The sequence below is a fragment of the Balaenoptera acutorostrata genome, chromosome 1, assembly GCF_949987535.1.
Source record: "Balaenoptera acutorostrata chromosome 1, mBalAcu1.1, whole genome shotgun sequence".
NCBI lineage: Eukaryota > Metazoa > Chordata > Mammalia > Artiodactyla > Balaenopteridae > Balaenoptera > Balaenoptera acutorostrata.
This window is the reverse complement of record NC_080064.1, coordinates 116,783,080-116,853,088: the sequence shown is the minus strand read 5'-3', so window position 1 is coordinate 116,853,088 and position 70,009 is coordinate 116,783,080. Positions and strand designations below refer to the sequence as shown.

Below are 70,009 nucleotides of genomic sequence, written 5' to 3'. Positions count from 1 at the left end.
TCCAGCCTCCAGTTCTGTTATTGTGATATTGTGATTCTGGTGCCCAGGAAAATGTCCCTGAGTAGTCTTTTTTTGTCCAGGCTGGCACATAATTTAAAGAACTAAGCAGAGTGTCTTGTGTTTTGTTTTGCATTCAGCTACGCTGAGAGTAAAAGAATAGAACTAGGAAAAGAACTTCTTAAGGAAGAGCCAGATAGCAAGACTCAGTAAGGATGCCTGCATGTAGTGGAGCTGTACAAACAACCCCAAATTGGTACATCTTTAAGCAAGACATATGCTCTATATTTACTTCCTGTTGATCCCCGTGGTTTTTATCCTGTTGGTCACTGAGCTGTACTTCTTCATGTTGCCACGAGGGGGCAGTGTTTTATAATCTTTAAGAGCTTTGGCTCCGGCTTCACAAGGCTGAAGTTCAAACCCTATTACTGCTACTCATTAGTTGTATGATTTGGGGCCAGTCACAAAACACATCTAAGCCTCTATTTTCTCATCTATAAAGTGGGGGTAATAATCATGCTTACTTTGCACAGTTAGGATTATTAATTGAAACAATACTTGTATGTACCCAGGTCAGTGAGTGGCTCAGAGATAGCCCGTCACCCAGGCCAGGAGTTTCTATGAAAACCTTGTCCTTCTCATATGTATGACAATCCTTAGCCAGGATACTGTGTTATGTTTCAAGAAAAGACAAAGGAAGGAAGATGTAGTGAGTTGGATGATGGACTAATATCAAGTGTGAGAAAGGAGATAAGCTTAAAAATAACTACTTTTAACCAACAATACGTAGGGAAAAAAGCTGCAGCTGATATTTGGACACTATAGTTTCATTGAGGTTGGGGCTTGGTGGAAGGACATCATTGCCTTTTTGGAAGTATATGTTTGGAGATATAATTGGGAAAACCAGTGTGAAGCTTTAGGTCATTTCCTTGACATTATGAAACAATAAACATCAGGCCCAACTGACTTATGAGGCTCCTAGTACCTGGTGCATCTTCATCCCACGATTCTAAGGCATGTACAATGGCCACATGGCCAGGAAGATGTAGGATCCAGGTGTCAGAGACACAACTTTTATGTCCCACATATACACACATCATTCCATTTGCCAGAGCCAATTCAATCACCCCAGAACCTCAGCTATGTCTGATAATGTCAAAATAACCCTATGCTTTTTCTGTCCCTCCTCCCCCTCTTCCTGCCTACTTGATGTCCCAATTAGGGTCACTCTCCTGGCTTATCACCAGTTGCATTAACTTTTTCTATCATTTTGTAATTTTCCATCATCCACTGTGGTAAATGAGAAGTAGGAAAGGAACAAGAGTAAATTGGAACATTTCCGATTATGCAGAAAACCTCAGGGATCAAAGGACCACTTAGCACTGAAGAAATGTACCCAACTGTGCTATATGTCACTAGTAAATTCAAAAAGAGACTCTTGAGAATGAAGAGAAAGCCTGCAGTTGCTTTTCATAACACACAAATGGTTTGACAGGTTATTACCATTAAAAATTCATTAATAAATGATGAATATAAATGTTGGAATATAAATACCAAAATCACCATCCTGATCCCCCCGTTTTTGTCTTCAGGTGCCCTTCTGCAGTTCAGCACGAAGACGGTTCCTTCAGACAGGCTTCCATGGATATTGAAAGGTTAACTTACTATCAGGTATGGTAATCATTTTCATTTTTTTTATCACAACCTCACCTGACTACCATTATCCTTACCATCACCCCCGAATCAGCCTTGTCCCTAATATTGTCAGAATTAATGAAATTGTCTAGATGTAGGGGTCAAGGAAGAGGGAAGAATTGGAGGTGACTATGAGGTTTGGAGCCTAGGTCACTGGGAGGATCGTGGTTCCGTTAACAGTAAAAGCAGAATCAGAAAGAGATGGTACCTAGATACCGTCTAGGTACCAAGATAATCACTGATTTAAGATATGTTGAGTTTGAGTTTTTCATTATACATTTGGATAGAAATGACTTTTAGGGTGGCAGGTTTGTGGGGGATCTGGGTCCTTTGGGTTTGGAATTATTTTTTACACAAGTCCATGAGAATCCCATATTTAATGAATGTGCATTGAAGTCTTACTATATTCCAGTCCCAGTGTTGATTTTTTTCTTTTGTTTTTAAACAAGACAGATTCAGTTTCTACCCCTACAGAGTTTATATCTCAGGGAAGAAGGCAGATATTAGGCCTTAAACAATATGATGAGAGTGATAATACTGATGATATTAATAATAATGCACAGTGTTTGCCAAGTGCTTTCTGTCTTTCAGTTACTTTGCTTAGTGCCTTAAGTACGTGAACTTTTTAAATTTTCACAGCACCTGCATGGATTAGGCGCTGTCGGTCTCCAGTGGGGTAAGAGACTTTCCCAAGCTCACACAGGTGGTGGAGCGGGAATTCTAACTTTGTGCAGAGCCAGAGCCCAGGCACTTCTTCGCACAATGTCGATATATGGGGAGTCCTGGGTTTTATGGGGATGGACAGTTGGAGTACTTAACCCAAATTTAGGCTGGGAGGACTTGAAAATAATTTTGGAGAAAGTGAAATATAAAGAGAGATCTGGAGGTGAATAGGAATTAACCAAATGAAGGACGAGGGTGAAATGGAGGGCGGGTATGGTCAGGGTAGCCTGAGCTTAGTCTATCGGGGCAGAGGGATGTGGGGAAAGGCCTGGCCACCGAGCATTATGGATAAGATGACCAGGAAGAGAACAGAAAGATGACCACACACCACGAACAAAGGGCCCGTGTTCACAAGGTAGGAAGAGGAGGAGGCACTGAGAATGTAGGGGAGAATATGATTTAGAAGCTGGAAGAGCCTTAGGATCGACTCTCAGGCTTTTATTATTGCCTCGCTTGTGCTACATTTTTACCTACTCTGTTTCAGGTCATTGTGACTCAATGTAAACAGGGGAAACCAGACTAAAATTATGGAATGAGGGGTAAATGGAGGAAATGAAAAATTACCTAATGACTGTTTCTAGAAGGGTTTGCTGGGTCTGAACCCCACCCTTCTTGAAACACTCTCTTGCCTTCCAGAACCGTGCCAGCTGTTGCTTCTTTTCCATCCTGCTCTGGCCTTTCTTTGTAAGTCTCCCTTGCCGACTCTTCCTCTTCTGCCCAACCACTTCCTGTCTGAGCTCTCTGTGGCTCCAAGGCCCACACTGTCTTCACAGCATATCCTGACGATCTCATCCTGTTCTACAGCATCAATTGCCATCTGTATTCTGATACTGTCCATCTTATTATCTGGAGTTCTGACTTTTCCTCTAAGCTCCAGGGTCATATATTCAATTAAACATCTCCATTTACATCTCACAGGAACCTCAAACTCAACACTTCTAGCACTCAGGCCACGTCCCTTCACCTGTCCTGATGTACTCCTCCTCCAGTGCTCTTATTCTCTGTAATGACCCCATCATTCACCTACGTTCTTGAGCCAGAAATCCGTGAGTGATGAATGACTCCTATGTCTTTTGAATGGGTTTACAGCAGACATGTCATATTCGTGGTTGCCCAACATCTTTTAAATAATTCACATGTAACAATTCCCACCTCCCAACTCAGAAGTCAGACTCTCAAGTTCTCTTGCAGCCCAGTTGGATACATGTGGCATAGGTTTGCCCTGTCACCTGCTTCCAAGTGAGGCTTGATTTGGAAGTCCTCAGCAGGAGAACCAGGATGTACATGGGGCTTCCCTCTTGATGATACAGCTGTTTTCAAAGATGTGTGGGTTTTAGGCGAATGCAGCAATCTCAAGGTCAACTTCCTGATATAGAAGTGGCATTAGTACTGCAGATTTCGTGAATAAGGTGAAGTCAGGTCTTGACATCTTGTGTGCAGTGGCAGAAGCACTGAGCTTGCTCATTCAGAACAGTTTTGCTGCCTGGCTTGGAGTGTGTGAATGTGGGCGGGGTAAGGAGGTGTGCGAAGCATGCGGCATTTTTTGTTTGTGTGAGTTTAGACTTGATTTTGCTCCTTCAGCCTTCCCAATGATCTGAGAGGTTAATATCCTTTAATAAAGCCCCTTCAATTCATTAAATCATCACATTGTACAACAAATTGAAAAAAAAAGAACAACTAGCCATAGTCGATTGTGTTATTTGCAGTAAGAATCTTGAACAGTCTGAGGTTGTTGCTTCCTCTCTGGTAGAACATTTATCTGTGTATTGAGCTGTGTGAGAGCTGAGGGGAAGGATGTGGTGAGAAAGACCTAGAAAGGGTGGTTGTGGGTGAGTGCAGAGCCTGCCCCTCTAGGGTTTCTTTATTTGATCTGTCTGTACTCCTAAAAAAAGGCTTTCTTTATATTGGTGTGTCAAGTATATAAATTATGTGCAGATATTCCAGAAGGCAGGACAGAGTGATAGAAAGGAAATGGGCATTTAACAGAAAATAACTGAGTTTAAATTCTGTCTCCACCACTGACTAGCTGGGTACCCTTGAACAAGAGCCTTAACGCCTTTCAGTTTCAGTTCCCTCATCGATGAGGTGTGGTTAATGTATTTGCACATAGTGTGTTGTGAGGTTACATGAGATAACCTATGGAAGGCCCTACCACTTAAAGGTTAGTGATAAACCTTAGCTCTCTGCACCAGAGGCAATCAGGGACCCCAGGGAATAGATGACTTGTTGACTCTACATGGACAGTCCTTGAAATGGACTATTCCATTCTGCTGACCTGGGATTCTATTTTTTGTATTCCCACTTATTGAAATCTGATTCTTTCTGATAGGACCAGCCCAAATGCCCTTTTTCCCTAATGGAAACTTCCCAAATTCTCTTAGCTGGAAGTAGTTAATTCTACTTATAAAATACTATTATACCTTAATGTAGGTTGTGTTTGAAATTTTGTGTAAAATTAATAGATCCTTAGGATAAGCAAGTGGGAAGATGCTGATACTTTAATCAGCATCTAGTAGAGCCCCTTATGTATTAATTTAATCTTTTAACAATTTTTTATTATTTATTAATTGATTTACAATGTTGTGTTAGTTTCAGGTGTACAGCACAGTGATTCAGAATATATATATATGTATATGTATATATACACACACACATATATATATATATATATATATATATATATATACACACATATATATATATATTCTTTTTCAGATCCTTTTCCCTTATAGGTTATCACAAATTATTGAGCAGAGTTCCCTGTTCTGTACAGTAGATCCTTTCTGGTTATCTATTTTGTACATAGCAGTGTGTGTATGTTAATCCCAAACTCCTAAATTATCCCTCCCCACCATGCCCCCTTGGTGACCACAAGTTTGTTTTATATGAAACCCTTCTTCTTGTACGTTGTGAGAGCCCCACATCTCACACATACATGTGATTCCTTCCTTCCACTTCCCCAATACAGTCATTTCAAAATTTTTGGCCAAATCAATGTTTGGTATTTTATATTACTATGACTATGTAAATAAAACTCACAGGTAAGCTATATACTGTATTGTGTTCCTTCCTTACGCATCTTTAATTTTTGTCTGAAGTCAATGACATTTCTTTAATAGTTTGTTCAACTTTTTATGCCCTGATCCCTAGGTCTTTCTAAACTGCCAAAATTGTAAAATTCCCCTCAAAGCAAACTCACTTACTTTATAAGAGCCACTCACCACCTGCAGCACAGGCAGACCCCTCCTTCCCGCCCCCCCGCCACTCTTTCTTTGGTCAGGAGTCCTCATTGAGTTCCGTGTCCTCCCCTTCCATCCGGACAAGCTGCTCTGCTGTCCGGCTCTGCACGGGTCAAGGTTCAGGGACTTCTGTTCATCGTCATCCTGGGGATTCCCTGAACAATTTTGTTCCTTCCTTACACTTATGTGTAATTAATTATCAGCTGGGTATAGAATACCAGGCTAAAAATTGTTTGCCTACAAGTGGTAAAGCGATTGCGCCCCCCTCCCACCCCCCCCCCATGTCTTCTAGCTTCCGGTGCTGCTGTCAAGAAGGCCATGCCATTATATACAATGGAACATTACTCAGCCATAAAAAGAAACGAAGTTGAGTTATTTGTAGTGAGGTGGATGGACCTGGAGTCTGTCATACAGAGTGAAGTAAGTCAGAAAGAGAAAAACAAATACTGTATGATAACACATATATATGGAATCTAAGGAAAAAAAAAAAAAGGTCATGAAGAGCCTAGGGGCAGGACGGGAATAAAGACGCAGACCTACTAGAGAATGGACTTGAGGACATGGGGAGGGGGAAGTGTAAGCTGGGACAAAGTGAGAGAGTGGCATGGACTTATATACACTACCAAATGTAAAATAGATAGCTAGTGGGAAGCAGCCGCATAGCACAGGGAGATCAGCTTGGTGCTTTGTGACCACCTAGAGGGGTGGGATAGGGAGGGTGGGAGGGAGATGCAAAAGGGAGGAGATGATATATGCATATGTATAGCTGATTCACTTTGTTATAAAGCAGAAACTAACACACCATTGTAAAGCAATTATACTCCAAAAAAGATGTTAAAAAAAAAAAAAAAAAGGCCATGCCATTCTTATTCCTAATCCGTGGATGTGATCTGTTTTTTTTTTTTTTTTTTTTTTTTTTTTCTGGATGCTTTAAGACTTGCTCTCTCCTTGGTGTTTTGTGATTTTAAAATAATGTGCTTTTATATATGTTGTCCCCCCCATTCAGCAAGCTAGATATTAGTTCTTTTCTTTATTTTCTTGGTTTATTCTTGCTTGGGCATCTATTATATATAACCACGTTGAGCTGGTTAATATTCACCCGAGCATAAACCTCTACATTTCTTCTTTTCTCTCCCTTTTCTCCATCTCATTGTCTTCTAGGTATACACTGAAAAGGAACTCCTCAAATTTATCCTCTACCACTCTATTAAATTTAAATTTTTTCTGCTATCACATTTAAAAGACATCTCTAAAAACTCTCCTGTTAATTTCTTTGTTTTTTCACATTTGTTAGCATGATCTTTTTGTTTCATTGATACAATGCCTTCTATCTCTGATGACTCTCTCTCTCTCTCTCTCTCTCTCTCTCTATATATATATATATATATATATAAATATGTAGTTTTCTTCTTCCTCATCCTTTGTTTCTTTTAAGTTCCTTTCTCTGCATGTTTTGTTCTTTTTCACATTAGGGGTTTTTCTGAACGTGATTCATGTCTGTTTACTCATATTTAAGAGTAAAAAGAGCACACATACACAAATTTAAAAAGTTACCTTTTTTTGTAAAAATGCTTAAGATTTACTCTCTTAGCAAATTTCAAGTATACAATACAGTATTATTAGCTATAGTCACCATGCTGTACATTAGATCCTTAAATCTTACTTATTGTTAAATATTTGTTGAATTAAAAAAAGTAGATAGACGAACTTTCTTCCAAGCATGCAAAAACAAGAGAATGATTGGCTGTCTGTGAGTGTGTGTGTACATGCATGTATGAGAGTGCATACATGTATGTGTATGTATATGTATGTATGTGTGTGTGTGTGTGTGTGTTTGGGTAATAAAAGCTAAACCTAAAGGTTGAAAAGAATATTATTCAGCTGAATTGCCAAAACCAGAGATTGATGTTAATCTGCACACTCGAGTCTCTTGGTTATTGTAATTTCCTCTAATGCTGAATCCCACTGAATTTCCAAGCCATTCGTGGCCGTGGCATGAAGTAACTAGCTCACTCCTCAGAGGAGTCTAGAATTTGTCTTGCTGCCATAGAACCAGTAACACACATACTAACTGTGCTGACATTTCCTTCTCCCTTGCTATCTCTCCTCTCTAGCTGAACTGTCTTGGTTTGCACAACTGAGTGTCTGCCTCTGTTTCCATGCCATACATTTCATCCTCCTGAGAGTGAAATTTTGTAAACCTTAACTAGGTTGGCAAAGTTAAGATTTTTTAACATTCCTTTGCTTCCTCTATTAAAATACCAACTGCACAATGTGAATTATGGAGCATTGCTCTGAACTGTGTTTATTGATAACAGTAATCTGTGTGTTGTATACTGGAGTCTCAACCGAGAACCTTACTCCACATGAATTGATTATAAGAAAAGGGGCAGGAAAATGTTCTGAATTATGGCCATTCCTCCCATGTGTCCACTGCCCTCTGATCTCTGGAGGGGGCTCTCCTGACCTCCCTAAAGTTCCTCTTTACGCATTACCTTAACACCAGCTCCATGCATCCACATAACAGCAACCTAAAACCTGTGACAGGGAACAGTGAACACCCACAGGTGTTTCTGGACCTCACTCCAGATCCTCTTTGCTTTTTCCTGACTTACTCCTACTTCAGTGAAGTTGTTCAAATGGTTTCATATCCAGACTTCAACCGTCCCTTCCATGACTCTAGTTTGTATGAAAGTATTTGGCTTTCTTCTCTTTAGAAGACCTCGGATTATCTACGAACCCTAGCTGTTTTAGGACCCATTTGCAGTACTGATCTCAGTCTACTTGCAGATCAGCTGGTGAGGAACCACTATAAGGTCTGCTGGTTGGCGCCATTTATTTGACATCTCAGGGCGTACGGTACTCCGGAAGGCATCCACTGTCCTCCACAGAAGTAACACCGTAGACCAAAAGGTTTATCAGGCCCCTCTTATTCCAGAGGTTCAGTGTTCTTCCAGAATTTGCAAGGTTTCGAAGCTGTCATGATATAAGCCCACTAGCCACTTGTGTTTACCCATGACTCATGCAGAAAGCATTATGAGTAATGCAGAAAGTAATGCATTCTGACTAATGCAGAGAGCATGGTGAGTAAACATGAAGTTAATCAGTGAGGTTAAGTAGCTAGTCATAGTCAAGGGGGCCACTAATGTCACATTTCTTTCTATATATCTGAGGAAGGATTCACATATTTGTAATGACCTTCTACTTCTGTCAAGCTCCAGGTGTGTCAGTCATTAACTGGGTGAATGTTTTAGGTACTATTTAAACCAATAACTATTTTATAGAAAAACTCACCCCCTTCCAGGAGTTTCAGTCAAAAAACAATAGAGATAGATGGTTCTTCCAAGATCTCCTCTTGCCACTGCAACTCTGAGAACAGGAAGTAAGGGATAAGTGGCCAGATGGCTTACCTTACTTCTTGTATATTTGAGAGTCATTCAAGGGAATATAGTTTTCTAATGACCCTCATGTGAGTCTGCTGGATAACAAAGTTCTAATGTTGGAACTCTTTTCATCTACTGACATTTATAATAAAACATTTTTTGAGTGTAACTTTGCCATAATTATTCATTTTGATTAAGATATTTACAGGAAATAAACCGTTTATTTTCTCTAACTAATGAAACTGAAAGCTAAGAACATTGGTGGGAGGAGTCTTAATACTGTTTCCTAACTTCCCTCTCTCCGGGAAAGCACAGTGTGAGGTAGTCAGCACTAAATCAAGTTTTTGTCTAGCCAGTGCCCTTTTTCCTTGTTGTCTTTCAAAATACTTCTTTTTCCTCTGCCCTTCAGGAGATTATAAAATTCTGCAGTTCAGTCTCTGTGAGCTTTACTGATTTATCGTCCTACTTAAGTAAAATAAGCAGTGATTCTTGCATTTCTAAAGAAAACCTCAAGGTCTGGACTACTGTGGAGGACATTTTCACTGAGGTAAGGCTGGTAGGGATTTCTCTAGAGAGCTGTGGGTACCTGATTGGTAGCCTCAAGATGAGAAGGGGAGCTTTAGTCATGAAAAATTTGGGGGGAAAGGTTTTATATCAACTATATTCAGAAAAGTGAAAACAGCAGTAGCTTGATTCTAATCCTTTACTGCCTAGGCAAATAATAGACATTTTATTCCACTACAACTGAAGCCTGAACAAAGGGAGATGCATTTTGACTATAGAAGATATTAAAATGTATTCCCAGGCAACTATCGGCATGAGCTATATTTAGAGAAAAGGTTTGGTTTCCTTCCCTGGAAGATGCACAGGAAACTTGGTGGCTGTGGTGGGGGCCTGGGTGAAAGTCAAGATAGGGGCATGATAAAAGTATCATAAAATAATATTGAGTAAAAAAATACATCTGGATATAAAAGTGTATTGTATGGCATTGTCCTAATTTTAGAAACACACACACAGAGGAGAGCAGAGAAGTTTCAATTCCACAAGTACAGTTATACAAAACATGGCTTCTTTACCTCTCTTAAGACAGTTTACTTTTTCTTTTAGACTCCATTTTACACCAGCTGCCAGTGTTGTTATTTCAGTTTCTTTTAGGATTACTTTCTGCCTTCCTGAAAATTAATACTTTTTTTTTTCTGGTGGCAAGGCATAGGAGAGAGGCAGAGAGAGGTAATTACAAATAGATTTCTATTGTCTACTTTTAGAATTGTTTAAAGACTTTCTGTATGGCCTGATACAGTAATATTTTATATGTGCTTGACTAGAATATAAGATTTTTAATATTCATTTCAGAATCTTATGTATGTTAGATAAATGCTGTTAATTACACTTATTATATTTACTTTCAGTAGGCAAATACACAATGAAAACTGTTGTATTTCCCTAGGAGTTGGACGTTTTATCATTGTGTTGTGCTCTGATGATACTTATCTTCAGACCTATTTAAAACCACAGTAATATAGATAAACTGGTTTTCTTTTACTTACTCTTTGCATGATAAATATTTTTCTTTTATTTTTCCACTTTTAAGCGATCTTTTATTAATAATACATTGGCAGATTTCTTAAATCCAAGTCAACCAATTTGTCACTTAAGCTTAACCGGTTAGACCCTTTATGTTGATAATTAACATATATTGTCTTGTATCTGCTTTCTTCATTTCAATTTATGATACTTCTATATTCTCCTTTTTTGATTTGTTTTTGTTTTTTACTTATACCCCTATCTGACTTACCATTTAAGACAAGTACATTAATGAACTGTCATATTCTTTGTCCTCCCTCTCTCCCTCCACCATGTTGATATACTTCCTGCTTCTCTTCTCTTCAGTCAGGGCTTTATTTTTTTTTAAGGCATAGACACACCTAATCACGTTAAGTTTTCACTCTTACTTACCTTTCAGCTTACAGTTTTTCTTGACTTTATATATTAATTTTTACTGACTATTACTTCCAATAGATGTTTCCATATGGGTCTTTGTCTGCCAAAACTACCAATGCCTTGAATACAATAGTGTTTGAGGCCCTCATATTTAAGTATCATTTGGACTAGATTAAAAATTCTACTCTAAAAATTATTTTTCCCTCAAGATAGATGGGGAGTACCTCTTCTCTTACCCCTGGGACTAGATATGTTGTGAAATTCACAATCTGGAAACTTCAGAAAGGCTATTTAATGAATCTAATTTATTATCTGGGGAGAGGGAGCTAAGGTCTGCATTTTATATTTTTTTCTTCCAGTTTTATTGAGACATAATTGACATATGGCACTGTATGAATTTAAGGTGTGCAGCATAGTGATTTGATTTATATCCATCATGAAGCTATAAGCATAATAAGTTTTAGTGAACATCCATCATCTTATATAGATACAAAATTACAGAAGTACAAAAAAAAATTATTTTTCTTATGAAGAGAACTCTTAGGATATACTCTCATAATAACTTTCATATATAACATACAGCAGTGGTAATTATATTTATCATGTTGTGCATTACATCCCTAGTACCTATTTATCTTATAACTGAAAGTTTTCACCTTTTTCCTGACTTCATCCAATTCCCTTTCTCCTCTTGGGTTACTACAAATCTAATTTCTTTTCTATGAGTTTGTTTGTTTGTTTTTGCAGTATAACTGACCTACAATATTGTGGTAGTTCCTGTTATGCAACATAGTGTTCCATTCTTTCTTTCTTCTTTTTTTTAACATCTTTATTGGAGTATAATTGCTTTACAACGGTGTGTTAGTTTCTGCTTTATAACAGAGTGAATCAGTTATACATATACATATATCCCAATATCTCCTCCTTCTTGCATCTCCCTCCCACCCTCCCTATTCCACCCCTCTAAGCGGTCACAAAGCACCGAGCTGATCTCCCTGTGCTATGCGGCTGCTTCCCACTAGCTATCTATTTTACATTTGGTAGTGTATATATGTCCTTGCCACTCTCTCAGTTCGTCCCAGCTTACCCTTACCCCTCCCCGTGTCCTCAAGTCCATTCTCTATGTCTGCGTCTTTATTCCTGTCCTGCCCCTAGGTTCATCAGAACCTTTTTTTTTTTTTTTAGATTCCATATATATGTGTTAGCATACAGTATTTATTTTTCTCTTTCTGACTTACTTCACTCTGTATGACGGTCTCTAGCTCCATCCACATCACAACAAATAACTCAACTTCGTTTCTTTTTATGACTGAGTAATATTCCATTGTATATATGTGCCACATCTTCTTTATCCATTCATCTGATGATGGACACTTAGGTTGCTTCCATGTCCTGGCTATTGTAAACAGAACTTCAATGAACATTGTGGTACATGACTCTTTTTGAATTATGTTTTTTTCAGGGTATATGCCCGGTACTGGGATTGCTGAGTCATATGGTAGTTCTATTTTTAGTTTTTTAAGGAACTTCCACACTGGGCTCCATAGTGGTTGTATCAACTTACATTCCCACCAACAGTGCAAGAGGTTCCCTCTTCTCCACACCCTCTCCAGCATTTATTATTTGTAGATTTTTGATGATGGCCATTCTGACTGGTGTGAGGTGATACCTCATTGTAGTTTTGATTTGCATTTCTCTAATGATTAATGATGTTGAGCATTCTTTCATGTGTTTGTTGGCAATCTGTATATCTTCTTTGGAGAAATGTCTATTTAGGTCTTCTGCCCATTTTTGGATTGGGTTGTTTGTTTTTTTGATATTGAGCTGCATGAGCTGCTTGTAAATCTTGGAGATTAATCCTTTGTCAGTTGCTTCATCTGCAAATATTTTCTCCCATTCTGAGGGTTGTCTTTTGGTCTTGTTTATGGTTTCCTTTGCTGTGCAAAAGCTTTTAAGTTTCATTAGGTCCCATTTGTTTATTTTTGTTTTTATATCCATTTCTCTAGGAGGTGGGTCAAAAAGGATCTTCCTGTGATCTGTGTCATAGAGTGTTCTGCCTATGTTTTCCTCTAAGAATTTGATACTCTCTGGCCTTACATTTAGGTCTTTAATCCATTTTGAGTTTATTTTTGTGTATGGTGTTAGGTAGTGTTCTAATTTCATTCTTTTACATGTAGCTGTCCAGTTTTCCCACCACTACTTATTGAGGAAGCTGTCTTTTCTCCATTGTATATTCTTGCACCTTTATCAAAAATAAGTTGACCATATGTGTGTGGGTTTATCTCTGGACTTTCTATCCAGTTTCATTTACCTATATTTCTGTTTTTGTGCCACTACCATGCTATCTTGATTACTGAAGCTTTGTAGTATAGTCTGAAGTCCTGGAGCCTGATTCCTCCAGCTCTGTTTTTCTTTCTCAAGATTGCTTTGGCTATTCGAGGTCTTTTGTGTTTCCATAGAAATTGTGAAAATTTTTGTTCTAGTTCTGTGAAAAATGCCATTGGTAGTTTGATACGGATTGCATTGAATTTGTAGATTACTTTGGGTAGTAGAGTCATTTTCACAGTGTTGATTCTTCCATTCCAAGAGCATGGTATATCTCTCCATCTTTTTGTATCATCTTTAATTTCTTTCATCAGTGCCTTATAGTTTTCTGCATACAGGTCTTTTGTCTCCTTAGGAAGGTTTATTCCTAGGTATTTTATTCTTTTTGTTGCAGTGGTAAATGGGAGTGTTTCCTTAATTTCTCTTTCAGATTTTTCATCATTAGTGTATAGGAATGCAAGAGATTTCTGTGCATTAATTTTGTATCCTGCTACTTTACCAAATTCATTGATTAGCTCTAGGAGTTTTCTGGTAGCATCTTTAGGATTCTCTATGTATAGTATCATGTCATCTGCAATCAGTAACAGCTTTACTTCTTCTTTTCCGATTTGGATTCCTTTTATTTCTTTTTCTTCTCTGATTGCTGTGGCTAACACTTCAAAAACTATGTTGAATAATAGTGGTGAGAGTGGGAAACCTTGTCTTGTTCCTGATCTTAGTGGAAATGTTTTCAGTTTTTCACCATTGAGAATGATGTTGGCTGTGAGTTTGTCATATATGGCCTTTATTATGTTGAGGTAAGTTCCCTCTGTGCCTACTTTCTGGAGGGTTTTTATCATAAATGGGTGTTGAATTTTCTCGAAAGCTTTTTCTGCATCTATTGAGATGATCATATGGTTTTTATTCTTCAGTTTGTTAATATGGTGTTAATATGGTGTATCACATTGATTGATTTGCATAAATTGAAGAATCCTTGCATTCCTGGAATAAACTCCACTTGATCATGGTGTAGGATCCTTTTAATGTGCTGTTGGATTTTATTTGCTAGTATTTTGTTGAGGATTTTTGCATCTATGTTCATCAGTGTTATTCGCCTGTAGTTTTCTTTCTTTGTGACATCTTTGTCTGGTTTTGGTATCTGGGTGATGGTGGTCTTGTAGAATGAGTTTGGGAGTGTTTCTCCCTCTGCTATATTTTGGAACAGTTTGTGATGGATAGGTGTTAGCTTTTCTGTAAATGTTTGATAGAATTTGCCTGTGAAGCCATCTGGTCCTGGGCATTTGTTTGTTGGAAGATTTTTAATCACAGTCTCAATTTCATTGCTTGTGATTGGTCTGTTTATATTTTCTATTTCTTCCTGGTTCAGTCTCAGAAGGTTGTGGTTTTCTAAGAATTTGTCCATGTCCCAGGTTGTCCATTTTATTGGCATATAGTTGCTTGGAGTAATCTGTCATGATCCTTTGTATTTCTGCAGTGTCAGTTGTTACCTCTCTTTTTTCATTTGTAATTCTATTGATTTGAGTCTTCTCCCTCTTTTTCTTTATGAGTCTCGCTAATTGTTTATCAATTTTGTTTATCTTCTCAAAGAACAAGCTTTTAATTTTATTGAGTTTTGCTATTGTTCCTTCATTTCTATTTCATTTATTTCTTCTCTGATCTTTATGATTTCTTTCCTTCTGCTAACTTTGGGGTTTTTTTGTTCTTCTTTCTCTAATTGCTTTAGGTTTAAGGTTAGATTGTTTATTTGAGACGTTTTTTGTTTCTTGAGGTAAGATTGTATTGCTATAAACTTCCCTCTTAGAACTGCTTTTGCTGCATCCCATAGGTTTTGCGTCATTGTGTTTTCATTGTCATTTGTTTCTAGGTATTTTTGATTTCCTCTTTGATTTCTGCAGTGATCTCTTGGTTATTAAGTAATGTATTGTTTAGCCTCCATGTGTTTGTATTTCTTACAGATTTTTTTCCTGTAATTGATATCTAGTCTCATAGCATTGTGGTCGGAGACGGTACTTGATATGACTTCAATTTTCTTAAATTTATCAAGGCTTGATTTGGGACCCAAGATATCATCTATCTTGGAGAATGTTCCATGAGCACTTGAGAAGAAAGTGTATTCTGTTGTTTTTGGATGGAATGTCCTATAAATATCAATTAAGTCCATCTTTTTTAATGTATCATTTAAAGCTTGTGATTTCTTATTTATTTTCATTTTGCATGATCTGTCCATTGGTGCAAGTGGTGTTAAAGTCCCCTACTATGATTGTGTTACTGTCGATTTCCCCTTTTATGGCTGTTAGCATTTGTCTTATGTATTGAGGTGCTCCTATGTTGGGTGCATAAATATTTACAATTGTTATATCTTCTTCTTGGATTGATCCCTTGATCATTATGTAGTGTCCTTCTTTGTCTCTTGTAATAGTCTTTATGTTAAAGTCTATTTTGTCTGATATGAGAATTGCTATTCCAGCTTTCTTTTGATTTCCATTTGCATGCAATATCTTTTTCCATCCCCTCAGTTTCAGTCTTTATGTGTCCCTAGGTCTGAAGTTGGTCTCTCGTAGACAACAGATATACGTTCTTGCTGTTATATCCATTCAGCCAGTCTATGCCTTTTGGTTGGAGCATTTAATCCATTTACATTTAAGGTAATTATTGATATGTATGTTCCTATTACCATTTTCTTAATTGTTTTGGGTTTGTTATTGTAGGTCTTTTCCTTCTCTTGTGTTTACTGCCAAGAGAAGTTCCTTTAGCATTTGTTGTAAAGCTGGCTTTTTTTGTGCTGAATTCTCTTAGGTTTTGCTTGTCTGTAAAAGTTTTAATTTCTCCATCGAATCTGAATGAGATCCTTGCTGGGTAAAGTAATCTTGGTTCTAGGTTTTTCCCTTTCATCACTTTAATTATGTCCTGCCACTCCCTTCTGGCTTGCAGAGTTTCTGCTGAAAGATCAGCTGTTCACCTTATGGGGATTCCCTTGTATGTTATTTGTTGTTTTTCCCTTGATGCTTTTAACATTTTTCTTTGTATTTAATTTTTGATAGTTTGATTAATATGTGTCTTGATGTGTTTCTCCTCGGATCTATCCTGTATGGGAGTCTCTGCACTTTCTGGACTTGAATGACTATTTCCTTTTCCATATTAGGGAAGTTTTCAACTATAATCTCTTCAAATATTTTCTCAGTCCCTTTCTTTTTCTCTCCTTCTTCTGGGACCCCTATAATTCGAATGTTGGTATGTTTAATGTTGTCTCAGAGGTCTCTGAGACTGTCCTCAATTATTTTCATTCTTTTTTCTTTATTCTGCTCTGTTGTTGTTATTTCCACTATTTTATCTTCCAGGTCACTTATCCATTCTTCTGCCTCAGTTACGGTGCCATTGATTCCTTCTAGAGAATTTTCAATTTCATTTATTGTGTTGTTCATCATTGTTTGTTTGCTGTTTAGTTCTTCTGGGTCCTTGTTAAATGTTTCTTGTATTTTTTCTATTCTATTTCCAAGATTTTGGATCATCTTTACTATCATTACTCTGAATTCTTTTTTAAGTAGACTGCCTATTTCCTCTTCATTTTTTTGGCCTGTGGGGTTTTATCTTACTCCTTTGCTGTGTGTTTCTCTGTCTTCTCATTTTGCTTAACCTTACTGTGTTTGGGGTCTCCTTTTCACAGGCTGCAGGTTCGTAGTTCCTGTTGTTTTTGGTGTCTGCCCCCAGTGGCTAAGGTTGGTTCAGTGGGTTGTGTAGGCTTCCTTGTGGAGGGGAGTAGTGCCTGTGTTCTGGTGGATGAGGCTGGATCTTGTCTTTCTGGTGGGCAGGTCTGTGTCCAGTGGTGTGTTTGGGGGTGTCTGTGACCCTATTATGATTTTTGGCAGCCTCTCTGTTAATGGGTGGGTTTGTGTTCCTGTCTTGCTTGTTGTTTGGCATAGGGTGTCCAGCACTGTAGCCTGCTGGTCATTGAGTGGAGCTGGGCCTTAACGTTGAGATGCAGATGTCTGGGAGAACTTTCGCCATTTGATATTACATGGAGCTGGGAAGTTTCTGGTGGACCAATGTCTTGAACTCAGCTCTCCCAACTCAGAGGCACAGCCCTGACACCTGGCTGGAGCACCGAGACCTTGTCAGCCACACAGGTCAGGAGAAAAGGGAGAAAAAAAGAGAGAAAATAAATCAAGTTATTAAAATAAAAAAATAATTATTAAAAATAAAAAAAATTAAAAAGTAAGAAAAAAGGAAACAAAGAAGAAAAATAAGAAAGAAAGAAAGAGGAGAGCAACCAAACCAAAAAACAAATCCACCAATGATAACAAGCGCTAGAAACTATACTAAAAAACAAAACAAAACAAAACAAAAAACGGATGGACAGAAACCTAGGACACATGGTAAAAGCAAAGCTATACAAACAAAATCACACACAGAAGCATACACATACACACTCACAAAAAGAGAAAAAGGATAAAAATATATATATTGCTGCTGCCAAAGTCCACCACCTCAATTTTGGGATCATTCATTTTCTTTTCAGGTATTCCAGAGATGCAGGGTACATCAGGTTGTTTGTGGAGATTTAATCCGCTGCTCCTGAGGCTGCTGGGAGAAATTTCTTTTTCCCTTCTTTATTTTCACAGCTCCTGGGGTTCAGCTTTGGATTTGGCCCCGCCTCTGAGTGTAGGTCTCCCGAGGACGTCTGTTCTCACCCAGACAGGATGGGGTTAAAGTAGCAGCTGATTAGGGGGATCTGGCTCACTGAGGCTGGGGAGAGGGAGGGGTATGGAATGCAGGGTGAGCCTTCAGCAGCAGAGGCCAGCATGATGTTGTAACAACAGTCTGAGGTGCACCGTGTGTTCTCCCGGGGAAGTTGTGCCTAGATCACGGGACCCTGGCAGTTGTGGGCTGCATAGGCTCCTGGGAGGGGAGGTGTGGATAGTGACTTCTGCTTGCACACAGCCTTCTTGGTGGCTGCAGCAGCAGCTTTAGCATATCATGCCCGTCTCTTGGCATCTGTGCTGTAGCTGCAGCTTGCACCCCATCTCTGGAGCTCATTTAGGTGGTGCTCTGAATCCCCTCTCCTCATGCACCCCAAAACAATGGTCTCTTCCCTCTTAGGCAGCTCCAGACTTTTTCCCAGGCTCCTTCCCAGCTAGCTGTGGCTCACTAGCTCCCTTCAGGCTGTGTTCATGCAGCCAAACCCAGTCCTCTCCCTGGGATCTGACCTCCAAAGCCCGAGCCTCAGCTCCCAGTCCCCACCCGTCCCGGCGGATGAGCAGAGAAGCCTCTCGGTCTGGTGAGTGCTGGTCGGCACCGATTCTCTGTTCAGGAATCTCTCTGCTTTGCCCTCTGCACCCCTGTTGCTGTGCTCTCCTCCATGGCTCCGAAGCTTCCCCCCACCACACCCTGTCTCAGCCAGTGAAGGGGCTTCCTAGTGTGTGGAAACTTTTCCTTCTTCACAGCTCCCTCCCACTGGTGCAGGTCCTGTCCATATTCTTTTGCCTCTGTTTTTTCTTTTTTCTTTTGCCCTACCCAGGTATGTGGGGAGTTTCTTGCCTTTTGGGAGGTTTGAGGTCTTCTGCCAGCATTCAGTAGGTGTTCTGTAGGAGTTGTTCCACATGTAGATGTAGTTGTGGTGTATTTGTGGGGAGGAAGGTGATCTCCACATCTTACTATTCCGCTCTCTTGAAGGTCTCATGATTCGCTATTTCTATACATTTCAAATCAATCACCACAATAAGTCTAGTTATGATTGTCACTATACAAAGATATTACATACTTATTGACTATATTCCTCACTGTACATTTCATACACATGACTCATTTATTTTGCAACTGGAAGTTTGTACCTCTTAATCTCCCTAACATTTCTTTGCCCCCCACCCCCTCCCTCTGGAGAACACCCATTTGTTCTCTGTACTTGTAACTCTGTTTATGTTTTGATATGTTTGTTCATTTGTTTTGTGTTTTTAGATTCCACATATAAATGAAATCATACAATGTTTGTCTTTCTCTGTCTGACTTATTTCACTTAGCATAATACCCTCTAGGTCCATCCATGTTGTTGCAAATGGCAAGATTTTATTATTTTTTATGCCTGAGTAATAACCCGTCATATATATTTACCACGTCTTCTTTATCCATTCATCTACTGAGGAGCATTTAAGTTGTTTTCATATCTTGGTTATTGCAAATAGTGCTGACGTGAACGTTGCAGTGCATATATCTTTTCTAATGTGTTTTTGTTTTCTTTGGATAGACACTCAAGAGTGTATCTTGAGTATCTGGATCATATGGTAGTTTTATTCCTAATTTTTTGCAAATCTCCATGTTGTTTTCCATAGTGGCTGCACCAGTTTACATTCCCACCAACAGAGCATGAGAGTTCTCTTTTCTCCATATCCTCACAAACACTTGTTATTTGTCATCTTTTTGATATAATAACCATTCTGACAGGTTAGTGATGTTAAACATCTTTTCATGAGCCTGTTGGCCATCTGTATGTCTTCCTTGGAAAAATGTCCCTTCAGATCCTCTGCTGATTTTTAAATTGGGTTGTTTGTTTGTTTGATGTTGACTTGTATGAATTCTTTGTATATTTTGGATATCAATCCATTGTCAGATATATTGTTTACAAATATAGTCTCCCATTCAGTAGGTGGCCTTTTGGTTTTGTTGATAGTTCCCTTTGCTGTGCAAAAGATTTTTAGTTTGATGTAGTCCCATCTATTTATTTTTGCTTTTGTTTCCCTTACCTGAGAAGATATATCCAAAAAAATATAATGAAGACTGATGTCAAGGTGTGTACTGCCTATGTTTTCTTCTAGAAGTTTTATGGTTTCAGGTCTTACATTTAAGTCTTTAATTTGTTTTGAATTTATTTTTGTATGGTGTGAGAGAGTAGACCAGTTTGATTCTTTTGCATGTAGCTGTCCAGTTTTCCCAACACCATTTGTTGAAGAGGCTGTCTTTTATGCATTGTATATTCTTCCCACCTTTGTCAGATTAACTGCCCATAAAGTGTGGCTTCATTTCTGGGATCTATTCTGTTCTGTTGATCTATATATCTGTTTTTGTTCCATTACTATACTGTTTTGATTACTGTAGCTTTGTAGTATAGTTTGAAATCAGGGAGCATGGTACCTCCAGCTTTGTTCTTCTTTCTCAAAATTGTTTTGGCTGTTTGAGGTCTTTTGTGTTTCTATACAAATTTTAGATTTTTTTGTTCTAGTTCTGTGAAAAATGCCATTGGTAATTTGATAGGGATTGCATTGTATCTGTAGAGTGCTTTGGGTAGTTTAGTCATTTTAAAAATATTAATTCGTTCAATCCATGAACATTATATCTTTCCATTTTTTTGTGTTGTCTTCAATTTCTTTCATCAGTGTCTTATAGTTTTCCAAATACAGGTCTTCTACCTCCTTAGTCAGATTTATTCCTAAGCATTTTGTTCTTTTTGATGTGATTATAAATGGTATTGTTTTCTTAATTTCAGTTTTTGATAGTTCATTGTTAGTGTATAGAAATGCAACAGATTCCTATATATTAACTTCATATCCTGCAACTTAAGTGAATTCATTGATGAGTTTTAGTAGGTTTTTTTGTGGTGTCTTTAGGATTTTCTATGTATAGTATCACTTCATCTGCAAACAGTAAAAGTTTTAATTTTTCCTTTAAAATTTGGATTCCTTTTATTTTTCTTTGTTTCTAGTTTGGCTGCTGTGACTAGGACTTCTAATACTATGTTAAATAAAAGTGGTGAGAGTGGGCATCCTTGTCTTGTTCATATATATATGATTATTTTAAGTTGCTGACCTCTTAAGTTTAAACACATTTTAACAACACTGCATTTCCTACCCCCTTTCCATGTTTATAATTTTGACATCATATTCACATCTTTTTGTTTTGTGTATCCCTTAGCAACTTATTGCAGATATAGATGATTTTACAACTTTTGTCTTTTAACGTTCCTACTAGCTTTATACATGGCTAATATATTACCTTTACTGTATATTTGCCTTTACCAATGAGATTTTTTCCTTTTATGTTTCATGTTTCTTTTCTTTTTACTTGGAAAAGTCCCTTTAACATTTCTTTTAAAGCCAGTTTGCTGGTGCTGAACTCTTTTAGCTTTTGCTTGCCTGTAAAACTTTTAATCTCTCCATAAAATCTGAATGAAAGACTTCCTGGCAAGAGTATTCTTGATTGTAGATTATTCTTTTTCATCACTTTAAACATATCATGCCACTCCCTTCTGGTCTGCAGAGTTTCTGCTGAAAAGTCAGCTGATAGCCTTATGGGAGTTCCCTTGTATGAAACTTGTTGCTTTTCCCTTGGTGATTTTAATATTTTCTCCTTATCTTTAATTTTTGCCATCTTAATTACAGTGTGTCTTGGTGTGGTCCTCTTTGGGTTGATACTGTTAGGGACTCACTGTGCTTCCTGTCTGTTTCCTTACCCAGGCTAAGGAAGTTTTCAGCTATTATATCTTCAAATATGTTCTCTGCCCCTTTTTCTCTCTCTTCTCCTTCTGGGACCCTCCGATGATATGATGAATGATAACATGTTTGATGTTGTCCCAGAGTTCTCTTAAACTGTCCTCATTTCTTTCTTTCTTTTTTTTTTTTTTTTGTTCAGCTTCAGTGATTTTCGTTATTCTGTCTTCCAGCTCGCTGATCTGTTCTACTGTATCATTAGCTCTACTGTTGATTCCTTCTGGTTTATTTTTCATTTCAGTTATTTTATTCTTCCTCTCTGTTTGTTTCTTCTTTATATTTTCTAATTTTTTGTTAAAAACTTCTAACTTTTCACTCTGTTCATCCAATCTTCTCCCGAGTTCTTTGAGCATCTTTATGGTCACCTCTGTGAACTATTTATTGGGTAGGTTGCCTACCTCCACTTCACTTAGTTGTTCTTCTGAGGTTTTATCTTGTTCCTTCATTTGGAACATATTCCTCTTTAGCTTCATTTTGCCTAATTTCTTGTTTTATTTCTGTGTATTTGGTACATTGGTTATGTTTCCTGACCTTGGAGAAGTAGTCTTCTGTAGATGTCCTATTTGTCCCAGCAGTGCACTAACTACCTTCTGGTCACCAGAGCAATATGCTCTAGGGCTGCAGTCCCCAACTTTTTGGCACCAGAGACCAGTTTCATGGAAGACAATTTTTCCACAGACCAGGGTGAGGGGAATGGTTTCGGGATGATTCAAGCACATTACATTTATTATGCTCTTTATTTCTATTATTATTACAATGTGATATATAATGAAATAATTATACAACTCACCATAATGCAGAATCAGTGGGAGCCCTGAGCAGTTTTCCTGCAACTAGATGGTCCCATCTGGGGATGATGGGAGACAGTGACAGCTGAAGTGTGTTGCTCATGTCCAGTCTACTCTGTAATCTCGTTTTGGTTGCTGACACTGCAGAAAACCCTGCTTCACAAAGATAGGATGTTGGAAATGGAAGCAGGCTTTTCAGTGCTTTTGTGGCAATTTAAGGATATTCCACCTTGACTTTAATCCAGAATGTGTGGAGATTTGAAATTGTCTCAAACATACTTTTAAGGCCACTGTCATTTGCAGTCTCAAGCAGTTGATCCTCTTCTAGCATGGACAAAGTAGATTCACCTGGCTTATTCACAAATGAGTTGTAGATCCATTCCTTCCCAGTTCGGGGGTCTTTTGTGGTTGGGAAGTAATGCTCAAACTCTCTTGAAAGCTGAGATAGGTGATCATGCACCAGGTGGGAGAAAGAAGGCCCTGGCTCACTCTCTCAAAATCTCTGCTAATGTTTGAAACATATCAAAAATCCCAATGTTCACTCGTCACCCCCCTAATTCCAGTTTGGCTTTGAATGAAGTCACTTTATCTACTGACTTGAACACAGTTGTAGTTCTCCCCTTAAGTGACAGATCGAGTTTGTTGAGCAGGTTGAATACGTCACACAAGTAAGCAAGTTTTTTTTTTTTTTAAATTAATTAATTTATTTATTTTTAGCTGTGTTGGGTCTTCGTTTCTGTGTGAGGGCTTTCTCTAGTTGCGGCGAGCATGGGCCACTCTTCATTGCGGTGCGCGGGCCTCTCACTGTCGCAGCCTCTCTTGTTGCCGAGCACAGGCTCCAGACGCGCAGGCTCAGTAGTTGTGGCTCACAGGCCCAGTTGCTCCGCGGCATGTGGGATCTTCCCAGACCACGGCTCGAACCCGTGTCCCCTGCATTGGCAGGCAGATTCTCAACCACTGCGCCACCAGGGAAGCCCAGTAAGCAAGTTTTGAGACCCATTTTGTGTCACTGAAATGTGCTGCCAATGGTGCCTGTTTTTCTAAAAGAAATCTCTAAGGCAGCTCTCATAACTCAAAAACTCTGGCCAATGATCTACCTTTAGAAAGCCATCTCACTTCTGTGTATAAGAGAAGATGTGTGTGCTCTGTGTCCATCTCCTCACAAAGCTACATGAACAAATGTGAGTTAAGGGCATGTACTTTAATGTGACTGATAATTTTAATCACATCCTGCAAAACGTTGTTAAGTTCATGTGACATTTTTCGGCTTATCAGCATTTCTCTATGGATGACACAGTGTTTAGACTCACATTCAGAAGTGACCTATTTGGCCTGAGTAGTGAAACCAGAAAGCCGTCCAGTCACGGCAGCCGCTCTGTCTGTGCATATACTGACACAAAATGACCAGTTCAGTTTTCCTGATATGTAATCATTCAAAGACTTGAATAGTTCTGCAGCTGTGGTGTTGGTTGGCAACAAAAGTGCACATAACATATCCTCATGTGCATCCTCCTGAAAAATATATTACACAAAAACAAGCATTGTTGTTTTGTTGTCAACATTGGTACACTCATCAACCTGGATTGCATACCACGGTGACTCATTAATCCTCTCTAACAATTATGCCTCAATATCCTCTGGTATTTCATCAGTTCGTCTAGTTATGGTGCTAGCCAAAAGAGGAACATGTGCCACCTTTGAATTGCAGCCTCTCCTAAAATTTCACAACACATGTCCTTAGCAGCAGGCAGGATCAACTGTTCACCAATAGTAAAGTGCTTCTTAGCTTTAGCAATGCAATTAGCCACTAAGAATGATGCTCTCAGTGCAGACACATGTGATGAAATGGTGGCCTTCGATAATTGCTTCTGTTCTTCGTGTTCACATGTTTTTGTTTTGAAAAAATCCAGAGGCTTGTCTTTTCATGCAGGGTGCTTGGTCTCCATGTGGTGAAACAGTTTTGAAGCTTTCATGGCTTCGTTGGATAGCTGGTCACCACATACTATGCAAAGTGGGCTTGGAGAACGTTAATCACCTGTTGCAATGAACCCGTAATTTAAGTAGGACTCTTGGTATTTTCTTTTAAATGCAGCTTTCTTTTTGTTGGCAGTCTTAAGAGTCTTCTGCTGTCTCATCATTGGGTCTTTCCCCATTTTCAAAGAAGCTCTCCAGTGACCTTTGTTTTTTACTCATTTTGGCTAAGGTTAGCTTGCCAAAACTGTGACTGAGACAAGTTCATGGTGCGGGAAAGAGGCATGGACAGTAGTAAATAAAATAATGGGCCAGCCATGTGCAGACTAAAATAAGTGTCGGATTCTGACTTAAGCTCTGCCACCAGATGCAGCTGTACAATTGAAGTGCATCAACTCACTTGCCACTATAAAGCCTGCCACCAGATGCAGCTTAATTGTCACTTGCCACTCACTGATAGGGTTTTGATATGAGTCTGCAAGCAATTGATTTATTATGGTCTCTGTGCAGTCAAACCTCTCTGCTAATGATAATCTGTATTTGCAGCCTCTCCCCGGTGCTAGCATCACCGCCTCAGCTCCACCTCAGATCATCAGGCATTAGATTCTCATAAGGAGTGCACAACCTAGATCCTTCGCATGTGCAGTCACAGTAGGGTTTGCGCCCCTATGAGGCTCTAATGCCGCCGCTGATCTGACAGGAGGTGCAGCTCAGGCAGTAATGTGAGCAATGGGGAGCAGCTGTAGATACAGATGAAGCTTTGCTTGCTTGCCTGCTGCTTATCTCCTGCTGTGCAGCCCTGTTCCTAATAGGCCATGGACTGGTACCAGTCTGTAGCCCAGGGTTTGGGGGCCTCTGCTCTAGGGGTTCCCCCTATGAGAGCTATGCAAGTCCTTCTTTTGTGGTCGGCTGACTATCGTGGATAGTCTGGTAGGTGTGGCTGGCCCCAGTTGGTTGCCAGGCCCTGCCTTGTGCCAAGGACAATGGTTGGTGAGGCTGGGTCACAAGGTGACTGGCTGTGCAACCTTGGGTGTCCCAGGGACAGTGCTGGCCCACTGGTAGGCAGGCCAGCAGGCTACAGGTTCTGGCGTGTCCCAAAACTGGTGCTGGCCACTGGTGAGTGGGGTTTGGTCATGGGGCAGCTGGCTGAGGGGTCCAGTGTGTGTCGGAACTGGTGTTGGCCTGTTGGTGGTTGGGTCTGGGGCCCAGTGGCCCCAGGGCTGGAGTCAGCCTGCTAAAGGATGGGACCAGGGACCAGGGCTTACTGGGACTAGGGCCGGCTCACTGGTGGGTGAAGCCAGGTCTCAGGGCCTCTGGTTACAGGACTCTGGCGGTCCTGAAGGTGGTATAAGCCTGTTGATCATTGGGGCCAAAGCCTAGTGCCACTGGCTAAGGGGTCCAAGTTGTCCCAGAATTGGTTTTGGCCTACTGGCAGGCAGGGCAATGGCCCAGGAGATTCAGGGGCTGTTTCAGGCCTGCTGGTGGATTGGCTGGTTTTTGATAAGGCAGGCTGCAGCACTGTGGTGGTCCTGGGCCGGTGTGGGCTCATCACTCTATGGGCCTGATCTAACTGAGGTTGCTCATGATCTCTCAAGAAGGAATAATTCACAACCCTGGGGATTTGAGCATTCCAATTATAAAAAAAGGTACACAAACACATGTTTCCTAACTAAAAGAATTCTTGACTTGAAACAGAAAACTGGAATACATACCATACATTGAGTGCCATCAAGGAGGTGCACAGGGCTCTAAAGAGGCCCAGAAGAGTGACACTCACTCCCAAATCAGGCCCCTGGTAGCTTTCAGAAGACAAAGCCTCAGTTGAGTCTTGAATGCTCTAAGGAGGTATTCAGAGGAAGAGAGATGGGAATGGCTTTCTAGGCCTTGGGAAGGGAATTAACAAAGTCATGAAATATGAAAAAGTAAGGTGTGGTGTGTATTTCTAGAGCAAGAGACATAAAAATTACAGAGGTAAAGAAAGAGGCAGATTATTCAAGGCATTTTAAGCCAGCCTATGGATCAAGAACTTTTTCAAAGAGAAAATGGGGAACTATTGAAGGATGTCAAGTGGGACAGAACCGTGGCTTTATAGAGAGATATCTGGCTCTATGAAAAGAACTGATTAGAGAAATTAAGCCTGGAAGGAGAAAAATCAAGCAGCCATTGAAATAATTCCAGCCAATAAATGCTGTGATCCTGTCCTAGAGAGAAGGGAGAAGTCCAACAAATGGACACTGATATGGGCACATAGGACACAGAGAACATGGTCCACACCCCAGGGAGAGATGATGCTAATGAGAACTGACTAGGGAAGTGCCAAGTGGGTGGACTAGGGCTGGTACCCAGCATGGAACTGTAGTGCTATGGCAGAAGGATATTTGTATAAGGTGAGAGGTTGCAGCCCATTTTGTTCATAGACCACTTCAGACATGGTGGAAAGAGTCATGAACCAACAAGGCAGACATTCAAGAAGTAGGCTGCAGCTCCAATAAAGGATAGGAGGAGGAATCAGGGACTTGGACACTGCGTAGTCCATACTTGACACACTGCAACCATTGCTTATTTCTGGACCTCCTTCCACCATACCCACCCTTAAACCAACTCAAGATCATCATTAAAATGGGAGAATTTCTTAGAAGTTTCTCATACAGCAGTTTTCAACCCACTTTCCGCAGTAACACATCTGGTAATTAAATCTCTTTTTGTCACACACACCCATGGATAATACTTTGACATATGCCATTAACTCACATAGACATAACCAGTCTTTTAAATTGTCTGTAAAAAGGTGCAACACTGTATGTTTTTTTTTCTCTTGCAGGCACGTCCCTAACTTGAGAGATGGGGAATGAATTCAAGAGAATTGTTCTGCTGAAAGGATTTCAGCACATCAGTGATTATCAGTTTAGCGTGATTAAGTGTTTACTGGCCAAGGATTTAAGACTGACTAGTAAAATGCAAGATGAATATGACAGAGTTAAGATTGCTAACTTGATGGAAGCAAAGTTCCGTGGGCCTGCCTGTGTTGACAAATTAATAGAATTGGTCAAAGATATAGAAGAAATTAAAGACCTTGCTAAAACTCTTAAAAATGAGAAGTTAAAAGGTACTTGGAAGAACCTCTTTCACACTCTCTCCGTACTGACCTCAACCTTAAATAGAACCCTGATTTGGTCAAAGTTTAGACCTCTCTTTTCCAACTTAGGACTCAGTAGCCATGACAATGGTAATACTTTAGATGCCAACAAATTGACAACTTAGAGGATGCCTTTCCTACAAAGAGATCTGATATGTTTTAGAGGGTGTATTTTGGGGGTGTGGGCAAAGAAAATATTAGAAGGAGCTGATGAGAAAGGCTGAGGCTTCCATACATTAGAAAGGTTAGACAATGATGAAACAAAATTAGAACATATAGGTTCTTGAAATATTTAAATCAGTAAATATGCATGCTCTATTATCATATTTACTCCATCATTTTTATACTTTCTAGAAACAACTCTGAGGCAGTACTTAAATAAAAACCTGCCTCTGAGAGATGTGAAGAACTTGCCTCTTATAAAACCACTGGATTAGGAAAACATATTTTAAAAAGTCAAAGTCCAGTATCACCACTTTGTCCCATCACAAATTAGATTATATTCATTTTCTCTGGTTTCAGTAATTCAAATAAGTCTTCTGTAGAAATTGACCCACCACTAGCATCATGAAAACTTTAGATTCTTAAAAGGAAAATATAGAATAAGTGGATTGTAAAAGGGTTCGACTGAGCTAGATAGGAGTCCAGAAGACAGGAAGAATATGCTCGTGGTACAGGGGACAAGAAAGGAAACCACTGAGGAAGTCTGAGCCAGTACCTATACCTATGCTGCTACTGCTGGCCACCTATGGACAAGCTAGGCTAATGCAGTAGAGGCAGATACAAGCTTACCCAGATCCACAAGCAGGAAGTGACAGGAAATAGTACTGAAGGTGCTTCAGGTATCTTAGACCAACTCCTCTGGATTTATCATGTTCTCTTTTACCACATCAGTTATTAGGAGAAGCAGAGCAAAAGAAGCAACTCCAGTGAAAAAAAGCAAGCTGAATAAACCCAGTCCTGACCAATCTACATCCACCACTAATAAAGCTTTGGGACCTGAATCAATCAAGGATACACCTGTGAAGGTAGGATGGCTAAGGTGCCACAAAAGGAGATTTTACTGTGGCTTTTCTACTTGTTACCTTCTTATGAACACTTAGTTCTTTATTCATTTCTCAACATGCAAATAAACGAATCAGAGAAAAGGGGATCCAGGGCCAGAGTGAAAATTAATTTTAGAGCCAGTGAATTAATAGGTACTGATCACCCATTATGTTTCCGAACCACTGTGCACTTTAAATTGTGTAATATAATTCCCTATGGTGGAAATATGAAATCATTACCCCTCTTTTAGATGTATATTAAAATAGCAATCAGATTAGGAAAACAGCTTGCCAAAGCCTACTCAAAGAGACTAAATTCGAAATTAGATTTTCTAAATCCAAGTCCACTGCTCCTCTCATCAACACAGAAGTGAGTACAGGAATGACATGTATAAAATTTTCCTTACTATTGATATGAAGCCAACATACATGTGCACTGCTTACCTTCTGGCCATCTCTTCAGATGATGGACTATATGTAGTTCCCTGGAGTTCCCAAGGACATAAATTTTAGTATAATTAGAATCTAGTAATAAAAGTTTGATTTTCTCAGTAGTAAAGATGTGTTTCTTTTATTATTGAAACGTATTAACCAGGGGGAAAAACCCTACTTTCAGGAAAAGAAAACCACAAAAACTAATGAATCTAAGAGGATGAATCTAAAGGAGCAGAGTCAGCTTCCAGGATTGTTAGTAACCAGCACACAGTCAACTGAGAGCCTTCCCCAGACTCCTCAAATGCTTCCACCAAAGCCATCCAGCAGTTCCTCAACCAAGGTACCATTTCCCTGTTCCTAATACGTTCAGCACCCTACATCATATTATAAGGATCCTCATGACCTTGAAATAGTTTCTCAGTAATCCCTTACTATATAAAATTTCCTTATATAATAAAATCACCCATTAATTTATCAAATGCAGATATTGAGACCTCAATGTATTCTAAGTCCTGTGGCTTTTGGCAAGGTATGCATTTATGAAATAATTCCTGACCTCAAGAATGTGACTGTCTTATGTTTGGTCCTGAAATAGGGAATGGGAGTGGCCAGACAATTAGACATGACTATAAGGGTATGTTTCTCCCCTACATTTCAGTCTCCTTTCACCCCTTTCCCCTTAACCACAGGTCTAGACTAGTTCTCAGCATTTAATGCTCTTTCCCATGTCAGGTGTTTGCACATAGGCTCTTTCCTTGATTGGGAATTCATTATCCCTGTCTCTTCTCTGGCTCAAATGCATTCAACCTTCAGGTACCAACCTGAATTCCTTCCCCAGGCAAGTTCTCACTGAAACAACCCCTTTCAAGAAAGGATCAGATACTCTCATTGTTTGCCTTCACAGGATGCTTTACTATTCCTTTACAGTACTTATCACAACTGTGATAAGTCTACATTTTTCTTTTCTTCTAGACAAGGAGCTCAGATTATAGGTAACCTGTCCCAGAGGAAGACAAGACAGGGGTGGGAAAGTGATTTCACACCTGTAGACATTGACTCTTATTCCAACCTGCTTTTTGTTTTGCCCTGTGGTTATACGCAACCCAGGACTACGGAGCCTTTATTTGAGATGAATGGGCACTAAAAGATGGCCCCAAGACAACATGAAGGGTAGGCAAGAGCAGGATTTAAAACACTATTCTCTAACATAGTTTCTCACCTAAGACCCAAGCTGCCCTCTGACTCAGGCTGCATTCCCCCACCCCCACCCCCAACACATGCCCCTTGAAGACAGACCTCCCATATAAAGGGACTCTCTATTTGGGGTGTTGTTTCCTTGTTGTCATTTTTCTTATTAGTTCCAAGAGTCCATATTTCGTCCAGTAATCTTTCCCAAAATATCAGTAGGTTTCTAGGAACCTGAAGAGCAGATATCAGAAACCCACTTGTGTATTTTCTTGATCAGAAAGTCATAGTTAATAAACATCCTTAAATGCAGCCAATTTTGGACTGAGATTTGCTTCCCTTATAACCAGGGAAGTTTACCTTCCTGCTTTGGCCAGTTTGCATCAGATGTAGGATTCCATCCCACACCAATGAAATTTCATCTGAGCTTTTAATATTTGGAGAGTGAAATTTTTAATCCTAGTTGAGATAGGAGAAGGATAGGTAATACAGGTATCTGTATATGTGCTATTATTTCAGAAAAAAATTGAAAACTTAAGACTCTACATTAAAAAAGAGAAAAGAAATGATGTTGTGTTCTATGTGATTTTGAAAATCATTATCAAGAACTAAAGAAAAAAATCTTTTTTTCTCGAGAAAAAAAATGACATAGCCACCAAAATTAATGACTTAAAAAGGAAGACCGTATCTCAGAAACAGAGTCAGCTTCCAGGAACTTCAGCAACCAGCACATGCCCAACTGGGAGCAGTTGTCCAGTGAAATCTATACCTCCACCAACACCATCCAGCAGTTTCTCAGTCAAGGTACCTGCTCCCTGTTCCCATTCCTTGTACCTCCTACAACATAAGTACAAGAATTATCATAATCTCATTTCCCACAATTTACCATTTATTTAATATAATCACTCGTTCATTTTTCCGTGTATGTTTTGTGATCCCACTCTATTCTAACTCCTTGGCTATTTACAACGCATGTATTTATGAAATAATCTCTAATTTTGAGAGGGTTACATTCTTGTGTTGAATAGAAAGAGGAGGGGAAGGTGACCAGACAAGTCAAGATGAATGTGTGTTCACCCGTACATTCCACTTTCCTTGGCCCTACTCCCCTTTTTTCACTGACCACATGATAGGGTTTATTTTCAAAGTTCTGTGCTCCTTCTCATGTCAGATGTTTTGACACGGACTTCTTTCTTTGTTTGGAATCACTTGTCCTGATTCACCACTGGTTCAGGTGTCTTCACCTTTCAGGTGCAAACCTGAATCTCTTCCTCATACAAGTCCTCACTGATATCCCCCTCCCAGAATACATTAGGTATTCCTCTTTTTTTTTTTTTTTAATAAATTTATTTATTTATCTACATTTTATTTTTGGCTGCGTTGGGTCATTGTTGCGGTGAGTGGGGGCTACTCTTCATTGTGGTGTGTGGGCTTCTCATTGCAGTGGCTTCTCTTGTTGCAGAGCATGGGCTCTGGGCGTGCAGACTTCAGTAGTTGTGGCTCATGGGCTCAGTAGTTGTGGCTCGTAGGCTCTAGAGCGCAGGCTCAGTAGTTGTGGTGCATGGACTTAGTTGCTCCGTGGCATGTGAGATCTTCCTGGACCAGGGCTCGAACCCATGTCCCCTGCATTGGCAGGTGGATTCTTAATGGCTGTGCCACCAGGGAAGTCCTAGGTATTCCTCTTCTTTGTTTTCAAAGATCCGTTTCCTTTTCCTTTTTAGCACTTATCGCAACTGTAATAAATGTACATTTTTCTTTGTTACCATACTATAACATCAGTTATAAGGTTCCTGTCAACTGAAGAAAAATGCACAACCTAAAAGTTGAGAGTTATGTTTTATTCGGCAGACAATATGAGGACTTAAGTGGGGGACACAGAATCTCAGATAGCTCTGAGAGACTGCTCTGAAGAAGCAAGGGGGGGAGCCAGTATGTATATGGGGTTTTGCAACAAAGACCAGGTAGTTGGAACATCAAAAGATTACTGTTAATAAAGACAGCCAGATATCTCAAGTTAAGGAATTTGGTACTTTTCTATGTATAGGAAGATGCAAGAGTCTGAACTCACTGAAATCATTCCTTTTCTATGAACCTCAGATATCTGGGGCCAGTCTCCCGTGCTTTCTCATGCTGAGTTTCCTCAAGGTGCACCATCAGGGTGGGCTGCAGCAGTTGACTGCTAGATGGTGGGCATCCTGTTTCTATCCCGAGTTCCCTCAGGGCTTACCGTGGGGGCAGCTGTAATGTGATGGCTTGATGGCTGCAGCATCCTTAGTTTACTGATGTGGCAGGCCATAGTTTTCATTCACAGTGCCCTTTCCCAGCAAAGACCAGATGAGAATGGAAAAGTGAGTACACACACGTGTATATCAGCTCCTATCCCAGCCTGCCTTGTTTCTGCCCTGATATGACCCCTGTGCTTATCATCACACTGGGATACAATGCCTATTTCTGCAGCAAATAAGCAAGTGACTGAGGAATAGGCAAAAGCAGTATTTAAATCATTATTCTCTAAAATAGTTTGTAACCCAAGTTCCAAGCTGCTGAGGCTGAAGCCCCCTACGCAAATCCATGCATACCAGTTGAAGACAGATTTCTTCTGACAAGATTTTTCAAGTTTTGTTATTGTTTTTATTACTGTTACCTCCAATAATTAATAATTCCTCACATAGTCTCTCTTTGTTTTATTTATGGGATGGAGCTAGTAATCTGTGCCTGTTTGCCTCTAGGTCCAGCTGGCCTTGGTCTAGTCATTGAAACCTCAGGCTCACTGTCTCTCTGCTATGACAATGACTTATGTGGACATCTCTAGACAACCTTATTTTTCTTTTTTTTTTTAACATCTTTATTGAAGTATAATTGCTTTACAATGTGTGTTAGTTTCTGCTGTGTAACAAAGTGAGTCAGCTATACGTATACATATATCCCCATATCCCCTCTCTTTTGCAAGACAACCCTATTTTTCTATGCATACAGGCTTAGAATTGACACTTTCTAAGGTCCCATCTGCCTAAACTTGTGACATAGTCATTTCTACTTTCATAAGACTCATTCTGCTACCCCTAAAACTCCTTGGAGCACAGGAATCCCAGGGAGGCTCATCTGTCCTTTTGGCCTCATACACCTAAACACACCATTCAGTCATTTCTTCTTTGGGGTCCAGCCACCTCTGTAGGAGGCCTGGCACAAAGAGGATCTGACCCATTCTGTCTTTGATTCATCAGGGGAAAGAGCAGGAGAGCCTTGTTCTTCTTCATCATGGGGTCTCCCAACTATTTTCTTTGTAATATAGGCTCTGTTTGGGATTCAAAGACAGAAGCAGACCAATAGTTTCTTTGATTTCTGCTGCTATGTCTCCCCAGTAGCAAACAGCACACATTGGCATGATTCAAGAACAGGGTAGAGTGGTGAAGGAAATAAGCCAAGGGAAAAAAATCAATTACTATTTTTAAATATAATCCAGCCATATAGTATGATTTAGGGACCTAAAGCCTACTGTTATGATGGAAGTTTTTGGTTTAACCGATTGTAAAAAATGATCAAGATGCTCTTGTCAATGAGATTAAATTACTAAATGTAGCAGAAGTGAATAGAGAAGCTTCTTTAATAAAGTGCTTCCCATACCACCTCTATATTGGGTTTCCATCAAGAAGGCCAACATTAAGCATGAAACATCTGTGGATCAGAGCAAAAATAGAAAGCCCTGTGTCTACTGTAAAATAATAATGTAGTGATATTTCTAGGTAATGAGTATTTAATGGTGCTAGACTCTAAGACCTGTGTTCTTTGTGTACATTATCTCATTTGTTCTTTATAACGTCACACGAGGATGCTATTGTTAATCCCATTTTACATATGAGAAAACTGAAGTTCTTAGAGGTTAGAAATCTTCTCCAAGGTCATGCAGAAAGTGAATGTTAGAGCCAGGATTCAAATGTAGCCTAATTTAATTCTAAAACTTGAGCATTTAATTGCATATATTGTAGTATAGATGCTACAATATCTGAAATTTATTTGTAAAAATTTATGTCAGATTGTGTTATATCTCAGATTTGTTTCCATTGCCCAGGCTCTAAAGCCTTCTAATGGGGAATGAAATGACAAGGAAGGTCAGAGGGTATTCTAATCAAGTAGCTGCATGCCAGAGACAGGCATTTTAAGCAGCTCCCTCATCTACAAGTTTATCAACAACTGATACTTTATAGATTGGTTAAATGAGTGCTAGAAGTGGTAAGAACTGTGGCAATTCTATACTGCAGAATGTTAGAAATGGTCTTTCATCAGTGAAACCAAAGATAGTCAAAATAAATGATTTTACAGACACTTCCTGCCCTGGCTTAAACAATTATAAAAATCCATGTACTGAGAATGCCCTGGGTGAAATAGCGAATGGGTCTGTTTATTGCTGAGAACTACAAAAGATTTGGTTGCTTGATAGAGACTAGGTAGATAGCAGAATCCTGCCTCTGGAATTATGAATTTGAGACAATGTCTCTGGTATGCTGATAAACAAAGCATTCAAATGGATGCAGACCTGGGTTTCCTGGATTTGAGGAGTAGATGATAGAAACCGATTTGCTTATTTGGTAAATATATAAGGTAATGAAGACTTAGTTAATAAAATGTCCATAAGTACAGCCAACATTGTTCAGAGATGTGCTTCCATTATAACCTGGTAGAGTTTCTACTAATAAATTACTCCAAGTGTTGTCTTGGTGAAGTTGATACAGGCCAGTTTGCAGCAGAGGTAGAGCCAGAATTCCAAAACAGACCGATGAAATTTTGATCACCTGAGTTTTTAACATTTGCAGAGAGAAGTGTGCAATCCTGGTTGGACTCCAAGCTGGGGAGGTGTTGAGGGTATCTGAAGATGTACTATTATTCCAGAGCAAATTGGCAGAGTGAAGATCCTGTGGTGTGTGTGTGTGAGAGAGAGACAGACAGATAGAGACAGAGAGAGATAGAGGGTAAGAGAGAAATGTTATGATTCATCTGATATTGAAAACCATTAACCAGGAAGAAGAAAATACATATTTTTGGATTCAAAAAATAGAAGACACAACCAATAAAACACTTACATCCAAGAAAAGGGAACTATGCCTGGAACAGAGTCAGCTTCTACAATGTGCAAACCCCAGCATAATCCCAAATGAGGCCTGCCTTCAGACTCCTCAGATGCTGCCACCAACCTCATCCAGCAGTTCCTCAACCAAGGTACCAGATTCCTGTTTTCAGTATTTTCCCTCCCTACAACATAATGACAGCGTTCTCTAGAACCATAAAGGAACTTCTCACCAATCCCCTACGACATACAATTCTTTATTAATTAGATCACACGTGTTGTTATTGAGTGTGTATTTTGAGATCCTACCTACATTCAAATTCGGACTCTTATTATGCTGCCCTTTGCATTAGGATATTCTATGACCTAGTGTGCACATAAATCATTCCTCTTTAGTCATGGGTATAACTAGTAATTTGTTTGTTTAATTTTATTTCTGTGTTTCTCTCAATACACCATGAGTGAGAGAGCTTAGGGTGCAATAAGATGGAGAAATACAGAAACAAACAAAGCACTATCACCAATTCTTTCTCTTTTTTTAAATTATGGAAGTAATATCATCTAAGAAATTTAGGGAATGCAGATACATAGACAAAAATAATTAATTTTAACTATCTGAAATCTCCTTTCTATCAAATGCCATATTTTGGCAGTCTTTCTGATTTTACCTTTTGTTATGTATATACAAAGAATATCAATTTGTCCCAGGTTGATCACATTACACATATTTTTCTATAATTCAGGTTTTTTCTTTCACCTGCTATATCTTGAAGTGCTACTTAATTCAAGAAGTATAGATTTAAATTATTATTTTAATATAAGAGAATAACTGCATTTTAAAATTTTTATAAATAATCCTTTACTATTTGACTTTAGGCTATTTCCAGTATTCCCTATACACACAATGAACATAATAAGAACATGTGTCCATCAGGTCTTCTTTCATGACCTTGAGTATAGATACATAATTTCTTCCTTAAGTCCTGTGCACTTCTTGTCAAGGTGCTGCTGTTGTTACCAGTATGAGATTTGTTGTTACTGATTAACTTGGCCTGGGAATGAGCATTCGGATGTAGGGAGAATTGGCCACAGTGATGAGAAATCAGAGTTAAGCCCCATGACCCCCAGGCTGTGGCCTGTATAACGGTACAAGTCAGACCACATGGAGCACTGCTGGTCTGTGGAGGCAGCTGGCCTGTCTCCATGAACTGCTCCCTAGAACTCCCATGCCCCCCCACCTTGCCTTCACACTTCTTCTTACAGATCAGTAGCCTCCCCTCCAATTCAAACTGCTCTCCTGAAACTCAGAAATGGTTCAGGCACTGGGTAGACAGGGGGCCATAGAAAAGTCCCCTGACACCTGACTTCTCCTTTGGCATTCTTCTCCTAAGGGTCCTGCCATTATTCTAACAGGGGTGTGTAGAGGAGGAAAAGTAATTTCCCCTCTACCCTTCTGAGTTCTTGGCTGAGACCCCTGTATTAAAGCAAAGATTGTCAAGAAAAAACTAGCAGAAGTTTATTAACAGGTATACCTCATCTATACATAGAAGAGACCCAGGAAGAATGAGTAACTCCCTGAGGTGGCCTAAGCCACCAGCTTAAATACCATCTTTAGTGAAGACAGAAGAAAGAAAAGTGTGGGGAGGCCAGTTATGTGGAGGTTACCAGGAAAAGCAGGAAAAACAAGGGTGATGTTTGTTATGCAAATATAAGTCAGTTTCTCCTCTGGTGATAGTATTCTCTTGAGATTTAGAGTCCTTCTCTTCCTAGTACACAGGGGCAGACACCCTTAGAAATGGAGATTTAATTTATAAATACACATTTCCCTTACAAAAGGGCAACTTTCTTTCTGGTTCTATGTGTGTTGTTTTTCAAAATAATCAGCTTAAGATAATCCTGTGCCAAAGAAACATATTTTGGGGTGGCTGATTCTGCTACTCTTCAAAACATCCTTTATCCAGGACATTTCCAAATTCAGGAAGTTCATGGGATTTTTCCAGTGACTGTCTACTAACCCTTTTTCAACATAACACTGCTTTCCTGAAAAGGGACTTTCTAATTTGGGTCTTTAAATTGCCACATCTACTGGGATGAGATCAATGGATTCTGACTGGAGCCATTCCCTACTCTCAGTGCTATCAAGGGCAATTTATTTTCATCCAAATTTGTATCTTATCTTGCGCACTGAAATGAGTTGATGGGATAATTTAAGATGATTTTTTCATCCTCATCTCTACTAGAAATCACTACACAACAGCACTGCTATTGCCCACTGCCTCTGTACTCTACATAGCTCTTCCTGGGAGAAATAGTTCTTCCCTTGAGTTAATACCTTTTAAAGAAAAGTATTCTTCCTACCACACTCATAAAACAATGAAAAAGAAGAAAAATCACTGTTTAAATCATCTCCATACATTCCATTAGATTATATATACCATGTCAGTGATCTTTGTCTAGGTTTTTTTTTTTTTCCCAACTCCACCTAATTATGTTCTTTGTTGAGGGTAACATTTAGCCATAGATGATTCTCATTAGAGAGTGAATCCTTTTCTTAATTGTGCCTGTTTTTGGTGTATACTTCTATGTAGAAACCAAGATTGAAGGCTGTACCTAAAGAAGCTTCCAGAGAGGAGGGCTTCCAGAGGGGGCCCAAAGAAGTGATGGTGCTGAAAGCAACGGAACCATTTACATATGATGTCAGAGAAGGCGAGAGGAAGATGTTTCATGCCACAGTGGCTACTGAGAGCCAGTTCTTCCAAGTGAAGGTTTATCATGCTGACCTGAAGGAGAAGTTCATCCCAAAGAAAATCATTGCCATATCAGATTATTTTGGCCGCAATGGGTTCCTGGAGGTGTTCAATGCCTCATCTGTGTCTGATGTTAACCCTGACCGAAAGATGGAGATCTCTAAAAGGCTGATTCAAAAGGCAAATGCAACTCCTAAAATCAGTCATCTTTACTCGCAAGCTCTAGGAACATTTGTGAATGGGGTGTTTCTGGTGCATAAGGTAAGCCCACACCATTGTTTTGCAATATTTCTTCTGCAACCCCGGAACGTAAAAGTCTTAGCTGCCGAATGAATTTGGTTAACTTCATAAACACAGGAACTCAAAGCCCCCCTAACCAGGGATAGCTGGGTGCCGTCTTCCCACTTCAGAATGTAAGATAGACAATCTCTTAACATTCTTCTTCCCAAGGTAACAGCATGCAAGTCCTTCAGAAATCATGGCATTTTAACAGCTGTGCTAATCCATTCATAGCCACCCTGAACCAGTAAAGGGCAGAGTTTATATCTCTCTATATATAGATACATACAAATCTATATCCATCTATATATGTTTATATATATAGATATAGAGAGAGAGGTTGGGGGGAAAGAGAGAGAGCTCTCCTTCTGGTTTTGTTTCTTTGAGTTCTGCCTCACCTGTTTCAGTGGCAGCTTAACTTAATTGTGAATAAAGAATTGCCCTTCCAAATTTGGATTTCAACTGTGACAACCAGAATCAGAAATCAATAGACTACTTTGCCCTAGAGTCAGCTCTTATCCACAGTTAGCTAAGATTCTGATCATCTGACCTCTAAAGTGCTCTCACTTCTTCACATTCATTCATCAAAAAATTGTTGAGCAAAAAACCTTGGCATTAACTAATAAGAGAAATATGGATGTTGAAAACACTAGAAAAATCAAGTCATTTCTTTCCACAATATATTAATATGGGCAATAAAATGCAGAAGTTTGCTGAATTCTTAGAATTAGGGTAGGTATTTCAGTCCCAACACATCATAGAAATACTAAGGTTAGCTGACCTAACCGTTATGTGAAGTATTGTTTCATATTCCATTATATATGTCTTCTAGGGTGGCTCTTTACCTATCCCCCTGTTGTTTTCCATACACTCTGTTTAAGTGACTGTGCACACATGTGCATTTGTAGAATTAATGAGTAAAGTAAGTGATATAGAAATTAGAACAATGGAAGTAGATGATCTAGATTTAAGATTGGGCAGATTAGGGAAGAATGAATAAATAGAGAAGACAGAGGAAAGAATTACATATTGAAATAATAATCTGCTTAAGGAGAACTTGCAACCATCTTTTTGAGACTCATAATAAGACATGAATGGCCTTTGTTCTCAGGGAGATCCAAAGAAACCTGTGCAGCTTATCAGACCACACTATATCCAAGTTTCTTAAGAAATCTCAGCTATTCTGAGATGGGAGCAGGAAAAATTAGGAAAGTAATCCAGTTTTCTAGAAGAACCCAGCACACAAAGACTTAAAGGAAGGAAAGATAGAAAGAGAATTTAAATGGGAGGATAAACTGAACAAGATATCTTACACTATTTGGTACCTGTAATTCTGGACCTCCAGCTCATATTAACTGGTCTGAGACAACAGTTTCCACTAACGCCCTATATTTTTCAAAGTTGTGGAAATTCCTGATCCAGTTCTCAGAAGATGGATGCTAATTTTCTTTTGCAGAAATTGGTATCTAATGAATGCATATATTATGAAATACAAGATGATACAGGAGTGATGGAAGTGCTGGTTTATGGACAACGACTGACCAAAATCAACTGTGAGAAAGGCGATAGACTTAAACTCATCTGCTTTGAATTGGCATTAAGTGGGGATAAGAGGCAGCTGAGATCCATAATTCACAGTTTCATCAAGGTGAGATCTTCTGGGGGGTGATCATTGTTCCAAAGTAGAAGTCTTTAAGAAAACTTGACTGCTGTTACTACGGAGAGTCCAGCAGGTGGAACGAGAACTAATTTTTGCCATTTAGTGGGTGTAAAGTTCCTTTTCATTATTCTTTTTTTTAAGGATATTTTTAAATTTAATTTTCTGTATTGAAGTATAGTTAATTTACAATGTTTTCTTAGTTTCAAGTGTACAAGAAAGGGAATCAGTTGCACACACACACACACACACACACACACACACATATATATATATATATATTCATTTTCAGATTCTTTTCCATTATAGGTTATTACAAGATATTGAGTATAGTTCTCTGTGCTATACAGTAGGTCCTCGTTTACCTACTTTATAGATAATAATGTGCATATGTTAATCCCAAACTCCTAATTTACTTCCGCTTCTCCCACTGCTATCCTCTTTGGTAACCATAAGTTTGTTTTCTATGTCTATCAATCTATTTCTGTTTTGTAAATAAGTTCATTTGTATCATCTTTTTAGATTCCACATATAAATAATAACATATGATAGTTGTCTTTCTCTGACTACTTCACTTAGTATGATAATCTCAAGGTCTGTCCATGTTGCTGCAAATGGCATTATTTCATTCTTTTTATGGCTGAGTAGTATTCCAGTGTATATATGTACCACATCTTCTTTATCCATTCATTTGTCGATGGACATTTAGGTTAGTTCCGTGTACTGGCTATTGTAAATAGTACTGCAATGAACATTGTGGTACATGTCTCTCTTTTTTTTTTTTTTTTTTTTTGTTTACCAGTTCGTTTTTATTTATTTATTTTTTTATTTTTTATTTTTTTAAACATCTTTATTTGGAGTATAATTGCTTTACAATGGTGTGTTAGTTTCTCCTTTATAACAAAGTGAATCAGTTATACATATACATATGTTCCCATATCTCTTCCCTCTTGCATCTCCCTCCCTCCCACACTCCCTATCCCACCCCCCCTATCCCACGCCTCTAGGTGGTCACAAAGCACCGAGCTGATCTCCCTGTGCTATGAGGCTGCTTTCCACTAGCTATCTATTTTACATTTGGTAGTGTATATATGTACATGCCACTCTCTCACCCTGTCACATCTTACCCCTCCCCCTCCCCATATCCTCAAGTGCATTCTCTAGTAGGTCTGTGTCTTTATTCCCATCTTGCCACTAGGTTCTTCATGACCTTTTTTTTTTTTTTTTCTTTCCCTTAGATTCCATATATATGTGTTAGCATACTGTATTTGTTTTTCTCTTTCTGACTTACTTCACTCTGTATGACAGACTCTAACTCCATCCACCTCATTACAAATACCTCCATTTCATTTCTTTTTATGGCTGAGTAATATTCCATTGTATATATGTGCCACATCTTCTTTATCCATTCATCTGATGATGGACACTTAGGTTGCTTCCATGTCCTGGCTATTGTAAATAGAGCTGCAATGAACATTTTGGTACATGACTCTTTTTGAACTATGGTTTTCTCAGGGTATATGCCCAGTAGTGGGATTGCTGGGTCATATGGTAGTTCTATTTTTAGTTTTTTAAGGAACCTCCATACTGTTCTCCATAGTGTACCAATTTACATTCCCACCAACATGCACATGCTCTTTGATCTTGCCATTATTCAGACTCTCAATGAGATATCCCAATCCTTCCTTCACAACATGGTGCCAGGAATAACTTTTGCCCCTTCCTTCCACCTTTTCTCTCAGTAAGAACTTTCCCTTCAACTCTTGGCATTGAGTACACCTGCTCCTTCCTCTCTCTTGTTCTCCAACAACTCCTGCCTGTCCACATGCACTCACGCTGGGTGTGAGTGCATATCTCATTTCAGGGTCCCAACAAAGAATTGGGGGTGGTGACTCAAAAGACAAGAATTCACTAAAGAATATAGGTGAGAGTGGGAGAAGAGCCCCTCAGACGGGAAGAGAAAAAGGGATGCAGCCCATAGCAATGTGACACAGTGTGAGTGAAGGGAGAAATGTATAATCAGGGTCATCTCATTGTTTATCTTATCTCTTTCTTCTTCAAGGTCACCAAGGCCAGGAAAAGCAAGGAACAACCATTCAATCCTGAATCATATTTGGAAACCTGATTAGAGCTGTTCTTCTAAAAACCTGGGTATCATTAATATTGATGTTTATGGAGCTAAGATCTAAGTACAGAAAAAAAAAGTATATATGTATACATATGGTTGAAATACCACAATATATATAGTAGCCATTAATTCTTAGGAATGGGGTGTTTTTCATTTTTTTAATACTTTTCTGTACCATCTCAATGCCTAATTTTGCATCTATAACTTTTATAATTTGGAAAACATAATAAACATGATTTTTCCTAAAGACATGCCTCCGTAGGAGTCTAGTTCATTGCTTAAAAGCAAATAGTCTGTGGGCTGCAAATCAGATAGGGACACTTAAGACCCAAGCAATATTTGGGTTTATACTTTGGTTGTGATCTTTACAGACTATAACTCTGGTCAAGAATGAACAGGTTGAACAAGCTGTGCCCTGCTCAAAGAAACCCAAGAAGAAGGCAGAGCAGCTGAAATCCAGTCTGTGCTTCAATTGCCAACCCTTATCCTAGGGTGGAGTTGCTTTAGTCCAAAACAATGATATCTTTTCAGAATTGATCTCCTGGAGGGGCCATAATTGGGTAATTTGTGTACCAAATAAGGCAGCTTCTGATGATTTGCATTAAGTCACTAGTGCATGTTGGAAGTAATTCTAGCCCTGTCTGATGTGAAATAACTGGTTCCACTTACTTATTCAGGTACTAACAAGTAAGTAGCTCTCCAGCTATACTGCCTGGTTCTCACATGTGTGGATCCTATGAGGAAGTTGCTCCAGGCAAAGACTTGCATTAGGCAAACACTGATGAATAATTAATTTAGTTTGGAGTACAATGGCGGAAAGTAGATAGCTAACACTGAAATTTACAATGTATTTTTTTACATGTATTTTATTGAAGTAGAGTTGATTTATAATGTGTGTTAATTTCTGCTGTACAGCAAACTGATTCAGCTATACATATGAATGTATTCTTTTTTGTATTCTTTTCCATTATAGTTTATTACAGGATATTGAATATAGTTTCCTTACAGTGTATTTCTTGATCACGTATTTGGTATCTGGTGTTTTGCAATTATTTTGTCATTTAATCTTATATTAGCTCTAGAAGGTTGATAGTGTTCTTCTTTTTACTCTCCTAGTAAGAAAAATAAGGAACAGAAGGTAAGATCGTGTTCCTAATGATTAGAACAGTTCCATCATAACAAGAATTTCCTTCATGCCACTTTATTGTCAACGCTTCCTCCAATCCAAGCTCCTGGCAACCACTGATATAGTTTCTTAACTTAAACTTTTCCCTTTTCCAGAGTTTCCTAAAATGGAAGTTAAAATGTACGTAGCATTTTGAGTCGGACTTCTTTCACTTAGTATAGTATGTTTAGGATTCATCCACCTAGTTGTGTGTATCAGTTTATTCCTGTTTATTGCTGTGTAGAATTCAATGTGTGGACCCACCAAAGTTTGTTTATCCATTTCCCAAGTGAGGAACAATTGGATTGTTGACACTTTGACATATTTACAAATAAAACTGCTGCAAATATTCCCATGCAGATTTTTGTGTGAACCTGTGTTATCATTTCAATGAATAAAAATCTCGGGGTGAGACTGTTGGTTCATATAGTAAATGTTTTTCAAATATATAAGAAATTGCCAAACTGTTTTCTAAGGTGGCTGTAGCATTTTTCATTCCCCTGAGCAGTGTGTGAGAATATCAGTTGCTCTGCATCCACCTCAGAGTTTAGCATTGTAGGTGCATGTTAGTTTTAAAAAACAAAGAAACTATCCAACTTTTTTGCCAAGTAGTGTACCACTTAACATTCCTGCCACCATTGTATGATGGTTCTAATTCCTCCTCATCTTCATCAGCCCCTGGTATGGTCAATCTTTTTAAATTTTAGTCATTCTAATTGGTGCATAGTGGTATCTCACTGTAGTTTTAATTTGCATTTCTCTAAAGATAAATTAGGTTGAGCATCTCTTTATGTCCTTATTTGCCACCTATGTATTTTTTTTTTTTTTTTTTGCCCATCTTAAAAATTCAGCTGTTTGTTTGCATAATACTGAGTTTTGAGAATCCTTTATAAATTCTGGGTACAGGGTCTTTAGTGGCTATGTGACTAGCAAATATTATGTCTCAATCTATGGCTTGTCTTTTCATGATTTAAAGGTAACTTTTGAAAAGACATGTTCATTTTGGTGAAGTTTAAATTATCACAAAATTTTCTTATGTAGATTTTTTTAATGCTTGGGGAAAAAATCAAAAGAAGAATGTGACACATGAAAATTATATCAAATTCAAATTTCAATGTCTACCGTACAGTTTTATTGGAACACAAACCTTCTCATTCATCTATGGATTGTCTATGGCTCCTTTTGTAGCCAGTGCAAGGTTAAGCATTCGTAACAGAGACTCTAGGGCCCGCATAGTTTAAAATATATACTATTTGGTGCTTTACAGAAAAATTTTGCCAACCCCTCTTTTGGAACCTCAGTGGTCTTCTAGTATACTTAAACATAAGAAAAAAGTAAATTTTATATTAACTTCATTTTTCAGATTATCAGTGAGGTTGACAATCTTTTCATGCTATAAATCTTTGATATTTGATTTCCTGTGAATTTGGTTATTTTTACTCATCTATATTAACTTGTATAACTATGTATAGTGCATATTTTCCATTAATCATTTTATTCATTCAACAGATATTGAACAACATAATATCCCTGAATATTTACATAGAGCAGAGCCCTGTCCTGGCTGTGGGCTGCAATGAATGAGAAATACGTTTCTATTGTGATAAGATGTTGAGATTTTGGAATTGTTTATCCAGGAATTATCCCATTCTGACTAACCTGGGTTTGGGAAGGAACCTGTGTACTGCTGCTCTCCGGTAACTCACAATCTGATTGAAGAGGCTGTCTGTATTAGGTATTCTTCAATTAAATGCTGTTTAGACCAGTTGATCTGAATTGATCCATTTCATTTCAATTTTTGACCTTAATAACCTGGATGGAGAAAAAATATATATAGTCTGAGATGAAGTTGATCAATTACCCCTTCAATGCTTCCACTGTCCTCCTAAAGTGCATCTTTCTTTTCTTCTCATAAGATTATCTTCTTCCCTTCCTCCCAGTACATTGTTCACTCTTGAATCACTCTCCTGAAGTTAAATCTGGCTTGAGATATACATTCCTACTTAACAAGGGCACGTATGCCAGTGTCTCAAGTCTCCACCCCACTCTTAAAAAGGGAGACAGCAGCCAGTGCAAACAATGCTAAGAAATGGGGAAGAGGACCAAGTAGTGGCAGCAAGATGTACTGGTATGAGGGAGAGATGAAAAGTCAGCAGTAGGGGTTTATCCTGACTCAATTTCCCTGGACTATGTTAGGTGCAAGGAATTGACTTTGAGAAATGTGTCCTCAAGTTATACCTGGTCTGTGTCTACTTTCATATACATCTCTCAGAATAATTTGTCCAACTTTGGGCAAACCGCCTGCATTAGACTTAGTGTTGAACACTAAGTGTTCAACAGTTTGTAGTGTTGTGTGGGTACCACAGCATGTGTCTCTGCCTTATGAAGTCCATGTCCTCTTAACTGTGTGTCTGGGATGTGGATTTCCTAAAAGGAAGCTCCGAAGTTCTGTGAGCTGTAAGTGTACTAAATATCAGGGTCTTCCACACCATATCCTCTTCAATAGCACCTGTCCAGTTTGCCGAAAGCAAACATAAAACATTATCCTTTTGGAGAGTTGACTTTCCTCCGTGAAGTTCTCACCTTAATGAAACTATGAACTCCAGGTTTCAGCTGTAGTTTTTCTCCAGCTTTTGACAGCTTGAAGAATGTAAGTTGAAGTTTATCCCCTTCTTTACACTGGATTTTGTTCTCTTTTCCAAACACCAATACTTCCATCCTTCATGTGTTGTCATTTAGGTCATATAATATATGATACTTCTGTTCTGCTTTCTGCAAAAATAAAATCAACACCCAACTTTTGGTAATCTGATTAAGGAATGCCACATCAATCAGACATCAGAAGTGCCAGCAACAGCCTCCAGAAAGAGATATAAGGGAAAACTTACAGGTTGAATCTGGCACGTATACAGCTAGTAGATGTTAGCAACTTCAAGTAGAGAAGATAGTTATGTTTTTCTTAGATCCTATTGCCTCTTACATCCATCTTTCCAGTCCCAAGCTCCCTTCCCTTAGGAGGCTAGGGTGGCCGTGTGTGCCAATAATTGGTAGGGCCAGTAGTCAGAATAGGCAGGGGAAAGAAATCCCAGAGTTGGAGGGCAATCGCTTAAAGCAACAAATCCAAGAGACACATGAGAAAATGATGCAAGACCTACTGAAGAGTCTAAATAAGAGTTAGGAATGAGGAGGAGCACAATGTCACCCCCAAATATGGCACTTTGACATGTGGATTTTGAGCTAAAGGCAATTAAGAACCAACAGACTCAGGAAAACCTTTTTACATCTCCCTAAACCTACCTAAAAGAATTTAGATAGGGGGCCTCTACCAGAAAGAGAGCTATTACCAAAGGTAGCTTTTTACATCAGAAAGACTTATCTGCATGGTAGGGCAAACATCTATTTACCAAACATCTGTTCTTCTTATCTTCCTGTGAATTTTCTTCCTCCCTTTTGAAGCCCCAGACCCCTACCCCCTTCTGCTTAGCTCAGGATGGTATATAAGCCTCAGTTGCCTGGACTTCTTTGAGTCTCATATTATTTTATGGGGCTCCCATAAGGTTTAAGTCAGGGGTCCCCAACCCCTGGGCTAGGGACCCGTCGCGGTCCCTGGCCTGTTAGGAACCCAGCTGCACAGCAGGAAGTGAGCAGCAGGTGAGCAAGTGAAGCTTCATCTGTATTTACAGCCACTCCCCATCGCTCTCATGACTGCCTGAGTTCCGCCTCCCGTCAGATCAGCCGCGGAATAATAAATGTAATGTGCTTGAATCATCCTGAAACTATCTCCCACCCGTGCCCGTGGAAAAATTGTCTTCCATGAAACTGGTCCCTGGTGCCAAAAAGGTTGGGGACCGCTGGTTTAAATTACAGACCCTTCCTGCCACATTGGATTGTTCCAGTTACTGATATATCCTGAGCCAATCTCTGTTTCGCCTTGTCTCTTTGGATGTAGTTCCATGGAATGCTGATGCCTCCAGCAGAATAAGTCCTCCTACTGAGTCAGCACCCCAGCTTCATCTCCACTCTTCTCACCTTGCTCTCCCCTCTACTTCAGTCTGCATTGCTCCGAATTTTAAGCCACTTTATTTCAGCCAAGTTGTTATGAAGCTAAATCAGAGCTAACGACATGATGCGGGAAACAGGGAAATTCATAACCAGGGATATAGGACAGGTAATCAAACTGAGGAGCACATTACATGGGAAAGGACATGAGTTGGGCCATGAACCAGTTGGATACTCAGATATCTCGGCTCTAAAATTCTAAAGTCCTAAAGACGTATCAAAACTTCTCCCATGCATACCTTTCCATCTATGGTAAATGAATTCCTCCTTTCTTATTTTTGCTTACCACCCAATTTTCCAAACTAGAAACTTGAGATAATTGCCTTTTTCTCTCTCTCTTTTACCTTTAATTGTTGGTGAGTGCCTGTGGATCAACCTCCCTAAACTCCAATCCCTCCTCTTCCACACTGTTGTTTCCATTTTGCAATTCCTTAAGGCCCTAGTATATATCCTGGAAACTCAAGATCCAAACATAAAAATATAAGCCATGTTGAGAGCGATTTAGATCCATCATGGGGAATACAATTCTTTGGCCAGAAGGGAACTTAAGAGGGCACAAAATCCACACATCTACATCTGCGTTGGACCGGACACCAACCATGAACCATGTTCTCCTTAAAGGCAGCATGGCACAGTAGAAAGAGCATGACTTTTGTAATCAAATAGATGGAGATTAATCCAGGCTCTGCCACTGACTGTCTGTGTATTCTTGGACAAATTATACAGTCTCTCTGATTTGCAATTTCCCTTTTTGTAAGATGGAGATAATAAAATTATCTATATCAGGGCACTGTTCTGTAGATTAAATTAGTAAATTAATTTATACAAAAATAATCACTGAGCCCAGGCTCTGTGCCAGTCACCCTTCCATATGCTGGAAATAAAACAGGAAACAAAATAGAAAAAGATCTTTACCATTATGGAGTGTACATTCTAGTGGGTAGAGACATGAATAAAATGACTAAAACATATAGAATAGAAAGTGATAAGTACAAACCAAATACACCTAGAAAAAGGTCTTTTAGGCAGACAAAAACCCAACAGTTACAAATGTCTTTGAAATATGAGTGTTCCTGGAAGCTTGAGGAACTCTGAGGAGGCCAGTGTGACTGGAGTGGAATGAGGGAGAAAATTGTGGAAGATAAGGTCAGTGAAGTGATCATTGTCTTGTATGACTATACTGGCCATTTACAGTGGACACTTGTTCTAGTTGGTCAATCCTTGTGCCATGCAGTTTGTTAAACATTTCTTAATATCACCTGTGCTTATAGGCTGGTTAGGTGATAAAGTGTGGAAACTGTCTAGCCAGGGTCCAGAACATGGTGAAGTGAATGAACTGCCAGGAGAGAGCAAGGGGATATTTCTGGAAAATAAATTTTAATTGAAAATCAGGAGTAGAACATTATGGTGGTTAGGAAATAAGATAGATTAAGAATTCAGAAAACAAAAACCAAAATGCAGTGACAAGCAGTTACGTGCAAAATTTAGGGTGAAAGGTATATCTGAGGAGGGCTAGGGTTAGAAAGGTTAGGCATGAGAGGGAAGTTGGAACACTTGCACCAAGTGGGAATTTAGTTAAATTATAAGGTGGAATTCTTCTCTTTCCAACTCGAATTCTTCTCCCATATAGTCTTTCTTCTCTCCCATTCTGCAATCTGCATCTCAAATTTATTTTCTTTTATTTTTTCTTTTTCCCAAACTAATACCGTAAACCTTGGATAATTCTGGTGGCAGAAAAGGCATCAGTGGCTCTGTGATGATCTCCCCATTTTAAGCAGAATAAAGATGAGACTCAGTGCTGGAGAAGGAAAGGAGACTGAACCTCTATGAAAACATCAGGGGTGATGTAGCTCAGTTCTGTCCTACCGTACACACCTAGAACTGGTGCCATTAATCTCATCTGCATAGCAAGGCACAGGGAAGGTATATGAATGGATGCAGTTCCTGGTTCATCATAGCTATTGTTCTCTGACCCTTACAATAGAGGACAAGGCATGCTTTCCCACCTCTCTGCCTTTTCTGCTATTTTCATCCCCTATTTGATCATTTCGTCTGAGACAGACTACCCTCCAGGAGGGCTTCTCTGATGATCCTTGCTAGAACAAGAATTCCTTTACTCTGCTTTATTTCAGGATTTCCTCTTTTTGCTCTCAAGATTTTCTCAGATATGACTTTACACTAAAATTGGTGATGAGATGCTTTACTGTTGAAAACACTGAACTCTCCACCCTAATGTCTAATTTTGAGACTGTCCCATTACTAAAATATATAATTTACTAAGATTTACTCAGCAAAGGGGGCAAAATGAATTAGAACTTAAATTTCATAGTATTTTTTTTTTTACTTGATATATATTGACTTACTGAGATGAGGGAAATAATTTAAAAGTACTGGAGTAGTGGTGTTTGAATTCAGAATTTTCTTTCCTTTTAGTTTCGTATTGGGGCTTAAGAATTTTGGCCCAAGGAAAGAAGCTCTTATGCACCTAAATAAATGTTCCTGTATTCTTAAATTGGTTAAGCCATCACCTCATGAGTGTCAGAAGGAAAAAAAATAAAAGGAATTATTGACATGCAAGTGGTAGAAAGTTATTGGAGGACATGCTTACCGACTTGGCCAGTCTTGTTCCCCGGCCATGACAAATGACAGACCGCTTCTCAGGCTTATAAAGCCAAACACTGAGGTAAGCACTTCACTCTGGGACTCTAGTCTTGGGATCACCAATTAACAAAGTAAAGAACAGGATGACTTTGGGAACAGGGATATAATTCCTCCAGGGGTTTGAAATATGGCAAGTTATTGCTTCTTAGTGTTATGACAGTAATTTAGGGCTTGTGTAATTTTGTAGTTGCAAAATATATTGATATATCCAGAATAAAAATACAACTGTGGTGTCAATTATTATTGTATTCACCAGTGAAAATACGGTTTAAAATAACTAATAGCAGAAATGCATTCAGATAAACTCCATGATTGATTTGGTATCAGCTTACAAGTTTACACAAACTGAATTACTTTAAATTTCCCTGTACTATACCATGTTTTACTTCTTTCTTAGAATCTAGGTTAGCTGGTATAATGGTACAATAGAAAGTTGGATTATCTTCTTTGGGATAGAAGTTTCCAAGTTACTTACATTGAATATATTTTGACGTAAAACTTAGATTTTAACAAGCCTTCTCAACCATTCTTCCTTTTGAAATCATTCTATAAGGAGACATGTGAGTTGACAACTGTGATTTATTCTGGCTTTCATCTGCACTATTCTCGGCTTAGAAAGCCCAGGTAGAGAATATACACTGAGGAGATAAATGTAAATGATGTAAGTGATGAATGTAAATGATGATATAAGCACATGATGCTACACTGATATAAATTGTTATCTAGTTTCTAAGGCACTTTACAGAAGGGACTGACTGTGTCTTGCGTTGTACTTTCCTCTGCTCAGCGAAGTTAGAAGATGCAGGTTTTAGAGATGGCCTCAAGGTGGCAGTAACTACACGTAATTGCCCCAAGTAACCCAAAGCCTTGTGATTTTCTGAGGTTGAGCCAGGAATCTAGAAGTGTTGGTGAACATAGGCTGAAGGTATTTAGGAATGTCTTTTGTTTTTTCTCTAAACTGAAGAATTCATTCCTTTCTGTCCAGGATAGCACCAAATTTCCCCTACTGCAATCTTTCCTCCTTTTGCTGTTGTAATGATCCTAGAATTTTATTATCCTGACTAGGTAAAAATGATCCAATACGGGGGCTTCCCTGGTGGCACAGTGGTTGAGAATCTGCCTGCCAATGCAGGGGACACGGGTTCGAGCCCTGGTCTGGGAAGATCCCACATGCCGCAGAGCAACTAGGCCCGTGAGCCACAACTACTGAGCCTGCGCGTCTGGAGCCTGTGCTCCGCAACGAGAGGCCACGATAGTGAGACGCCCACGCACCGCGATGAAGAGTGGCCCCCACTTGCTGCAACTAGAGAAAGCCCTCGCACAGAAACGAAAACCCAACACACAGTCAAAAATAAACAAATTTAAAAAAAAGAAAGAAAATGATCCAATATGGGACAAGATTTCACTAAGAGAATCTGGTTGGAAAGTTATGAGTGACTGGTAGCTGGTAGCTCTGTACTCCATATAAGAAGTCAGTTAGGTTCCTATTTTATTTAAAAATTCCATCCTGGAGTATTCTTAGTTCTACTTTGTATGTAGCAAATCTATTTGTGCTCCATGCCACCCTTAACTATTCTGCTAGGAAACCAGTTTTTGTTTTGTTTCCTGTAGGGTTCATCTTCCATCCTTTGTTGAAGGTTCTTTCTGCATAACCAGGCATGTGTGCACACAGACTGCTGTATAAGGTTCTTCTCACAACCTCTCCTCACGTGCCATAGAGCAGAGCAGAGGGAACTATACTCAATATCTTGTAATAAACTATAATGGAAAAAGAATCTGAAAAAAAAATAAAACTGAATCACTTTGCTGTATGCTTGAAACTAACACAACATTGTAAATTATACTTAAATACAAAAAAAAAAAAAAAACCCAGAGAATGCTGTTCCCTCCACCGCAACCCCCCCACGCCCCCCCCCACCAAATAATTGGAAAAGGACATCTTGAGACATGGTATTTTAAAAACCAAGGCTAGAAGTTGGCTTTTCATGAAGAAATATAACTTGGCCATAGACCTAGGGCACCCAAGGCAGATGATACAGCTGCACTGTGGTGTCACTGGTGAGGGGCCAGCATGTCATCCACCCATCCATCCACTTACCCATTCAGTAAATATCCCTTGAGTTATCTAATAGGTGACAGGAACTCTTTTAGGTTCTGGTGATAAAACAGGGAGTTAAAAACAAATCCAAGTTTTACAGAGCTTACATTCTAATGAGAGAGGTAGATCTTTTTCTTGACCACAAATTAATGAATTAATAAGCTGAGGTAAGAGTTCCAACTGAAAGGATGGTGGTCGTTGCAGAGCATGTGTCAAAGAAACCTAACAACAGCCAGGAGTTAGAGTGGGAGTTGGTAAGCTGAGGCTTCTCTTGAGAAGTGACTTTTGTGCTGAACTCTGAAAATGAACAGGAATGAAAAGTATCTTCAGTCAGAGGAAACACAGTGTGAAAAAGGCCTGTGGCAGGAGTTTGACTTGCTGGAGGGCTTGAAAGAAAACCAGTGTGGCTGAAGTACAGGGAATCTCTGAAGGGTGGTATGATGCCCTTTGAGAGAAGACAATGTAAGTCCTGTGGAACATGATTAGAATTCTTTGTTTTTATCAGATGTGATTGATCTAAAGGTTTTGGGCCATAAAGTGTTACTAGATTTCATTTTATAGTGAAACTTCTGGATACTATTTGGGAAAAAATGAGTAGCCAGTTTGACTTTGGGGAGAACAACTATTACCATAGGTCTGGAAGAGATAATAGTAACTTTGATTTGCTTATAAAATGGAAATGGAGGAAAATATACTGAATTTAGAGAGATTTGAGAAGTATTAAGATTTGGTGATAGATTGGAAATGAAAGTTTAGTGAATAGGCATTGTCAGGGAGGATACTTTAGTTTTATTCAAATAATTTAAGTTACCAGGTGAAATATACATTTATATATAAATATATATACACCTTATACATGTAAATATATATATATATATACATTTTGGTATATATGTGTATATATATACTACTTTTTACCGTATTATATCACAAATATAGAAGGTACACAGATCTTAAGAATACAGCTCAATAAATTATCAAAAAGTAAATGCAAGATGATATACCATCTTGGTCAGTAAATTTTATTAGCACCCCTGAAGTCCCTTTTGTGCTCCCTCTAAGACTCACACTCACAGATAGCCATTATCTTGAATTCTAACACCAGAGACTAGTTTTGCCTGTTTTTGAATATAAAAGGAATTTTACAGTGCAAGTTATTTTGTCTTTCTTTTTTCAAATGACATTAGTATAATTTCATCCATGATGTAGTTTGTAGCAGTAGTTTGTTCATTTTAATTTCTGTATAACATTTCACATTTTAGTTTTATACATATAAATATATATATAGTTTTATACATATATATGAGAGAGAGAGTCTATTGTTGATCGTTATTTGGGGCCATTATGAATAGTGCTGCTATGATCACTTATGTTCGTTATAAATATTATGAATATTAAGTATGTCTTTTCATTTAAATATACGCATATGTATGCAATTATATAAGTATATATATAATATTGTGTATGTGTGTGAATCTTTCTCTTGGCTGTACACCTGTGAATTCAATTACTGGATAGTAAGGCTAGTATTTATTGAATTTTATCAAACAGTGCCCAACTATTTTCTGAAGTGGTGTAGCAATTTGAGAATTCTACTTAGTTCACAGTTTTTTTAAAAAAATCTTATTTACTTAAAAAAATATTTGCCATTTTTTAAAGAGTATTTTAATATACATTTTTCTGATAACTTTTGAGGTTGAGCGCTGTTTATGTTTATATGGTTATTGACCATTTGTATATCTTATTTAGCAAAGCGACAATACATTTTTTTTTGCCTACTTATCCGGTGGTGTGTCTACCTTTTAAACAAGTGTGGATGAAAGTTATTTATATTCTGGATACCAGTACTTTGTTTTATATATACACATAAAGTATCAAAAAGTGAACCCCCTGGGTACACTACTATCTCAGTCAATAAATGGAAATGTATCTATTCTCTCACTTTGTGGCTTGGTTTTCACACTCTTAATAGTACCTTTTGGGGAATTGGATGAATTGATGCTGTGGTAAGCTGTAAACACGCTATCACACCTTGCATTGTGATCATGCAGATACTCATCAGGAGGTGAAGATTCCATATCTTAACCTCTGAATCTGGGTGTAGGCATGTGACTTGCTTTAGCCAATGGGGCATTAGGAAACATGAAGAACAGATGTGAAAACCATGTGTACATTGGAGCTTGCCTTCTCTTGTTTCTGGGAACCATTCTGCCCTACTGTGAACAAACCTTGCTTAGCATTTAGGTGATGAGACACCACAAGGGGTGAAGCCCCAGTTATCACAGTCTTCCCAGCATCTCAGCTGAAGTTCCAGACGTGTGTGTATTGAGAAGTCATCTGCTCATTCAGCTTCATTGAGCCAGCCAAGATTGGAAGAACTGCTCAGACAATCTACAGAATTATAAGAGATAGTAATGTTTGTTTTTTTAAGCCACTAAGTTTTGGGGTGGTTTATTATGCAGTAAAAGTAAAACTTATGCACTCCCCCCCGTCTTTTGTGCTAATATTATGATTATTATTATTATATATTTTACCTCTACATGTTATAATCACATACAGTGTCATCGTTATCACCATCACTGTCCTCATCATTGTTGTGGTATTAAACTGTCAATACTCTTCATATTTACCCATGTATTTGCCTTTTTTTAAATAAATTTATTTATTTTTTTCTATTTTTAGCTGCATTGAGTCTTCGTTGCTGCGTGCTGGCTTTCTCTAATTGTGGCAAGCGGGGGCCACCCTTCGTTGTGGTGCGTGGGCTTCTCACTGCGGTGGCTTCTCTTGTTGCGGAGCACAGCCTCTAGGTGCACGGGCTTCAGTAGTTGTGGCTCACGGGCTCTAGAGCGCAGGCTCAGTAGTTGTGGCGCACGGGCTTAGTTGCTCCGTGGCATGTGGGATCTTCCCAGACTAGGGCTCGAATCTGTGTCCCCTGCATTGGCAGGTGGATTCTTAACCACTGTGCGACCAGGGAAGCCCCGTGTATTTGCCTTTTAAAGTGTTCTTCATTATTTCTGTAAGTTCCTGTTTCTGTGCAACATTTCTTTCTCCTAGCCTGAAAATTTTCCATTGTTATTTCTTACAGGAGATTTCTGGTCAATATATTCTCCTGGATTTGGTCTGACAACATGTATGTCAGAGGCAGAATGTCTTTGTGTATCATTATATTCCTGTACCTATATCTCTGAAGATATTTACCTACTGCTACAATATGCTGAAGCAGCTGCAGGTGTGTGTGATCCCAGCGCAAGTGTTGACTCAAGATAATTTTCTTGTATTCCCGAGAGGAAATATCTACATTTTTCTCAGCTACCTATGTTTATCTCTTCTGGGTTAATGTGTATTTATTTACTTTTAACCCATTGATAAGAAATACAAATGGAAAAAAGGAGCAAAGCTAGTGAAAGAGAGAAGTCAAGCTGAAGTGATTCCTGTTGTTTCTGCAGCTCCCAGAAATGATGTCATGAACATGCCCCACTGGAAGTCTCTCCTCATATTAAGTGTGACGGGCAAGTGCAGGGGCCTCAGTCCTTGTAAGAGCATCCTCCAGTCACTCTCCTTGTCACTTCCCACATTGGAGCCCCCTGTTCTTTATCGCACAGCATGCAAGTAAGAGAGCAAGGCTATAATATGAAAGGTATGTCTGGGTAACAAAAAGGGAAATTGCTTGAGATTCATCAGATTAAACACGTACTGAGCTCCTAATCTCTGCCAGGCTCTGGGCATCTTAACACATTGTTACAGGGTGGATTCTAAAAGAAGAAAACTCTGGAATAGACAGTTGTTTTCAGGCAGTATATGTGAGGGTGTTCTCAGGATTAATACCTGCAAGGGAATGACATATAGAAGAAGAGGCAAAATTTCAGCTCCAATGCATTGCAGCAAAGACTCCAGCAAATCCCACAGGGAGCTCAGGAGATACGAATACCTTTCAGAGTTGTCATAATTTGGATACAGGAAGGAAGACCTTTATGCACCTGCACTAAGATGAGGTAGCCCTCTTCAGGCAAAAGTGATCCCTGGAGAGAGACTTGGCTTCTGTAAGAATGATTACCTTTCCTAAAGAGGAGCAGCAGACAACATATGGGAGACTCAACACAGAATTCACCACAAGCGTGCAATGTCATTCCCTGTGAGGCAGGTATCATATCATTTTATAGATGCATGAACTTTGGAAACTGATCATGCATACTCTCTTCCTTTTGTCTAGAGCAACCACTTTCTCTGGGCAGGGAGACAAGATTCAGGTGTAAGCGGTGCCTTCCAGTCATCAGTAATGGAAATATACATTATCCAGCTATAGGTACGTGGTACAAAGAGAATAAATCTTGGAGTAGACCTAAGTGAAGCTGACATTTTCCTGAATTGGTTCAAATAGAGTCTGTTTTATGGTCCATCAGTGTCCTCTAATGGATAGACATTTCCTGCACTCCAGGTCCTACTGGAGATTCCACTCAGGAGGTCCTACACTTGGCCTTATATGCCTCTGTTTTTCTCTATTCCCCTTTGAGTTTGGACAGCAACTTGCTTTTCAAAAGTAGCATTTGCTTCTAAAACAACACCCCGATCTCCTATCTCTGTTAATTTGGAAAAGCACAAAGAAAATAATTACCTATAATCTTATCACCTAGAGAAAACCATATTTGATATTGGTAAATATCTCTCGAGTGTGATTGTGTGTGTGACAATGTTTATTTATCTAATAAGAAACACACTGTATATTTTGTTTGGGACCTTTACCTTTTTTGAATCAATTTATCATACTATTCCTCTAAAACAGTTTTAATATTTATATAGTATTCTCTCGTCTGACTACCACATATTTAATTTAATCAAATCCCTGTTTTTTATATTTTAATTATTTCAATTTTTTAGAATTACAAATAACAAGATATAATTCTTTTATATAAATCTTAGTGGCTAGTTCATTATTTCTAAGTGTAAATTCATAAAAGTAGAGTTGATTCTTCTTTTTAACTCATTTGTAGGATCTCAGACCTAGGTCACTCCCTTTACTCACATCTAACTTAATCTGTCATTTTATCAAGCACAGGAGCATCTCTAAAAATTTGGGAAGGTTTGTGCAGATAATTGAACTCCCTTACTTTTATACCAGAGTAAAATGAATATTCAGGACAGTATTGGGTGGAGGAATGAGGACATCTTGTGTCCTAATGGAGTCAATAGAAGGACCAGATTCACCCCTTTGCCTTGTAAGCAATGTCTCAGAGATCTGATGGGCTCTTCACATACAGTAGAAAAGCAAGGATGCAGTTCAGGGAGTCTGCCTCCAAAGCTGGTAATATGGTCTCATCTGAAAGTAGGACATGAAATCTTGCCTATGCACTCTCTTGTCTATCTAGATAATTCTAGATCTCATATCTCTTCCTAACCCCTCTATATCTCTTCTTTGACTCCATCTGCCTTGGCTGGCTTTCGGAGGTTTAATATCGTGAATGAAGTAATGTTTCCTCAATAGTACCTTCTTTACTCAAGCTGAAGTCTTTCTTCTGTTGCCTTCAGCCTGAGTGGAAAAAGATGGTGGCCTAGCAGGAATCCATCAGGCAAGAGCATTGCAGAAAGGCCTGTGACAGTCATGGTGCCAAAAGCAATGAAGCCTTTTGAATTTGAGACCCAAGAAGGAAAACAATAGATGTTTCACACTGCAGTGGTGATGGAGAGTGCGTTCTTTTATGTAAAAGTTTTCAATAAATAGCTGAAGGATAAATTCACTCCAAAAAAAATTATGATATCAAAATATTATTGGCACAGTTGTTTCCTGGAAGCAAATAGTGCCTCCCTTGTGTGTGATGTCGAATCTGACCAATAGATCAGTGTGTCCCACAGCACATTATCAGAAAACCTGGTGAAACCCCAAAGATCGTAAGCTTCAAACTCAGCCACATAAAACAATTGTGAATAGGCTGTTTGTAGTCCAGAAGGTAATTATATATAATTTTATGTTGATTAATAGGAATCGTTTATTCTCCTCTATAAGCTTGGAGAGACTTTAGAAATTATTCATTTCAAAATATTTTTATAGAGTGGACTTTCAAGATGGCGGAGGAGTAAGACATGGAGATCACCTTCCTCCCCACAAATACATCAAAAATACATGTACATGTGGAACAACTCCTACAGAACACCTACTGAATGCTAGCAGAAGACCTCAGACTTCCCAAAAGACAAGAAAATCCCCATATATCTGGGTAGGGCAAAAGAAAAAAGAAAAATCAGAGACAAAAGAATAGGGATGGGACCTGCACCTCTGAGAGGGAGATGTGAAGGAGGAAAAGTTTCCACACGCTAGGAAGCCCCTTCACTGGTGGATACAGGGTGTGGGTTCCGGGGGGGGAAGCTTCAGAGCCACTGAGGAGAATGCAGCAACAGGGGTGCAGAGGGCAAAGTGGAGAGATTCCCACACAGAGCATCGGTGTCGACCAGCACTCACCAGCCTGAGAGGTTTGCCTGCTCACCCACCAGGGAGGGTGGGGGCTGGTAGCTGAGGCTCGGGCTTCGGAGGAGGTCAGACCCCAGGGAGAGGACTGGGGTGGCTGTGTGAACACAGCCTGAAGGGGGCTACTGTTCCACAGCTAGCCGGGAGGGAGTCCGGGGAAAAGTCTGGAGCTGCCTAAGAGGCAAGAGACCATTGTTTTGGGGTATGTGAGGTGAGAGGATTCCTTCCCTCTCTTTCCATAGAAGGCAGAGCACCACCTAAACAAGCTCCAGAGATGGGCATGAGCTGCAACTATCAGCGCAGACAGCAGAGATGGGCATGAAACGCTAATGCTGCTGTTGCAGCCACCAAGAATCCTGTGTGCAAGCACAGGTCACTATCCACACACCGCCCCCCCCCCCCCCACCAGGAGCCTGTGCAGCCTGCCACTGCCTGGGTCCCATAATCCAGGGACAACTTCCTGGGGAGAACACACAGTGTGCCTCAGGCTGTTAAACAAAGAAGAGAAAGGGAAATCTCTCTGTGCAGCCTCAGGAGCAGTGGCTTAAATCCCCACAATCAACTTGAGGTACCCTTAATCTGTGGAATACCTGAATAGACAATGAATCAACCCAAAATTGAGGTGGTGGATTTTGGGAGCAACTGTAGACTTGGGGTTTGCTGTCTGCAACTGACTTGTTTCTGATTTTTATGTTTATCTTAGTATAGTTTTTAGCGCTTGTTATCATTGGTGGATTTGTTTATTGGTTTGGTTGCTCTCTTCTTTTTTTTAAATTACATTTATATTTTTTATTTTAATAATTTTCTTTTACTACGTTTTATTTTATTTTTTTATTTTACTTTTCTTAAATTATCATTTTTTTCTTTCTTTTTTTCTCCCTTTTCTTCTGAGCCATGTGGCTGACAGGGTCTTGCTGCTCTGGCCTGGTGTCAGGCCTGAGCCTCTGAGGTGGGAGAGCCGAGTTCAGGACATTGGACCACCAGAGACCTCTTGGCCACATGTAATATCAATTGGCAAGAGCTCTCCCAGGGATCACCGTCTCAACTCTAAGACCCAGCTCCACCCAATGGCCAGCAAGATCCAATGCTGGACACCTCATGCCAAACAACTAACAAGACAAGAACACAAACCCACCCATTAGCAGAGAGGCTGCCTAAAATCATAATAAGGTCACAGACACCCCAAAACACACCACTGGATGTGGTCCTGCCCACCAGAAAGACAAGATCCAGCCTCATCTACCAGAACACAGGCACCAGTTCCCTCCACCAGGAAGCCTACACAAGTCACTGAACCAAACTTACAGACTGGGGGCAGACACAAAAAACAATGGGAACTATGAACGTGCAGCCTGTGAAAAGGAGACCCCAAACACAGTAAGTTAAGCAAAATGAGAAGACAGAGAAATATGCAGCAGATGAAAGAGTAAGGTAAAAACCCACCAGACCAAACAAATGAAGAGGAAATAGGCAGTCTACCTGAAAAAGAATTCAGAGTAATGATAGTAAAGATGATCCAAAATCTTGGAAATAGAATGGAGAAACTACAAGAAACATTTAACAAGAACCTAGAAGAACTAAAGAGCAAACAAACAATGATGAACAACACAATAAATGAAATTAAAAATTCTTGGGGGCGCCTTCAAGATGGCGGAGAAGTAAGACACGGAGATCACCTTCCTCTCCACAAATACACCACAACTGCATCTACATGTGGAACAACTCCTCCAGAACACCCACTGAACGCTGGCAGAAGACTTCAGACTTCCCAAAAGGCAAGAAACTCCCCTTGCACCTGGGTAGGGCAAAGGAAAAAAGGAAAAACAGAGAAAAAAGAATAGGGACAGGACCTGCACCTCTGGGAAGAAGCTGTGAAGGAGGAAAAGTTTCCACACACCAGGAAGCCCCTTCACTGGTGGAGTTGGGGGGTGTAAAGGGGGGAAGCTCTGGAGCCATGGAGGAGAGCACAGCAACAGGGGTGCAGAGGGCAAGGTGGGAGAGATTCCCGCACAGAAGATCAGTGCCAACAAGCACTCACCAGCCTGAGAGGTCTGTGATCTTTGATGTTACTACTGAAATTGTTTTGGAGTGCCATGAACCACACACCCATATAAGATGGTGAATTTCTTTGATAAATTTTATGTGTGTTCTGACTGCTCCATTGATGGGCCATTCCCCCATCTCTCTCCCTCTTGTTGGGCCTCCCTATTCCCTGAGACAAAACAATATTGAAATTAGGCCAATTAATAACCCTACAGAGGCCTCTTAAGTGTTCAAGTGAAAGGAAGAGTCACATATCCCTCATGTTAAATCAAAAACTAGACATGATTAAGCTTAGTGAGGAAGGCAAAAAAAGAGGCCAAAAGCTAGGCCTCTTGCACCAAATAGACAAGTTGTGAATGCACAAGAAAAGTTTTTAAAGGAAATTAAAAATGTTATCCCAGTGAACACATGAATGATAAGAAAGCAAAATAGCCTTATTGTTGATATGGAAAAAGTTTTCGTGGTCTGGATAGAAGGTCAAACCAGCCACAACATTCCCAGGGTAAGGCCCTGACACTCTTCAATTCTATGAAGGCTAAGAGATAGATGATGGTCAGCTGTTTTTAGCAAAATGTATTTTTTGATTAAGGTATATGCATTAATGCTCTTGCACACTTAATAGGCTACAGTATAGTGTAAACATAGCTTTTTTTAAAATTTTTATTTATTTATTTATGGCTGTGTTGGGTCTTTGTTTCTGTGCGAGGGCTTTCTCTAGTTGTGGCAAGCGGGGGCCACTCCTCATCGCGGTGCGCGGGCCTCTCGCTGTCACGGCCTCTCGTGTTGCGGAGCACAGGCTCCAGACGCGCAGGCTCAGTAACTGTGGCTCACGGGCCTAGTTGCTCCGCGGCATGTGGGATCTTCCCAGACCAGCGCTCGAACCCGTGTCCCCTGCATTGGCAGGCAGATTCTCAACCACTGCGCCACCAGGGAAGCCCTAAACATAGCTTTTATATGCACTGGGAAAGCAAAAAAGTTGTGTGTCATTTTATTGCAATATTCACTTTATCACAGTGGTCTGGAACTGAACCCATAATATCTCCAAGGTATGCCTGCACTGGAATGCAAACAGATCAAATACAAAGGCTGACATATCCAGGCACTCAGAAATGCACATGCTCTTCGATCTTGCCAGTGCTCAGGCTCTCAATGAGATATCCCAATCCTTCCTTCACAGCATGGCACCAGGAATAACTTTTGCCCCTTCCTTCCACCTTTTCTCTCAGTAAGAACTTTCCCTTCAACTCTTGGCATTGAGTACACCTGCTCCTTCCTCTCTCTTGTTCTCCAACAACTCCTGCCTGTCCACATGCACTCACGCTGGGTGTGAGTGCATATCTCATTTCAGGGTCCCAACCAAGAATTGGGGGTGGTGACTCAAAAGACAGGAATTCACTAAAGAAGATAGGTGAGAGTGGAAGAAGAGCCCCTCAGACGGGAAGAGAAAAAAGGATGCAGCCCATAGCAAGGTGACACAGTGTGAGTGAAGGGAGAAATGTATAATCAGGATCATCTCATTGTTTATCTTCACCTCTTTCTTCTTCAAGGTCATCAAGGCCAGGAAAAGCAAGGAACAACCATTCAATCCTGAATCATATATGGAAACCTGATTAGAGCTGTTCTTCTAAAAACCTGGATGTCATTAATATTGATGTTTATGGAACTAAGATCTAAGTACAGAAAAAAATATATATATTTTTTAAGTATATATATATAAATATATATATATATATATATGTTTGAAATACAGCAATATATATACTAGCTATTAATTCTTAGGAATGGGGTGTTAGGGGTGCTTTTCACCTTCTTTTTTATACTTTTCTATACTATCTCCATGCCATATTTTGCATCTATAACTTTTATAATTTGGAAAACATAATAAGCATCATGTTTTTTCCTATAGGCATGCCTCCCTAGGAGTCTAATTCATTGGTTTGTTGCTTAAAAGCAAATAGCCTGTGGCCTGCAAATCAGATAGGGACACCTAAGCCCCAAGCAATATTTGAATTTATACTTTGGGTGTGATCTTTACAGGATATAACTCTGGTCAAGAATGAACAGGTTGATGCTCCACCAGAATTGGTGCTCTATAGGGCTAACGCCCAAGCTGAGGCCTTCCAAAGCAGATGGCCATGCTCACACTCACTGCAAGTTTATCTCATGATGTAACAGGACAGAGTCCATAGCCTATATCCAGGTTTCCTTCTATTTTGACTGAGTCAAAATTAGCCAGACACTGACTGGAACTGAGCTACTGTCTATCTTCATGGTGAAGGAAGAGCATTTGCTAGGTGAACTTACGTAAACAAAAAGGCAGCGGAATGTTTAGTTTCCTTGAGATTCCAAGTTTTACATAATGTACACTGTTGATATCAAATGAGTCTTTTTTTTTTAAACATCTTTATTGAAGTATAATTGCTTTACAATGGTGTGTTAGTTTCAGCTTTATAACAGAGTGAATCAGTTATACATATACATATGTTCCCATATCTCTTCCCTCTTGCATCTCCCTCCCTCCCACACTCCCCATCCCACCCCTCTAGGTCGTCACAAAGCACCGAGCTGATCTCCCTGTGCTATGCGGCTGCTTCCCACTAGGTATCTATTTTACATTTGGTAGTGTATATATGTCCATGACACTCTCTCACCCTGTCACATCTCACCCCTCCCACTCCCCATATCCTCAACTCCATTCTCTAGTAGGTGTGTGTCTTTATTCCCATCTTGCCACTAGGTTCTTCATGGCCTTTTTTTTGTTTTTTGTTTTTTGTTTTCCTTAGATTCCATATATATGTGTTAGCATACTGTATTTGTTTTTCTCTTTCTGACTTACTTCACTCTGTATGACAGACTCTAACTCCATCCACCTCATTACAAATACCTCCATTTCATTTCTTTTTATGGCTGAGTAATATTCCATTGTATATATGTGCCACATCTTCTTTATCCATTCATCTGTCAATGGACACTTAGGTTGCTTCCATGTCCTGGCTAGTGTAAATAGAGCTGCAATGAACATTTTGGTACATGACTCTTTTTGAACTATGGTTTTCTCAGGGTATATGCCCAGTAGTGGGATTGCTGGGTCGTATGGTAGTTCTATTTGTAGTTTTTTAAGGAACCTCCATACTGTTCTCCATAGTAGCTGTACCAATTTACATTCCCACTAACAGTACAAGAGGGCTCCCTTTTCTCCACATCCTCTCCAGCATTTATTGTTTGTAGATTTTTTGTTGATGGCCATTCTGACCAGTGTGAGGTGATACCTCATTGTAGTTTTGATTTGCATTTCTCTAATGATTAATGATGTTGAGCATTCTTTCATGTGTCTGTTGGCCATCTGTATATCTTCTTTGGAGAAATGTCTATTTAGGTCTTCTGCCCATTTTTGGATTGGGTTGTTCGTTTTTTTGTTACTGAGCTGCATGAGCTGCTTGTAAATCTTGAAGATTAATCCTTTGTCAGTTGCTTCATTTGCAAATATTTTCTCCCATTCTGAGGGTTGTCTTTTAGTCTTGTTTATGGTTTCCTTTACTGTGCAAAAGCTTTTAAGTTTCATTAGGTCCCATTTGTTTATTTGTGTTCTTATTTCCATTTCTCTAGGAGCTGGGTCAAAAAGAATCTTGTTGTGATGTATGTCGTAGAGTGTTCTGCCTATGTTTTCCTCTAAGAGTTTGATAGTGTCTGGCCTTACACTTAGGTCTTTAATCCATTTTGAGTTTATTTTTGTGCATGGTGTCAGGGAGTGTTCTAATTTCATACTTTTACATGTATTTGTCCAATTTTCCCAGCACCACTTATTGAAGAGGCTGTCTTTTCTCCACTGTATATGCTTGCCTCCTTTATCAAAGATAAGGTGACCATATGTGTGTGGGTTTATCTCTGGGCTTTCTATCCTGTTCCATTGATCTATATTTCTGTTTTTGTGCCAGTACCAAACTGTCTTGATTACTGTAGCTTTGTAATATAGTCTGAAGTCAGGGAGCCTGATTCCCCCAGCTCCATTTTTCATTCTCAAGATTGCTTTGGCTATTCGGGGTCTTTTGTGCTTACATACAAATTGTGAAAATTTTTGTTCTAGTTCTGTGAAAAATGCCAGAGGTAGTTTGATAGGGATTGCATTGAATCTGTAGATTGCTTTGGGTAGTAGAGTCATTTTCACAATGTTGATTCTTCCAATCCAAGAACATGGTATATCTTTCCATCTATTTGTATCATCTTTAATTTCTTTCATCAGTGTCTTATAATTTTCTGCATACAGGTCTTTTGTCTCCTTAGGTAGGTTTATTCCTAGATATTTTATTCTTTTTGTTGCAATGGTAAACGGGAGTGTTTTCTTAATTTCACTTTCAGATTTTTCGTCATTAGTGTAGAGAAATGCAAGAGATTTCTGTGCATTAATTTTGTATCCTGCTACTTTACCAAATTCATTGATTAGCTCTAGGAGTTTTCTGGTAGCATCTTTAGGATTCTCTATGTATGGTATCATGTCATCTGCAAACAGTGACAGCTTTACTTCTTCTTTTCTGATTTGGATTCCTTTTATTTCTTTGTCTTCTCTGATTGCTGTGGCTAACACTTCCAAAACTATGTTGAATAATAGTGGTGAGAGTGGGCAACCTTGTCTTGTTCCTGATCTTAGTGGAAATGGTTTCAGTTTTTCACCATTGAGGACAATGTTGGCTGTGGGTTTGTCATGTATGGCCTTTATTATGTTGAGGAAAGTTCCCTCTATGCCTACTTTCTGCAGGGCTTTTATCATAAATGGGTGTTGAATTTTGTCGAAAGCTTTCTCTGCATCTATTGAGATGATCATATGGTTTTTCTCCTTCAATTTGTTAATATGGTGTATCACGTTGATTGATTTCCGTATATTGAAGAATCCTTGCATTCCTGGAATAAACCCCACTTGATCATGGTGTATGATCCTTTTAATGTGCTGTTGGATTCTGTTTGCTAGTATTTTGTTGAGGATTTTTGCATCTATGTTCATCAGTGATATTGGCCTGTAGTTTTCTTTCTTTGTGACATCTTTGTCTGGTTTTGGTATCAGGGTGATGGTGGCCTCGTAGAATGAGTCTGGGAGTGTTCCTCCCTCTGCAATATTTTGGAAGAGTTTGAGAAGGATAGGTGTTAGCTCTTCTCTAAATGTTTGATAGAATTCACCTGTGAAGCCATCTGGTCCTGGGCTTCTGTTTGTTGGAAGGTTTTTAATCACAGTGTCAATTTCAGTGCTTGTGATTGGTCTGTTCATATTTTCTATTTCTTCCTGGTTCAGTCTTGGAAGGTTGTGCATTTCTAAGAATCTGTCCATTTCTTCCAGGTTGTCCATTTTATTGGCATAGAGTTGCTTGTAGTAATCTCTCATGATCGTTTGTATTTCTGCAGTGTCAGTGGTTACTTCTCCTTTTTCATTTCTAATTCTATTGATTTGAGTCTTCTCCCTTTTTCTCTTGATGAGTCTGGCTAATGGTTTATCAATTTTGTTTATCTTCTCAAAGAACCAGCTTTTAGTTTCATTGATTTTTGCTCAAGTGAGTCTTATTTAGACCATGGTACCCACTTTTTCTATGGAGTTGTGTTAAAGAAAATAAAATTGTCTTTTATTTAAAAAAAAAGAATGACAGTTTGGACAAGCTGTGCCTTGTTCAAAGAAACCCAAGAGGGAGCCAGACCAGCTGAAATCCAGTCTATGCTTCAATTGCCAACCCTTATCCTAGGGTGGAGTTGCTTTAGTCCAAAACGATATTTTTTCAGAATTGGTCTCCTGGAGGGGCCATAATTGGGTAATTTGTGTACCATATAAGGTAACTTCTGGTGATTTGCATGAAGTCACTAGTATATGTGGGAAGTAATTCTAGCCCTGTCTGACGTGAAATAGCTGGCTCCACTTATTTACTCAGGTACCAACAGGTCAGTAGCTCTCCAGATATATTTCCTGGTCCTCATATATTTGAATCCTATGAGAAAGTTGCTCCAGGCAAAGACTTGCATTAGGCAAACACTGAAGAATAATTTATTTACTTTAGGGTACAATGGCAGAAAATAGATATCTAACACTGATTTTACAGTGTATTTTTTTTATTTTATAGAAATATAGTTAATTTACAACCTTGTAATATTATAATGTATTATTTCTGCTGTACAGAAAAGTGATTCAGTTATACATATAAATATATTCTTTTTCATATTCTTTTCCATTTTATTTTATTACAGGATATTGAATATAATTCCCTTACAGTGTATTTCTTGATTGCATATTTGGTATTTGGTGTTCTGCAATTATTTTGTGTCACTTAATCTTATAATAGTTCTAGAGGCTTGACGGTGTTCTTTTTACCCTCCTGATGAGAAAAATAAGGGACAGAAAGGCAAGATCACGTTATGAATAATTAGAACAATTCCATCATAACAAGAATTTCCTTCATGCCACTTTATTGTTAATTCTTCCTCCAATCCAAGCTCCCAGCAGCCACTAATATAGTTTCTTAACTTAAACTTTTCTCTTTTCCAGAGTTTCCTAAAATGGAAATTTAAATATATATAGCAATTTGAGTCTGGCTTCTGGCACTTAGTATTGTGGTTTAGGATTCATTCACATAGTTGTGTGTATCAGTTTATTCTTTATATTGCTGTGTAGAATTCAATGTGTGGACCCACCAGAGTTTGTTAATTCATTCCCCAAGTGAGGAACAATTGGATTGTTTACAATTCTAGTTAACTGATCAGTTACCTAGAAGATTGATAGTATTTTAGGCTTAATTTAATGGGCTCAGTGAATATATATATATAAATTGAAAGCTCAAAACTAGGGTAAAGACCATGGCCTTCTTATCCAAGGTTAATTTTAACTTTTATCCAAGGTTAATAATTCAAGGCTTGAATTATTCAGGAGGAAAGATTCTCCCTATCAGTTCCTCTGCACTAAAGCCAGGACAGAAGAGTTTAGCCTTAAGCTCCTGGAGGCAGAGTCAGCAGGTTCCCTCGCCAGGGCTCTTGGTGCTACCCTAGACCAGAAGCAGTCACACAGGGCTAGTTCCCAGAGGCTCAGAGTCAAACTATATTATTATTTCTCCCTTCTAATAAGTCACCTCATACTAACTCTGTCTTCTATTTTCTTCTTTTAAGCACAGTTCTTTCACCCCACCCTACTTATTGGACTCCCAAGTCAATCTAGTTTATCACTCAACTGTAGTAATTTTTTATTTATAACAAGAGGCACTTAGAATAAAGATCATGAATATAAATATAAAAATAACCTAGAAGGCAAACATTATGTGCATATGAAGTAATCCATTTTTCAGAAGCTACAAGGATAAAGGGAACTTGAAACAGGATTGCGACAGCATCTTGAAAATAAAAACACTTTTAATGTATTTCAGTTTTAGAACATCCACTCTACAGCTCTTGAGGTTGGGGAGGTTAATTTATTTTAGTTTTTTCTATATAAAAATATTCTTTAACATCTTTATTGGAGTATAATTGCTTTACAATGTTGTGTTAGTTTCTGCATCATAACAAACTGAATCAGCTGTATGTATACATATAACCCCTTATCACCTCTCTCTTGCACTTCCCTCCCACCCTCCCTATCCCACTGCTCTAGGTGGTCACAAAGCACCGAGCTGATCTCCCTGTGCGATGCAGCTGCTTGCCACTAGCTATTTCGTAGTGTAGATATGTCAGTGCTACTCTCTCACTTCCTCCCAGCTTACCCTTCCCCCTCCCATTGTCCTCAAGTCCATTCTCTACATCGGTGTCTTTATTCCTGTCCTGCCCCTAGGTTGATCAGAACTATATATTATTCTTAACATCTTTATTGGAGTATAATTGCTTTACAATGGTGTGTTAGTTTTTTTTTTTTTTTTTTAAGATTCCATATATATGTGCTAGCATATGGTATTTGTTTTTCTTTTTTTGACTTACTTCACTCTGTATGACAGACTCTAGGTCCATCCACCTCACTACAAATAACTCAATTTTGTTTCTTTTTATGGCTGAGTAATATTCCATTGTATATATGTGCCACATCTTTTTTATCCATTCATCTGTCGATGGACACTTAGGTTGCTTCCAGATTCTAGCTATTGTAAATAGTGCTGCAGTGAACATTGTGGTACATGTCTCTTTTTGAATTATGGTTTTCTCACGGTATATGTACAGTAGTGGGATTGCTGGGTCGTATGGTAGTTCTATTTGTAGTTTTTTAAGGAACCTCCATACTGTTCTCCATAGTAGCTGTACCAATTTACACTCCCACCAACATTACAAGAGGGCTCCCTTTTCTCCACATCCTCTCCAGCATTTATTGTTTGTAGATTTTTTGTTGATGGCCATTCTGACCAGTGTGAGGTGATACCTCATTGTAGTTTTGATTTACAATTCTCTAATGATTAGTGATGTTGACCATCCTTTCATGGGTTTGTTGGAAATCTGTATATCTTCTTTGGCGATATGTCTATTTAGATCATCTGCCCATTTCTGGATTGGGTTGTTTGTTTTTTTGATATTGAGCTGCATGAGCTGCTTGTATTATTTGTAGATAAATCCTTTGTCAGTTGCTTCATTTGCAAATATTTTCTCCCATTCTGAGGGTTGTCTTTATGTCTTGTTTATGGTTTCCTTTGCTGTGCAAAGACTTTTAAGTTTAAAAAGGTCTCATTTGTTTATTTTTGTTTTTATTTCCTTTTCTCTAGGAGCTGGGTCAAAAAGGATCTTGCTGTGATTTATGTCAAAGGGTGTTCTTCCTATGTTTTCCTCTAAGAATTTTATACTGTCTGGGCTTATATTTAGGTCTTTAATCCATTTTGAGTTTATTTTTATGTATGGTGTTGGGAAATGTTCTAATTTCATTCTTTTACATGTAGCTGTCCAGTTTTCCAGCACCATTTATTGAAGAGGCTGTCTTTTTTCCATTTCATATTCTTGCCTTCTTTATCAAAGATAAGTTGTCCATATGTGCGTTGGTTTATCTCTGGGCTTTCTAACCTGTTCCCTTGATCTATATTTCTCTTTCTGTGCAAGTACCATACTGTCTTGATTACTGTAGCTTTGTAGTATAGTCTGAAGTCAGGGAGCCTGATTCCCCCAGCTCCATTTTTCTTTCTCAAGATTGCTTTGGCTGTTCGGGGTCTTTTGTGTTTCCAAACAAATTGTGAAATTTTGTTCTAGTTCTGTGAAAAATGCCATTGGTGGTTTGATATGGATTGCATTGAATCTGTAGATTGCTTTGGGTAGTAGAGTCATTTTCACAATGTTGATTCTTCCCATCCAAGAACATGGTATATCTCTCTATCTGTTTATATCATCTTT

General features: G+C 39.1%; 2 protein-coding genes across 3 annotated transcripts; both read left to right on the top strand.

Moving 5' to 3' along the window:
- Positions 1–9,342: 9,342 nt before the first annotated feature.
- On the top strand, positions 9,343–43,737 carry LOC103013956 (gamma-interferon-inducible protein 16-like). Of its 2 annotated transcripts, none has more exons than XM_028163899.2 (9): positions 9,343–9,584; positions 27,358–27,642; positions 28,567–28,700; positions 29,335–29,493; positions 30,975–31,142; positions 35,355–35,552; positions 37,989–38,408; positions 39,883–40,074; positions 42,146–43,737. In XM_028163899.2, the coding sequence occupies exons 2-9, from the start codon at positions 27,378–27,380 to the stop codon at positions 42,206–42,208; spliced, it is 1,599 nt and encodes a 532-aa protein (XP_028019700.2). In that variant the 5' UTR covers positions 9,343–9,584; positions 27,358–27,377; the 3' UTR covers positions 42,209–43,737. The 2 variants fall into 2 exon arrangements, with proteins under 2 accessions (XP_028019700.2, XP_057414238.1); XM_057558255.1 differs by having other exon boundaries at positions 29,314–29,493.
- Positions 43,738–52,382: 8,645 nt separating this feature from the next.
- On the top strand, positions 52,383–62,866 carry AIM2 (absent in melanoma 2). Its single transcript, XM_057555772.1, is given in 8 exon segments — positions 52,383–52,448; positions 55,565–55,655; positions 55,658–55,707; positions 57,718–57,762; positions 57,764–58,030; positions 58,033–58,075; positions 58,078–58,136; positions 62,732–62,866. Coding segments are annotated over 8 exon segments (756 nt in total).
- The last annotated feature ends 7,143 nt before the right edge of the window (positions 62,867–70,009 follow it).

What these genes read in the sequence shown, in the direction of transcription:
- LOC103013956 (XM_057558255.1), top strand. Translation starts at nt 27,378, where the DNA reads ATGGGGAATGAATTCAAGAGAATTGTTCTGCTGAAAGGATTTCAGCAC. An exon ending in TCAAGGATACACCTGTGAAG is followed by an intron (nt 28,701 to 29,313) that starts GTAGGATGGCTA and finishes CGTATTAACCAG; the next exon opens with GGGGAAAAACCCTACTTTCA. An exon ending in CCAGCAGTTCCTCAACCAAG is followed by an intron (nt 29,494 to 30,974) that starts GTACCATTTCCC and finishes TTTTTTCTCGAG; the next exon opens with AAAAAAAATGACATAGCCAC.